General features: G+C 34.5%; 4 protein-coding genes and 1 pseudogene across 7 annotated transcripts; 3 read left to right on the top strand and 2 right to left on the bottom strand.

Moving 5' to 3' along the window:
- The first annotated feature begins 37,285 nt into the window (after positions 1-37,285).
- On the top strand, positions 37,286-41,199 carry LOC143565684 (serine carboxypeptidase II-2-like). Its single transcript, XM_077052583.1, has 10 exons — positions 37,286-37,567; positions 37,648-37,755; positions 38,552-38,647; positions 38,741-38,833; positions 38,915-39,000; positions 39,404-39,664; positions 39,738-39,871; positions 39,947-40,042; positions 40,126-40,231; positions 40,836-41,199. Exons 1-10 carry the CDS (start codon positions 37,315-37,317, stop codon positions 41,028-41,030), a joined length of 1,428 nt encoding a protein of 475 aa, XP_076908698.1. The 5' UTR covers positions 37,286-37,314; the 3' UTR covers positions 41,031-41,199.
- Positions 41,200-44,072: 2,873 nt separating this feature from the next.
- On the top strand, positions 44,073-47,262 carry LOC143565683 (serine carboxypeptidase II-2-like; annotated as a pseudogene). The gene is made up of 10 exons (XR_013141116.1): positions 44,073-44,343; positions 44,459-44,566; positions 45,461-45,556; positions 45,662-45,754; positions 45,850-45,935; positions 46,003-46,263; positions 46,349-46,482; positions 46,562-46,657; positions 46,729-46,837; positions 46,908-47,262. The product of XR_013141116.1 is annotated as a serine carboxypeptidase II-2-like (transcript).
- Positions 47,263-47,891: 629 nt separating this feature from the next.
- On the bottom strand, positions 47,892-49,500 carry LOC143565681 (uncharacterized). Its single transcript, XM_077052582.1, has one exon. The coding sequence runs from the start codon at positions 49,444-49,446 to the stop codon at positions 48,118-48,120; it is 1,329 nt and encodes a 442-aa protein (XP_076908697.1). The 5' UTR covers positions 49,447-49,500; the 3' UTR covers positions 47,892-48,117.
- Positions 49,501-50,944: 1,444 nt separating this feature from the next.
- Positions 50,945-51,476, top strand: LOC143565680 (uncharacterized). Its single transcript, XM_077052581.1, has one exon. It carries the CDS (start codon positions 50,976-50,978, stop codon positions 51,291-51,293), a length of 318 nt encoding a protein of 105 aa, XP_076908696.1. The 5' UTR covers positions 50,945-50,975; the 3' UTR covers positions 51,294-51,476.
- A 3,247-nt stretch (positions 51,477-54,723) lies between these two features.
- On the bottom strand, positions 54,724-66,814 carry LOC143565679 (uncharacterized). Of its 3 annotated transcripts, XM_077052580.1 has the most exons (3): positions 65,822-66,814; positions 65,656-65,791; positions 65,524-65,576 (listed from the first exon to the last, which is right to left on the bottom strand). In XM_077052580.1, exons 1-3 carry the CDS (start codon positions 66,766-66,768, stop codon positions 65,553-65,555), a joined length of 1,107 nt encoding a protein of 368 aa, XP_076908695.1. In that variant the 5' UTR covers positions 66,769-66,814; the 3' UTR covers positions 65,524-65,552. The 3 variants fall into 3 exon arrangements, with proteins under 3 accessions (XP_076908694.1, XP_076908695.1, XP_076908693.1); XM_077052579.1 differs by lacking the exon at positions 65,524-65,576 and adding an exon at positions 54,724-54,767 and having other exon boundaries at positions 65,656-66,811; XM_077052578.1 differs by having other exon boundaries at positions 65,656-66,811.
- Between the last annotated feature and the right edge of the window lie 5,275 nt (positions 66,815-72,089).

Here is a 72,089-nt window from a genome sequence, read left to right as displayed (position 1 = left end):
CCGTTGCTCTCAATTCTAACAAACACAAAAGATCATCTGTTACAAAACATGCACCAACATAAACCATTAATGCCCAACTGTCACATTTTTCCCACCTGATAATAATTTCAAATTTTGACGAGCTGAGGTAACTTGATAAGACTTGAGCGTAAATTTTGAGGTTAATTAACCGCCTCATACTTTATCTTGAGAGAAGCCTTATAATTACTCCTTGATCATTTAAAATACTCATTCATCTCCGTTCATCAAGTAATCTTCCTCTCTCTTTAAGGATCCTTCTTTCCCCCCTCTTTTTGCCGATCATGATCAGATAACGATCCCGGGAGTCCGCTTCCAGCAGTGTGAGCGTACCCCCTGACTTTGAATGTCAGAATATCTTCGCTGTGCCCGATTTTGAAACTTGTACATTTATCTATCTTGATCTTTCATATCTCCGGTCCGGTAACGTTATCCCCGCCGGAGCTAAATTCCTTCCTTCTGACCAGACCAGCCGTTTCGACTACATATCAAAGAAATGGGTTGGCTTTCTTGCTTATACTTTCACCATTGCTTAACCTATCCTTTTCTCGATTTCATCACCCGTTTCTTCAAAGTCACCGGCATTAGCTACATTCAAGCTATGCCAATGTTGTGGAGGGTCCTGTACATGCTTAACAAGCTCATCACAACTCACAACTTCGAATTGCAAGTTTTTGATTTGGCCGTTGTTTATAATCTTAGAACCCATAGCTTTAGCCGTTTCGTGCTTCAAGTGAAATCTGGTCAAGTTCCTCTGATCCTAGAAACAAAGAAAAATGATGGACAATGGTACATGAGATTCTTCTTCGTCTAAAGGGACTCTATTCCTGGAGGCGAGGATCTCCCTTACCTGTGGGTTAGGGTTTTTAAGAAATAGAGTACATAATTAATACTTATCTTATATATCTTATTTCCAGCGAAGTTTTCTGATCTCGTGACTCCAACGTCTGCCGCTCTAAGGAGGATTCTAGCCATTTTTGTTATTCCCAATGTAGATAGATCCTTTAAGCTTGAAGTCTTAATTTCTTTGGAGTCCGAGCAATAGTCAAACAGAACCATGTCAGATGAGATTATTATCTTCATCTTTTCTGATCGTGTGACACCCGGCATTTTCAGGTTAACTCCGTTAACTAAACCCAATTAAATCCTGTTGACTGTGTCAGTAAACTCCGTTAGTTCTGTTAACTAAGTTAAGGAACTCTCATACATGTAGTGTCATGTATGCGTACATTTAAGATAGTCGTGTCGTTGGTGACTCAAGTAAGAGTGACTAGTTATTGATTACTAGAATAATAAACTTGTCACACATGTTATAATATATGATAGGTTATCATAAACTTGTCACACATGATATGTTACATGATTAGTTGTTGCATACCCATATGTTGTAAGAGATTGAACAATTAAATAACATAGCATATAATATATTACATGATAAGTAACAAAAGAGAAGTGCATAAAATATGATTACTAGGAAATGTTTATAATAAAATGTAACATGTCACAAACTAAATAAAATAAAGTTATCTAATGTTTAATCAAATTGATGATGACTTAATGAGGGTGTAAATGAATGTGTAATGAGGATTAAATAACAATGAAGATTAAAACTTTTCTTTTTCTCTCCTTGGTCGTCCAATTCACACACACATACACACATTTTATTTTCCAAAATCTCTCTCAAAAATCATAAACAATTTGGTGAATTTGGAAGAAAGAATATTGGATTTTTGAATCAAGCAATAGGTAAGTATAGTTTAGTATATATTCTTGTGTATATTTTGATTTTTGATTCACGAAACCTAGTATCCAAATAATCAGATTTGTGATAAATGAATCAAGGATGATCAAGGTTAACTGTTAAAAGAAATTTTGTGTCTTATTATAAAAGAAAATGATGGAAACCTTTTTATAACTAAATATTGTTTTATAAATCAGTAAATAATGAAAGACATGAGATTTTATTGTATTAAAAAGGTTCCTTGATGATTAAAGATCATAAGGATATAAGAATCATGATTTTTGTGACTTTTGGTTTGAATTTGCTTGTTGACAGATTATGTGGTTTAGATTGTAGATTGAATAACTTGATGATACGTTGGTTTTTCTGCTTTATGTTTGATACTATGATTAAGTACATTGAATCTAGTTTTCAAAAAGTCAAGAATCATAATTTTTAGACTTTGTTTGACTAGTTTTTATTAATTTACAAAATCGGGTTGCAATCCTGATTGAAAGGGAAATTTTCAGAGCTGTGTTATAAATTGCATAACTTGATATTAAAAATAGAAATGTATGTGATTCCAATTCTGGGATGTTATAAATTGAAGTAGGAATCTAACCCAATTGGTATTGCATTAATTGGACAAAGATAGAATTTTTGGCAAATATTTGTGTACTGTTGTGTTAAAATAGAGACTAAAATTAGGATGTTGTAGAATGTGAATATTCTGTATGTTTTGGTGAATTGGAAAATTATAATAAAAATATATGTTATACCTAATACTTGTAAAAATATGTGTGAATTAGTTGATAATTTAATAACATGGTTTGGTTGGTTGGAAAAATCAGTTTTGATGATTGAAAACATTTTAAGGATAATCAACATATCGGTTAGTAAAAATAATTGTAGTTTGTAATACAATGATTGTGATAAATTGGATTTTGACTTTATGGGTCAACTTAGAACTATTTGACTAAGTGGTTAGTCATACTTGTAAAGTGTTGAAAATGGTAGAAGTTAGACTTAGTCATAGGATTGTATGAAAAGTGGCTAAGTGTACATTACTTGATTATTGTTAAATTGTGACTAGGAACATCATGTAACCATTCTAAGTCTAGCAAATTAGTCAAAAGTCATCAACGGGCCATCGGTCAACATTTTGGTCAACGGTCAACAAAACTCAAATTTTATTCTTCGGTCATCGAGACTTGGACTTTTTAGTCAACGGTCAACAACTTGGACCTTTTGGTCAAAAGTCAAACGAAAAGTCAAACTTTGGTCAAAATCAACAAAAAGTCAAACTTTGGTCAAACTTCAAATAAACAAGGGAATTGTTTGGATACTAAGGGTTCTAGGAATCGCTTAGCAAATACTTATAGTGCTTGTGTGATTTAGGCACTAGAACAACCTTGACTTGAGCAGTTGACTTTCAATTTGAACCGCATTCGAGGTGAGTTTCACTACCCCACTTTTTACTTACTCCTTTTAGGGGTAAAGCATGCAACATAAAAACTTTTTGGATAATTGTAGAATTTTTAATACCTCATGTGTACATAGTGCACTTAAACTGAAGTCCCCCATGCACATTGGACCGTTAACAATTGTACATTGGCTCGGTAATGAAAGGTAGTACTACTGGGTTTGACGAACCCCCTCGGGGCTCTCGGTTGAGGGAGTCGCTGGGCGTTTCATTTACTAGGAACGCAATATGCACTAGTCTTATATTAGACTCCGTGGGTGGCAAACAAACGAACAAGTCAGCCTCGGTCACAATGGAACTCACACTAATGTAACATGATTGCTAGCCTAATTAACTAGCGGTATTACTAATGCATACATTATCCATGCTTTATTGCTTATAACGTTTACTTACTAAATGGTTTGTTTAACAAACTTTTTTTCAAACTCAAACCTGTGAACGCACTAACCGTTGTGTTGACCCGTTTTAGCATGTCTTTCTCAGGTGTTTAAGGTGCACGTGCGAAGTTGAAATGAGTCTAGGATGTATGGATCCCACTGAGCATCGAATTATGCTGGGAGTCTTTAATGAAATGTTATGTCTGGGCGTCTTGACACACACTCTGGGTTTTTAAGTGTTTTTCATAAATTATACGCTTCCGCAAATGTAACAACTTTATTGTAAATGTACTTATCTCATTTATGATGAGCAATAAAATTAAAATATTTTCTATTATAAATTGGTTGTTCGTTATGACACATGGCTAGATCCTGGTATGTCACGCGCCTCACAGAAAAACCCCGTTAGTCGAAAATTGAGGGTGTGACAGATCGTTTGAGATATTGTTGTCTTTAGGATCTTAATATTGTGTCATAGCAAGCCAAGGACTAGGTTTAGATGATCTAGACAACTTTATCTCCAAGAGGGAGCTCGCCATTGTAGTGGTTACCAAGCCGCTTCCTCCAGCTTCCCATACCAGAGCTTCTACCTCCAAGAAGAGGAAAGCCATTGAGGCACCAGGAGCTAATGCTGACTCACGCAACTTTGATAATGCTGAGCCACTCCTCATCTAGGTAAGGATCCTCTAATTTTTGTTAGTCGTAGACAATTATTATACTGATCATACCACTTTATTGTTGTAAGGTCTCTAACACTTGACCAAGATTTATCTTGATGCTCTCCACGAGGTCGAAGTGCAGAAGATGAAAGTGGATGATCTTAGCAGCGTGGCCGAGGTTAAGTCCCTTTATGTTGAGAAGATAGCCATCGAGTTTGATCGCCTAAAGAAGGAGCAAGCTGACCTCAAAGCCACCCATTCCAAGGAGTTGAGTGACTTTAAGACCCAACTCAGGAAGCATGTCGCTCACTACATATGTTGTGCCTATATCAAACTGATGTATGAGTTCAGGAAGCCCGGCTTTGATGCATTTTCATGGCACCTTGAAGGGCTAAAGGTGAGGGAGGCAAAAATCAAGGATGAATTGGGCTTGGCTTCTGAGGAGGATCCCGCAGAATCAAGCAAGGCTGTTGAGGATAAGGCTGGAGAAGCTGGGGTGAAAGATGGAGAAGGAGACACGGTGGTGCAGGCTGGGATAGCAGATGGTTACTTGGAGGGACAGTGAACGATAATGAAGACAAGGCCCGAGCCCCTCTTTATTTGATGACTTCAATATGGGTGTACCCGTGGACAATTTACTTTTCCTGTTATGTGGTTGTAGTCATTTGAACAATTTACTATTTATGCTTTTAAGAAAATAGAGAGTTTAAGGTGGAGGGATCTTGAGTTTCAGGACGAAGCCTTAACTATCCCTAATATATTTGGGGAAACTTTTCTAATATCTCTGATGGAGGGATCCTAAGTTTCAGGACGAAGTCAGAGATATTAACTTTGATAAATATAACGGTAACCTTTTGCTTTTACTTTTGTCTATCTCATTTTACTTGTTAAAAGATTATTGGTAAAAACATTGGTCGAAAAAAATACTTAGAAGAGTCGCTCTTTTCCGCATAGCTAGAAAAGTAAAAAAATGCCCAAACCTGATAAAGGTAGAATAAGGTTTATTCTGATAGGCTTCCAAATTTCCAAAGTTCCAATCAATCGTCACAATTTCTACTTTGGTCTGAACTTTGAAATCCTGTAAAATAATGTTAGGATGATAATTGAGATTGTTAAATGATCTTGAGGATCCTGGGGATGATCCCAAAACTAGTTTTAATTGGAAAGATCCTGAGAATAATCTCGAAAACAACTTTGACATTGAGTTAACAGATAGATGTCGAAGACTTAGGATAAATGGCATGAAAATGTCAAGACCTTAAGTAGATACTTGGGGCAAGACAATCGTGAGTGACATGAAAATGTCAAAGCCCTATTTAATTTCTTGGGACAAGCCATGGTTGTATAACATGCCCATGTTATTCCATTGATAATATACTTGAGAATCCTCCATGTAACCAACAACAACGAAATTGTCAACCACCGTTAAGATGAAATGGTCCCGCCATCTTGAATTACATGTGAGCACGTGCACTTCTGGCGAGGTGTTTATACCTAATTGGTAGAAAGGTGAAAACCTTTAAACCTTTGAAGGGATTTTATACCTTAAACTTAGAGAGGTGGCCAAACCCTTAGAAATGCATTCACTTCTTAGTTGGGATCCCAATTCTGCAAAACACTTGAACCTTTGTGAGGGTGGGTGTTCACTCGGCTAACATCCCTCTGATGCTTAAGTCAATAATAGGTTTCAAGAATAATAATAAAAATAATTGAAATAGTAAAGTTAGAATACATACCATACCATATCACTTTTTATTCTCTGACTTGGAAAAATGCCCATGCTTCAATCCGTCTGGAAAAGTAATATGTCATTGCTAACATGAAAACATTTCCTCCTGGAGCCTTTGGTAGTTTACCCGCAATATCCATTCCCCACTTCATGAAGGGCCAAGGAGATACAATCGGATTGATAGGTTTAGGCGGTTGATGAAGAATGTTGCTATGTCTTTGACATGCATCACACTTTTGAGCATAGACCATTGCATCATTCCTCATGGTTGGCCAATAGTAACCAGTCCAAAGGACTTTGGAGAACAATGATCAACCCTCAGTGTGATTCCCACAGTAGCCTTCATGGATGTCTTTTAGAACTTCTTATATTTTAGAATCCTACAGACATCTCAAGAATGGACCTGCAAGATACTTTTTATAGAGGATATAATTTAAGATTACAAATCTGGATACCTTCATACGAAAATCTTTAGTATTCTCATCATTAGGGATCTCATTTGTTGCAAATATTTCTTAATAGGTTGGTGGCTTGGAAATCACATCTGATTGCCTAGGTATTATGTCCCCTCTGTGGCAATTTCAGGATGATTTCTAAGTCTGCCCCCTGACATTTGAGGTCCTATCAGTAAATAATATCCACTTACCATTATCCTGGTCTAGTTGTTGAACTTCCTAGTCAGCTTCCTGCTGAATATCACTGCTGAAATCAGCCACAAAGTCGGCTAAAGCTTGGGATTTATTTGCTTTCCTAGGCTCATAAACTAAATCCAAAGCACTCAATTTAACAGACCACTTAGCCATCCTACCTGACATTCAGGCTTTCTCAAAACATTTTTAATAGATAATTAGTATTAACAAAAATAGTATGCACCTCAAAATAGTGACTTAACTTGATAGATGCCATAACTTATAACTAAAGATAAAATTAACTTTTCTAAATGAGAATACCTGGTTTCAACATCAAGTAGACTTTAACTTACATAGTAGATAAGATGTTGTTGCCCTTCGTGATCCTTGAGTAATACAACACTTACAGTTTCTTGGGATAATGCCAGATTGAGGAACAATGGCTCACCATCTTCAGGCTTCATTAGTAAAGGTGTTGATGAGAGATTTACCTTAATATCTTCAAGCGCCTTTTCATGCTTTTCCCCCATTCAAACGTTTTGTTCTTGGTCAGGATGTGATGTGTTGTAAAACACACTTACTTTTCGTATCTTTTTATCATGTTTTAAGTGCTTAATTGTTTAATAAATAAGAGTTATGGATTGTTTTTGCATGATCTTACAAAGATTTATAATTGATTGTAGGTTTTGAGTTTTAATGGAGAAAAGTGTCAATTTTGAAGACTCTAGGGGCCTTTTTGATCAAGATTGAATACTACAAGTCAAGGCCCGACCCAAGCCCAAAAGATCCAAGCCTTTTATGCATAATATATGAAGATAATTAAAAAAAATAAAGAACCCTAACCTGCCCTATAGTACGATCGTAACTGCAGCCAAGGAGAAGAAGAGAAAAATCTTTTTGCAAGCTTGTTGGTGTCTAGGAGAAGAAGGAGATCATTAAGGGAGACTTGGTACAACAGCTAGGGATCATATTCATCAAGAAACTCAGCCATAATCTTAAGTATTACCTCCATAAACTTAGTTCTTTGTTCAAGATTCATACTCTTTTGGTTTGATCTTTTAACTTGAATTGTTTTGCAATTGAATTGAAGACTGACTTGTGCTTGATTGATATTGATTATTGAATGAGTTTAATTATGTTTTGGTCGAGTTTTATGATGTCTACATTAAGTATTTGCTGTTGTCCAAAAATCATGTTAGACTAAACTTGTTAGTTCTACCAAGTTTAGATGTTTATTGTTAGGTTTTAGTGAGTAATATAGATTATTGATCATCATGAATTGATTTGTTAATGAAATGTTTGGTTTAACATTGAATTAGGTTGTGTTTAGTGACTATTTTTTTATTAATTATACTCATATACCTCTTTCTTTGATTGATTGAATCGGTTTTGGTTGACTTTAGCATGTTTGAACTCTTTACTTTGTGTTTAGAGATTGTTTGCGGGAAATACAACCGTAGGGTTTAAGTGGGTGTGTTAATTGATTGAATTCAGTAGGTAGGCACCTTCTTAGAGACCGAGAGGTGATAGGAAGTAAAGTCTCCAATTACAGTTAAGTCTCTAAGTTTCATCAAGTGTTTAGTCAATTTAAGTTAAGTTTAGTGAATTAATTTAGTTAAATTAAGTTAGGTCTAGTAGTTAATTATTATAAATCATTAAAAAAAATTATTCTTAGGAAGGTCTTGTCCAGTGTTCAGTGATCATAAGCGTTTTCATGTGTCCTTGTGTTCGATACTCGGACTTCCTTAGTTCTAAACTATTTTGATCGATATACTTGCCGGTTGTGTGTGGTTACTTTAGGAGCTTTGTTTCATAAATTTAAAGCTTCATTGTGAGTTACTTAGAAAGAGCATTCATTAGACACACATCAAGTTTTTGGCGCCGTTGCTGGGAAAACGGTTAGAGGCGTATTGAGAACGACTCGAGTTAGGACCTACCTTGTTTGCTACGTGTTTTTGTTTTTCTTATTTGCTTTGTTTGTTAGTTAAAATAGTTTAGCTAATTTTAGTTTATTTTAATATTTGTATGTGACGTACTAGATCTCTAGGACCGCCAAAAGCCAAAGGATTTTCCGAACCAGAGAGAGAGTTTCGTGAGATACGTCGTACCAGACCGTCTTCCAGTTCTTCTACGTTCGTTGGTAATACATCTTCTTCTCTTATTTTTTCTGAACCCGTCTTTAGGGCTAGGATTATAGCCGACGCACCACAGAGGAGGACAGTTGCAGGCCGGGCCCGTCCGGTTGATGCTGGCGCGAGATCCAGCACTGCTCCACCAGCCATCGCAGTTATGACGACTTGGCAGATTCCATCGAACATCTGAACACCATTTCTCATTCTGATCAATTTCACGGGTTGCTCCACGAAAACCCACATTCTCATCTTACTCGCATTGCACGTATTTGCGACACTTTTCATCTTGCCGGCGTATTCGAAGACGCCATTAAACTCCACGTTTTTCCGTTCTCACTCATTGATCATGCGAGTTTGTGGCTTGAGTCCCTCCCACAGGGATCCATAGACACTTGGGCCACCATGCAGACCCAGTTTCTTGAGAAATACGATCCTCCAGCTAAGGCCGCTCGTTTTCGTAACCAGATTCATTCTTTTCAGATGGAGGACACTGAGAGCTTCTACGAGGCGTGGGAGATATTCAAAAATCTACTTGCTTTATGCCCTAACCACGGCCTGTAAGACTGGGCAGTTGTTGAAAAGTTCTATAACGGAAGGCCCACAAAGCGTCATCTAATTTGTTGGACCAATCCCGACGATTCAAACCAACCGTTTTCTCTAGAATACGTTTGATTCCCCGAGTAACGTATTCTAGAGAAACGTATTCTAGAGAAAACGGTTGGTTCGAATCATCGGGATTGGTCCGACAAATTAGATTACGCTTTGTGGGCCTTCCGTACAGCCTACAAAACTCCGACTGGTTCCACACCATTTCGAATGATTTATGGGAAGGCCTATCATCTTCCAGTTGAGTTGGAGCACCGTGCTTCATGGGCCCTTCAGAGGGTTAATCTTGATTTATCCGCCATAGAGGGCAATCGTTTCAACCAGTTACATGAGTTTTAGGAGCTCCGGGATCATGCGTATGCACAATCATTTAAGTATAAGGGGCGGACAAAGGAACTGCATGATAGAAAGCTGAAGGGTAATAAGTAGTTCAAGTGTGGGGATAAGGTCTTATTATATCTCGTCCCGAGTTTTCCTCTGCTCCACACTTTCCAACCAATACATCGCCTCCTCTTCAAACAACTGGGTGGCATAACCGAAAGCTTGATCGGGGCGACACTCGCTAATGCGGATAATTTTATCCATGGTGGTTATCCATTGAAGGGTAGCGATTGCATCTCCCAAACCAGTCAGCTTCGGCGGGTCGCAACCCTTAAAGGACTTATAGTTGCAACCACCTCGGCCCCTCTTCCTCTCATCAACTTTCACAGACCTTACCACACTCAAAGCCTCCCTCTCTCCTTCATCATCTTTCCTACCACCTCCTCCCGCTCCTTCGGCTGTTCTTTCACGGCCTCCATCAGACCCCTCTGGGTTCAAGTCCTTCACTGCAGCCATCGTATTCTTGTACAATAGCTGCTTGGATTAAGGGATCGAGTTGGACTCCTTCGTTGTTCTCAGAGTTTCTTCCAGCTGCGCTTCCTTCAGCTCCGGTGTTGGAATCTGTTTCTACCGAAGTTCGTTGGACACGACGAGGCCTGCCACGACGTCCCGTGCGGCCTCCTGCTCCAACAACTGCTCTAGATCCAGCCATCGTATTCTGGAAAGGAAAACACAAACGTCATCACTCAAGGAACTATTTAGTACAAGGATAGTAAGGCTAACAGGTAATAACAGTGGCCAGTTGTGATTAGCTAATCACGTTACTTTCCGTGTCCTATACACTTCATCTTATGAGTCTATTTGTGCTGATTCTACTCTAAACAGTTAATCAATCGAAAAATCAATTAATCATATCCCTGACATTCACATATCCTTTCTTTAGCGATTAAACTAACATTAGCAAACATATTTAACCATACACTTTACCTTCACTTAGGTTGCTTGAGTGACACATGGCTATCTTGAACTGGCATCTTCTTTCTTTTCTTACTAAAATCCCATTCTCTGTTCGAGTCTAAGCATGTAGGATGCTTAAATATCTCAAACTTTGCTCTGATACCAACTTGTAAGGCCCCGTTACCGGTGCCTCACTTTTGACGTTGGATTTACTCATAAACACAGTTCTAAATATCAGAGTTATTTAAAACTTTCGAGGAATAATATAAACTGTCAACCATCCATTACAAACATCCATCACTTGTCTTTCAAAAACATAACATAAAACATAGTATCAAAACATCACGACAAATCTTCAGATGCCAGCCTCTTCAGTATTGCCATGTGTCTCCCTCAAGCCAGCTGTCTCAGTCGATTTGCCTGCGTGCATACTAAAAGTCAGCTACGCTGAGTGAGTTCTAGTTAATCAGGCAACGTACAATACATTCACATATTTACATATGCACTCGAAAGTACATACCTTCCTATTATCTTACATACTTACATACTTACGTACTTTCATTCTTTCTTTCATATTAACATGCATACTCTCATTCATACATATACATTTTAAAAAGCCTTCCGCCCTATAACCTCCGCCGATATTATTAGGGTCGGTCCCCTACATTCGCCGATATTATTAGGGTCGTTCCTTACATTCGCCGATATTATTAGGGTCGGTTCCCTACATTCACCAACATTATTAGGGTCGGTTCCCTACATTCGTCGACATTATTAGGGTCGGTTCCGTTTTTCTATATATACCTTTCGTACCTTTCTATACATTCATAATTATAACTTTCATACGTCCATACATCATCTATACATCATATATATGTCAATCATATCTTTATACTATCCCTTGACGGCACCTGCAATATCCGAAGATCGTTCATGCATCGTCAAGCATTCATTCATACATAAATCATATAAGGCATACACTTACCACTTAAGGTTAGTGTATAAACTAATCACATCGAGTAGACACAGCCCAGAAAACATAGCAAGAAAATGGGGCTAGAAACTCACCTGCATTCGGTTGCGCTCGCCGTTAATCGTAATCCCCTTCTTTAATTGAGCACGGCTAACTGTTATTTATATATATAAATATATATATATATATATATATATATATATATATATATATATAAATATATATATATATGTTAATCACCTGTATACTTAATTAACTGGGTTATTTATTTAACCTATGCATCATCTAAGTTGGGCCTGTTGATAGACTCAGGATAATGGGCCAGCTTGTTGACTATCTGGGCCCAATTGGACTCAAGCCCAGAACCCAACAGAGAACATGGCCGGCCGATAACCATGTAGACCGAGAACTCGTCTCGGCCGAGAACTCTTGTCTGACCGAGAACTCAGGTCTGACCAAGAACTCGAGTTGGACCGAAGTCTGGTGTTGACCGAAAACCAACCCTTGTCGAAAACGCAGGTTGACCGAGAACCACATGGTTGACCACGATTCCTAATTTGGCCGAGAACCCCCAGTTCAGCTTATTTTCTATCTTATGTTTCAACCTTACCCAGATTACTTGTTCCATGGTTCAAATCATGAACTTTTAAACCTTAATCATCATCATTCATACCCGTTTTGCCTGCTCTACTATTCCATTACCTAGATCTAGTTCGCTTTAGGTATAAAGCTTGGATCTTTATACATTAAAAATGTTCTAGGCTAGGTCTAGGGTTCATTTGTGAGCCGTATGTTGTCATAAGTCCATTAGGTTCATTTACAATCATCAAGTTTGCATTTTTATGAAACATTTAGACCCGATCTACTCTAGGGTTAAGTTTCATGGCAAACCATTCCTAAAAACGTAACCTTTAAGCGTATTTAGGCTTCGGGTTAGCTTGTTTATGAACTATGATCTTGTATCTATCTTGTATACGAAGATCTCTTATATATTTGGCTTGATTTCGGTCTCGAATGCCTTCCTCTAACCCGCGACCGTATGAAGATGTTTAGGTGTGTGTTTTTAAGGTGTAGAGAGAATAAGATGGATAAGTTGGATGGAAATGGAAAGATTTAGGGTTTAAGGGGTATTTATACTCCCTTAAGCCCATGGACCTAAGGCCCATATTTCATTTTTAGTCCATGATCAATTCTCTCTAATTAGCCTACCTCTCTTTCTCTCTTTTATTATTTTATTTATTAATCCAATCAAATTTTTTCGCTAAGAATAATATAAAATATTATTATTTGAAACGCAGGATGTTACAAATTACCTTCAAATATGTGAAGACCGAAATAATATTAACATTACTTGAAATCTGAACCATACACATAAACTCAATTATATCCATGGCCTAAACAATCTTAGTTATGTAGATGGTTAGGGTGAAAGAAAATCAAATTTAAAAGAGTTAGTTATTTTAAGTCAAGAAAGAGAGCGTAATTATAGGAAACATTAAGAAAGAGAATAAAATTAATCACCGTAATACCCTTTTCTTACTTAATTATTGTCCATAATCTTTTATTTAATTGCACAAATGCCACTATTCTTTTAAACCATTGATTAAATTATCTATGGTCTAGAATATATTAGAGTTCTCAAATGATACTAACCATATCTAAGGAAGGCTTCCTTTAAGAACTTAAATTTTTTTAAGAAATCTAAGAACTAATCTCAACCACTCATTATTTTTTAACCTTAAAACTAAAACTTAAATGAGAATGATATACTGGTAAACTCAAAATTATTTTTCTTTACAATAACTAATTAACTTTCTCTTTCTCTTTTCTCTATTTTGTTTTCACATTAACCGATTGATGATATCATATTTTTACACATATATATCTAGATGTTGTACATACAAGTAAATATACCATTTACATTTATGTATTTTTTTAACTAATTATCAATTTGTTCAAGATGAAAACACATTATAAAAAAAATTAAAAATATGTAAATTTTCATACTAATTGTCCACTTTCAAAACAATAATGTCATCCAATTTACATCTATGCATGAAAAAAAAAGTAGAAATAAGAAACTAATGTTTATATTTATTCGGGCATTATTCAAATCGACATATACACATATGTGCATAGATGTTTATGCATGTGTAGGTAACAAAAACATAGATGTTTACTTATGTGCACCTTTAAAACTATTTAAAAATTAAATACTATGCATTCACATACAAGTCCATCAGCTTTAGATAAAAAAAATATTCTTTTAACTCAAGTAAATGTATATATGTAATCCATCAATTTTATATGTTTGTTTAATGCACATATATGTAATCGATTACGTAACCCAACTATTTACATATATGTAAATTTCAACACCTGTAAATTATATATGTCATCATCATCATCGTACTCAGTATATCCCACCAATAGCAAAGCTATGGTAGGGTCTGAGGAGAGTAAGATGTAGACAGCCTTACCTCTACCCCCACAGGGATAGAGAGGCTGCATCCGGTGAGACCCCCGGCTCGCTGTAAATTATATATGTGTGATATATATATATCCCCTTTTATATTACCAAGAAAACAACGATATTAACATCATCTAACAAGAAATCGAACGAAATTAACTAGCATGAACCACCAACAATAATAACATAGATGATATAATACAAAACAGTGGACCTAATTATCCAAATTAATTACCTTCAAATATGTGAAGACCGAAATAATATTAACATTACTTGAAATCTGAACCATACACTGTTAGTGCACGTTTTTGCTTCTTGAGTCTTTGTAATTATCGTTAACGTTTTTGTTTTATATTTAATGTAATAATTAATTAAGTTATTCTCTTGTTCGTTAATGTAATGTCTAGTTCGCTAAGGATGTTTAGCGAACTAAGACTTAAGTTATTATCCCTCCTGATTCGTTAGGGGATGTTAACGAATCAGGGGGTGATTCGTTAAGATATTTTGTTTATTAATGTATGTAACGAATTAGTGTCTGGTTCGCTAGGGAATGTTAGCGAACCAGATCTATCTTCTATATATAATGAACACTTTTCACATTTAATGTTAAGCTTTGAGAGTTAATTAACGAAACCCTGTCCAAATCCGCTCTCGATCTTCATCCTAATATTATACAATCACTAATACATATATACTGATAATACATAAACATATATAACACTTAATCATACGTAATTATGAGCTAGATCTATTAGTAAAGTATTAATCGATTAGACACAGATCTGAGATCTGTTAATTCTTATTGAATTGATACTATCCGGGGTTCCAACAAGTGGTATCAGAGCTTTCGGGGTTCAAATTACACTTGATTTGGGTGTTTAGACAGTTAATTAGACTTAGTTATTATTAGTGTTCTGTTTTGGTTGAATTTGGATCAATTTCAAGTTAATTGAATGAATTATGGACGAGTTGGATAAGATTTGAGTTGATGTGAGTATTGGTAAGGTATTGTGAGTTGGAATTGAGTTTTGGATTGATTTCGGATTGTTTCGGTACTTGTTTGGTTTGTGGCCAAAACAGAGTCGATGTTTTGGGATAATTGAGCTAGTTATCGGAGATAATCGGTTAAGAGGTTTGGTGTATTGGATTCGCGACCGTATTACGAGTGTTTTGATAGGTAATTTGTGGATTTTGGTTAAGAATTGAGAGTGTATTACGGATCTGAAACTTCTGGGTTTCTGGGTTTGGTGTTCATCATTTAAAGGTGAAACGGTTGAAGAGATGACTACGAGATTCAATCACTTAATTGAAGAAATGGATAAAATGAAAATGGAAATTTCTGAGATTGACAAGATTGATACTATTAAGAGTGCATTACCAAGTTCGTAATCTACTTTTCTAATGGTATTAAAAGAAAACAGTTATTTCAATTAAGACTTGACTGCAAGTGAGTTCTTACAAAAGATTGAAGCTCGTGAGTATGATCTCAAGTGTCAAAAATTATCAAGGGAAAGTTAAGATCCTGCTTTCTATGGTGGCAGCATGCCTTTAAGTTCAACAATTTCACCGATCACCGCTTTTCTGACACAAAACGCAAAAGAGAATGAAACAACTATTTATAGTGATCCTAGAACATGTTTTTATACTGCTGGTAACTCTGGATCACCAAATGTTTCTGCTGGTTCAGGAAGTTCGTCTTCAGCAAATCAATACTCATCACCTCCAAACGTCAATATGAAAGAAGCTGAACAAATCTTTGCTTTTCTATCCGCTTTCATGACGTCATATGAAAATATAGTTAGTAGAAAAATTGCCACTAGTGATTTAGCGGATGAAGACTACGATCAGATTGATCCAGATGACTTAGAAATCATGGATTTAAAGTGGAACATGGCAATGATTGTTCGAAAGGTGAAAAGATTCATGCAAAGAACCGGAAAAGATCTTCCCGCTCTAAACAAGAAGTTGGGATTTGACAAGTTGAAGGTAAAATGTTATAATTGTCAAGAATTCGGTCATTTTGCAAAAGAATGTGATAAACCGAAAAAGGAGTATAATGGTCCTCATGGTCAAAGTTCAAATTCGTCAACACCACGAGGTAATGATGCTGAGAAGAAACCATCAAGTTCTGGGTCACAAGCAATGTTAGATAATGGAGATGATTGGTCACAACGATTACTGTGCAACGATAATCAAGCTAATTTGGCTTCGTTCGGGTTGACTCACGATTTCCATGGAAGTGAGGTGTCTTCTGATAATGACTCTAGATCGGATTCTGATGATTCATGTGACAAGCCTAAAACAGTCTTTGCATGCATGGCTAAGATAAACAAGGTTAGTCATTCTATTTCTGCTACATCATCTGTTAAAGTAAATTGTGCTAATTGTGAATCTAACAAACCTAAGTTAGAATCTTTAAAGAATCATAATGACAATTTAGTGAGAGAAATTGCGTCTCTAAAGGATACTTATCGACAATCTCTTGAATCTCAAATGAGATCTCGTGAAAAGATTGAAGCATTGTCGACAAGTAATCATGATCTCAAAGCTGAGTTATCTGTGAAAATGACAATCTATGACCAAAAGTTTCAAGAAATTTTGAAACATCGTTCAAAGATAACCGAGCTTGAGAATGAGGTTCTTGAGTTAAAGAACAAATTGGGTAACTTTCGAAATTCATCTTTTCTGTTGAATGAAATTATCGAAGTTTCTGGAAAACAAAAGGATTCAAAGAAAGGTATAGGCTTTGTTGAAATTCCACCACCATTTCACAATGATTATAAAATTAATCCTTTCGCTCCAACTGAGGAAGATGTTATTCTTAAAGATCCTGTGATTTCAGAAAAATCTAAGCCTAGTAAGTCTGAAACTTTTAAAACCCAATCTGTTTCTCAGAAACCTCATGTTCAAAGCAACAAAGTTTTTATTGAAAATGTTGACAAAGTTATCATTGAGAATGTGTTTGAACCAGAACTTATACACAAGAACAAGAACATTCCAAGTTCTAATCACATACTGTGTGAACCTCATGAATTTAAGGAGGCTGTGTATGGTTCGCACACAACTAAGATGAAACAAGATATTCAAACTAAACCGGTGAAGGATAAGAAACCAGAAAAACCCAAAATTTCTGATGAGGATTTGTTGCGTTTCATAAATCCTAATGTATCTAAGCTGTCATCTGCTCGTGTGTTTAAGTTAAAAGGGATGGACACAATGTTCACTAAGAAAGACATTCCAATAAGTATCATTAAACCTGAACTGATTGAGAGTGTATTTCACAATGAAACTTCTAAGGTTCATGAACTTGAACGGTTGTATGCTCATGCGAAAACATCAGCTTCATCTGACACGTTGACTAAAGCAAAACAAGTTTTAAAACAAGCTAAGAAAATTAACTTTGTGAAGTCAACTGGGACATATACATTGAAAAGCTTTTCGAACTGTTCTAATTTAGATTTTTACTTGAAAAAGAAATCTGAATTATCTGATAATTTTGCTAAGAGCATGACTAAAAATGTGAGTCATCAGTCATCGTCTGTGTCACATGTTCCAACAAATTTTCAACATCATCATGTTGACATGCGAAGTTGTTTTCTGTGCGGTCAACAAGGTCATGTAGTAAGGAATTGTGGCCAGAAGAATTATCAGAATCTTCATCCTTTTATCAAGGACCACTCCAAACCGTTTTCTTTGGTAAAGGAGATTCTGAAACGACCTGTGTCGTATGCTAATGATACTCATATTATGTTTTTGAATGTACATCCTCGAAAAGTTGTTCATGTGAATGAAACTCATGGTTCCGTTAAACCTAAGTTTATTCCTACTAAACCATTATGCAAAAATGTTAATTCAAATGTGGTTTAAGCTGCGTATCTAAGACGAAAGTCTAAGAAACCTGTAACTTATTCTCAAGTTGCTAAACAACAATTGAATGCAACTAAAGTTAACTTTTCTCAAGGAAACCAAAAGGTGCCCAAGACCGAGGCCTAGGCTTCCTTTTTGAACTAATCTTTTTCTTTTGTGTGTAGGGTACATCCAAGACCATTTCTGGTGAAAACTGGATCATGGATAGTGGATGTTCTCGTCATATTACTGGGAATCTCAACCTCTTAACAAATGTGAGAAATATACAAGGGGGTTATGTGGCGTTTGCTGGGAATTCTGGGGGTATGATTACACAAGAAGGTGATGTGTCAAATGGGAAGATTACTTTTGAGAAGGTTAATTATTGTGATAAAGTGGATCACAACTTATTGAGTATGTCACAAATTTGTGATAAGCAGTACACGACAATATTTACAGATAAAGAATGTCTGATTTTGAAACTAGATTATGTGATTCCCGATGACATGGTTGTCATGCGATCACCTCGATCAAATGATATTTATGTCTTGAATATGAATTCTAAAGTATCAACATCGATCGAAACGTGTTTTGTCTCGAAAGCAACCGAGAAAGACTCAGTACTTTGGCATCGAATAATGGGTCATATACATGTTCGAAATATGAATTATTTAATGGCAAACGATATGGTAGAGGGGGTGTCGTTAAATAATTTCAAGTTATCTGATCACTGTGTTGCTTGCAAAAAGGGCAAACAGAAGAAGAAATCACATCCCTATAAGTTATTAAATTCCATTGATACTCCACTTGAACGACTTCATATGGATTTGTTCGGTCCAGTGAATCGTGTGAGTATTTCTGGAGACTGGTACTGCCTAGTTGTTACAGATGATTATTCACGATATTCATGGGTTTATTTATGAGTTCAAAAGATCAAACACCGGGTCTCGTTCAAAATCTAATCACTAAGATCGAATCACTTTACAAACTGAAAGTGAGGAGAGTTCTAAGTGACAATGGTACTGAATTTAAAAATACTGTATTGGATTTCTTTTGTATCCAAAAGGGAATTCATCGAGAATACAGTGCCCCATATATACCACAACAGAACAGTGTAGCTGAAAGAAAGAATAGAACGTTGATTGAAGCTGCTAGAACAATGCTTGCTGATTCAAAGCTTCCTGTCCAGTTTTGGAATGAAGCAGTGAATACTGCTTGTTATACACTCAATCGTGTTCTAACTGTTAAACGACTCAAGAAGACCAGTTATGAATTATTGAATAATCGTAAACCTAATTTAAAGTACTAGGATCCATTTGGGTGTCCTTGTACTATGTTGAAAAAGGATGTGGGAAAGTTTGAAGAAAAAGCCATTGAGGGTTATTTCTTGGGGTATGCGTCACCTAAGAAAAGAGTGTTTAACTTTAAGTCCAGTTGTGTTGAAGAATGGTACCATGTGGCTGTCAAAAGTACACTACTCCTTCTCAAGGAAAAGGTCCCGACTGGATGTTTGACTACGATGGTTTATTTAATTCGTTTACTCCAACAACTGATCATCCAGATGAAGATTTAGTTCGTGCTTATTTTGAAGAACTTTTGGAAATTCCTAGATTTGCCAGTTCAGATAATGTTGAAGCTCAAATTGCTGCTCAAACTGAAGAAGCTGATAATGAGTCTCCTGTTCATTATGATAATGCTTCTACTTCATCTGATGATAATGCAGTTGTGGATCAAGTCATTGAACTTGACAGTGATGTTTCCTCTCCTGAATTGGGTGAACATTACACTAATTTATTTGAAAATGTTGCTATTTATGAAAATCCTACTCTCAGGATTCATAATTACCATCCACAAGAAAACATTATTGGAGACCTTGATGTGGGAGTTCAGACACGACATCAAGTTGCTTCTTCAAGTGAAAATAATGCTCTATGTGCTTATGCTGACTTACACTCATCTGAAATTGTAACTGTTGCTAAATTCACTTGTTTTCTATCTCAAGTTGAGCCAACGACTCCTCGTGTGGAACTTCAAGATCCTTCTTGGGTAGAAGCCATGCAAGAAGAATTACAGCAATTTGCACGTTTGGGTGTTTGGGATCTTATTAATAAACCTGCTCGGGTCAAGAGGGCAATTCCAACTAAGTGGGTATATAAGTGTAAGAAGGAAGATCGTGGGGTAATTGTGAGAAACAAAGCACGATTAGTTGTGCAAGGTTTTCATCAGCAAGAGGGCATTGATTATACTGAGGTTTATGCTCCAGTTGAAAGATTAGAATCGATTCGAATCTTTCTGGCATATGCTGCTTACAAGAATATTAAAGTTTATCAAATGGATGTTAAAAGAGCTTTTCTCAATGGTGAACTTCATGAGGAAGTGTTTGTCTTACGACATCCAGGTTTTGAAGATCCTGATTATCCTGACCGTGTTTACCGATTAAACAAGGCATTATATGGTCTACATCAAGCCCCGAGAGCTTGGTATGGCACGCTCGTCGACCATCTGAAGGATAACGGTTTCAAACGCGGAACTGTCGACTGCACTTTGTTTTATAAGAATATTGGTGATGATCTTCTGCTTGTTCATATTTATGTTGATGACATAATCTTTGGGTCTACAAATGACACGTTGTGTAAGGAGTTCGAGAAGTCTATGAAAACCAAGTTCGAGATGAGTTCGATGGGAGAGATGAATTTCTTTTTAGGGTTGCAGGTTCATCAGTCTACGAAGGGAATCTTCATTCATCAGACAAAATATGTGAACGATGTTATGAGCCGATTCAAGATTACTGCCGGAAAAATCTCTTCTACTCCTCTTCCCGTGGGTCACAATTTATCACCGGATGAAATGGAGGATACCTTTGATCCGACCCTCTATCGTGCTATGATTGGTTCTTTAATGTATTTAACTGCTTCTCGACTCGACATAATGTTTGTTGTTTGTTTATGTGCTAGGTTCCAAGCTAGTCCCCGAGTGACTCACCTAGCAGCGGTCAAGCGTATTCTGCAATATCTAAGGGGAAATCCTGAAATCAGGTTATGGTACCCCAAAGATGATACTTTTGATCATACCGCTTACTCAGACTCAGATTATGGAGGATGCAAGATCAATTTCAAGTCTACTACACCGGGATATCAATTCTTAGGAAGCCGGCTTGTTTCCTGGCAGTGTAAGAAGCAGACAACGGTCTCCACTTCAACCGCTGAAGCTGAGTATGTTACAGCCTCAAGTTGCTGTTCCCAGGTTTTGTGGATACAACAACATCTTCGCGACTACGGTTAAACATGGCTAATCAAGTAAATAAAGATCCACCGATTGCTGACCAAGGACAACAAGAACAACCACCACAAGAGCAACCACCTCAAGAACAGCAGGAAGATGTTATTTTGTTACCATATGACACGAAACACAACATCTGTGCGTATATTGATCAAGATATTGCTGACGTTGACGTATTCGGAGACATGTTAGCATTCTTAAGACATTCAGTGATACGTTATGCAATCACTGCTCGACCCAGAGTGTCTTTAAGTATTATTAAGCAGTTTTGGGATACTGCTGAGGTTGTTGAGGCGGAAAATCATATTAGAGCCACGATTAATCAAACTACTATTACAATTGATGTGGGAGTGGTTCGTCGTGTGCTTCAATTTGGTGACAATGACGACAACCCGAGTGAATTTGACAAGCAGTTGATCAAGGGTTTGTTTACTCGTCTACGTTATGGTGGTGATATTGATAAGTCTATGTTGAACAAGAATGGTTAATGCCCACCATACAAGTATCTTCTTCATGTTTTAATTCATTGTATTAGTGGTCGTCAAGGTGGATTTGACGAATGTAGAAGCAGTGTGCAATCAGCTTTCGTTGCTCTTATCCTCAACAAGCCATTCAACTACTCCGAGCTTGTATTTGATCATCTGAAAGAACAAGTTCAGCAAACACTTCAAAAGAAGAAATTTTAAATGTATCCTCGGTTTCTACAGCTGATCATTCATGACTTAATTCCGAATTTAGTCATTGATCAAACTCAGGTGAATGATGTACTTCCTATGGAACACATGAAAGTTGATACTGTACATAGGATATTGGTTTATAAAAAGGAGAAGCCAAAGGATAAAAGAATGATTGGTCATATAATTAATCCGAACTATGTCTGTCCTCCTAATGAACGCTGAATCCACGACGACTCGGATTCCGAGCGTGAAGGGGGAGAAGGTGGGAACAATGATGATGGGAATGATGATGGTAATGATGGTGATGGTGATGGTGATGGTGGAGCTGGTGATGCTGCCTTTCAAGAGCAACAAGAGGCAGTGAATGTTGCATTAGCTGCCACCATTGCAGCTCAACAAGAACGAAAGAGGAAAGGGAAAGCGGTGGCAACTGGAGAGCCATCGAAGAAAAGACGTGTTTCAGCTGGGGCTGGGGTAATTATTGGTGTACCACCACCTCGTCAACCAACGCCTCAACGATCGGTAGTGCCGCCTACTACTAGCACTCCGATGCTTACATTGACAACGACGTTGGTGTCCCATGAAAGGCTTGGTTTAATCCCTCAAATGGCGTTATCTGAAATACCAAGACCTCCTGCTACATTATCTACTGTCCCTTCAACACCATCTATGAGGCCTCTTCCTCCTCCTCGTCCTCCTACTCCTCCTCCTCCCAGTGATGTCTCTTTTATAAGAATCACTCGGCCTCAAGGACCGATCCAACCTGTTCATCCCTCATTGTACAATCTGCCACCAAACCGTCAGACTGAGATGCTGTTGAATCTTCTCCATCTTTATAAAAACCAAATGGCAACTGATCGTCAGAATCAAGAACGTCTTATGGAGAATCAAATACGGATGATGAGTTATATCTCATTTTTTCAAAAGGAGACTAAAGCGCTGCGGGCGATTGTTGAGTCTCAGGGGGTGAAAATGAAGGAACAAGAAAAGTTAATCTTGCAGTTGACTTGCAAAGAAGATGCCCTAAAGAAACTCAAAAATGACGATCAAGATCCTGATGAGTCTGGTGCAGGAGGTGAGCCTAAACAATCGCACGGCTCATCTTCCGGTGCTGGTACAAGTGGCGGTGAGGACTCGGGTAAACAGATTATTTTATATCAGGATCCAACTGTCGCTAAGCCAATTGAGATGATTGCAGCTAATACTGTGATATTTATGGATGGATCGGGGATGGTTAGAAGTATGGTGAACAGAGATGAGATAGAGGTTGGTGAGTTTGTTAACAGGTCTCTGACACGAGAGCAGATTTCCATACTGCTTGGGTTGAATGACGATCAGTTGACTGTGTTAGAGACCGAGCCTGATGTCGAGGTGTTGAATGAGGAAGGAATATTGGATGATCCGTCTATTCAGATGAATACGGATTTTATTTATGAAGACGAGGATGTTGAGATGGAAGATGTAACTACCGAAGAGTATCCGGACTTGTTTCAACACACAAACGTTGATCAAGGTGCTCTGGTATTTGATGAACAGACGGTTATAGCGGCTGAAGATGACTTGGAAAAGACGTCTAAGGTTGTGGACACTCGGTTCAGATCAATTGAGAATCCAACTGATGCTGATATTGCTAAGTGGTTCAACTACAAAGCGGCAGGTAAGATTATCAAGGCATAGCGTTTTGTTGATCAAGAACGAAAAGACACAGCTGCTTCATGGGTCAAAGAAAACCAGGTGACCTCCTTCAAGACTATTTCCAAGGTACATGGTGATATTGTCTCATGGCTTTATGATTCCGAGCTTAAAGTATGTATAATTAAATGGGAGAAGGGGATCTAGTACTACGAGACGATAATGGATGTTCTTACTTTACCGCGTTGGGATGTTCGTACCCTCGCGAGACGTCTATTTATCTATCGTGGGGGTTACCGGACAGCTGAGTAGTTTCATCAACACTTACTGTTCGAGGTCAATCATGGCTTTAAGTTCTTCAAGCCCCAGGTCCCGAGACGTAAGCGTATTGATGAGATTGATCCAAGGACTGGCTGGAGGAAACTTGTACTTAAGGTAAAGCCGCCAAAGATGATGAAGCGGGTTCCTGTGAAGACGATGCCCCCAACAGTTGCATCTCTCGTTCAACCGCTGGTATTATGACAATCGTACTGGCGAGGCCGTCATTGTACTTGGTAAAGGACTGAAGACCGAGCTTATCAAGATAATCGACCCGATGTGGTTGGTTAATTTATCAGAGACAGGAAACAAATTCTGATCGAGCGCAATGAAGACTACGACCTGGCTATGCAATTCCAAGGCGTCGTGCGTGTTTGTCATGAAAATGGAATTCATAGTTGCAGAGACTGGCAGTCCAAGCGCTTCAAGTAACTTAAAGACAAAGAGCTCAAGACGAGGGGGTGTCTGTTAGTGCACGGTTTGGCGTCTTGAGTCTTTGTAATTATCGTTAACGTTTTTGTTTTATATTTAATGTAATAATTAATTAAGTTATTCTCTAGTTTGTTAATGTAATGTCTAGTTCGCTAAGGATGTTTAGCGAACTAAGACTTAAGTTATTATCCCTCCTGATTCGTTAGGGGATGTTAACGAATCAGGGGTGATTCGTTAAGATATTTTGTTTATTAATGTATGTAACAAAGTAGTGTCAGGTTCGCTAGGGAATGTTAGCGAACCAGACCTATCTTCTATATATAGTGAACATTATTCACATTTAATGTTAAGCTTTGAGAGTTAATTAACGAAACCCTGTCCAAATCCGCTCTCGATCTTCATCCTAATATTATACAATCACTAATACATATATACTGATAATACATAAACATATATAACACTTAATCATACGTAATTATGAGCTAGATCTATTAGTAAAGTATTAATCGATTAGACACAGATCTGAGATCTGTTAATTGTTATTGAATTGATACTATCCGGGGTTCTAACATACACATAAACTCAATTATATCCATGGCCTAAACAATCTTAGTTATGTAGATGGTTAGGGAGAAAGAAAATCAAATTTAAAAGAGTTAGTTAATTTAAGTCAAGAAAGAGAGCGTAATTATAGGAAACTTTAAGAAAGAAAATAAAATTAATCACCATAATACCATTTTCTTACTTAATTATTGTTCATAATCTTTTATTTAATTGCACAAATGCCACTATTCTTTTAACCATTGATTAAATTATCTATGATCTAGATAAGTTCTCAAAGTTCTTAAAATATATTAGAGTTCTCAAATGATACAAACCATATCTAAGGAAGGCTTCCTTTAAGAACTTAAAATTTTTTAAAAACTCAAAGAACTAATCTCAACCACTCATTATTTTTTAACCTTAAAACTAAAATTTAAATGAGAATGACATATTGGTAAACTCAAAATTAATTTTCTCTCCAATAACTAATTAACTTTCTCTTTCTCTTTTCTCTATTTTGTCTTCACATTAACCGATTGATGATATCATATTTTTACACATATATATCTAGATGGTGTACATACAAGTAAATATACCATTTACATTTATGTATTTTTTTTTAACTAATTATCAGTTTATTCATGATGAAAACACATTACAAAAAAAAAATAAAAATATGTAAATTTTCAGACTAATCGCCCACTTTCAAAACAATAATGTCATTCAATTTACATCTATGCATGAAAAAAAAGTAGATATAAGAAACTAATGTTTATATTTATTCAGACATTATTCAAATCGATATTTACACATATGTGCATAGATGTTTATGCATGTGTAGGTAACAAAAACATAGATGTTTACTTATGTGCACCTTTAAAACTATTTAAAAATTTAATACTATGCATTCACATACAAGTCCATCACTTTTAGATAAAAAAAAGGTATATTCTTTTAACTCAAGTAAATGTATATATGTAATCCATCAATTTTATATGTTTGTTTAATGCACATATATGTAATCGATTACGTAGCCCAACTATTTACATATATGTAAATTTCAACACCTGAAAATTATATGTTTGATATATATATCCCCTTTAATATTACCAGGAAAACAACAATATTAACATCATCTACCAAGAAATAAAATGAATTTAACTAGCATGAACCACCAACAATAATAACATATATGATATAATACAAAACTGTGGACCTAATGATCCAAATTAATTACCTTCAAATATGTGAAGACTGAAATAATATTAACATTACTTGAAATCTAAACCATACACATAAACTCAATTATATACATAGCCTAAACAATCTTAGTTATGTAGATGATTAGGGTGAAAGAAAATCAAATTTAAAAGAGTTAGTTAATTTAAGTCAAGAAAGAGAGCGTAATTATAGGAAACTTTAAGAAAGAGAATAATATTAATCACCATAATACCCTTTTCTTACTTAATTATTGTCCATTATCTTTTATTAAATTGCACAAATGCCACTATTCTTTTAAACCATTGATTAAATTATCTATGGTCTAGATGAGTTCTCAAAGTTCTTAAAATATATTAGAGTTCTCAAATGATACTAACTATATCTAAGGAAGGCTTCCTTTAAGAACTTAAAATTTTTTAAGAACTCTACGAACTAATCTCAACTACTCATTATTTTTTAACCTTAAAACTAAAATTTAAATGAGAATGACATATTGGTAAACTCAAAATTAATTTTCTCTCCAATAACTAATTAACTTTCTCTTTCTCTTTTCTCTATTTTGTTTTCACATTAACCGATTGATGATATCATATTTTTACACATATATATATATATATATATATCTAGATGTTGTACATACAAGTAAATATACCATTTACATTTATGTATTTTTTTTAACTAATTATCGATTTCTTCAAGATGAAAACACATTACAAAAAAAATTAAAAATATGAAAATTTTCATACTAATCGTCCACTTCAAAACATTAATGTCATCCAATTTACATCTATGCATGAAAAAAAAATTGATATAAGAAACTAATGTTTATATTTATTCGGACATTATTCAAATCGATATTTACACATATGTGCATAGATGTTTATGCATGTGTAGGTAACAAAAACATAGATGTTTACTTATGTGCACCTTAAAACTATTTAAAAATTAAATACTATGCATTCACATACAAGTCCATCACTTTTAGATAAAAAAAGTATATTCTTTTAACTCAAGTAAATGTATATATGTAATCCATCAATTGTTGGTGCATGTTTTGTGACCGTCGCTATGCAATTCTGTTCAGCGTTGTGGAAGTACGAAGTTAGAGCAACTTCGCCATAGGCGAAGTTAGAATAACTTCGCCATAGGCGAAGTTATAACAACTTCGCCTACAGGCCCAAGCCCGCGAAGTTTATATATATATGTGTGTGTCGTGTTTAGGGTTAGTTATCCAGAAAATAAGAGTTTTGTGTGTTAAGTTCAAGTAGCTAGAGAGAAACCGAGAGAGAGAGTCGTGTGGGACGACCCGAGGTAGAGCTCACCTCGGGTCGGCCGTCATTTGTTTTATGTTCGGTATGTAACGTGTTTGGTTATTATATAAAAGATCTGCAGATGTGTTTATTCCATTCTTGTGTTTGTTCGTGTATGTGTTTGTGTGTAATCGTGTTCTTCGTCTTCTACACCATTAACGAGTCTAGGAGGATTCCGCACTCCTAGACCTCGTGCGGATCTCGTATCGATAGGCGACGCCCCGGGGCGGGGGACTTACAAGTGGTATCAGAGCCTTAGGCTCTTATGCTATGGTTCGAGATCTGCGTTTTGGTGTTTCTGGCACGTTTCTGATCGTTTCTGGCCGATCAGCGCCGCAAGCGAAGTTATGGGGTTCAGGCGAAGTTGTCGCTTAAATTTTAGGGTTTCGGCGAAGATATAAGGGTAAGCGAAGTTATTCACAACTTCGCCTACCTCACAAGTTCGCTTATCCCAGGCGAAGTTATAGCCAGGCGAAGTTATGGACAGGCGAAGTTGACTTTAGGCGAAGTTAACGAGAAAAAAAAAAGTGTTTTGGAGTTTTCGTCTGTATGGCCAGGTGTACACGATTATTGTGAGACCGGAGACGTTGTTCCGTCAAAGAGTGAAATTTGTTATCTCTTGGTCTTACGTGTGAACAAATACGTGTCAACTCTGGATATGGAGTTCAGGTTGTGAATGGGATATTGATTGATACTGGATATTGACACATATTTGGGTGTTTGTGGGCAATGAAATTGTTGTTGTTCAAGGTTGACCAACTGAAGAAAGTCAAATTGAACTGAAGGTTTTCGTCATTACTGGATTGCGGTCAGATCATATTATTTATGTTATTTTCAAGGCGTTCGACAATTGGATCCTGAAACGTGATGCTTATTTATTAGAGTGAAAATTCTGGAACAAGTTGGATTTAATCGGGATTTAAAGTGTTTATGTTCTTGATCGTTATCCCTGGTGATTGAAGATGCTTCGGATTAATTAATGGTCATGTGTGTTAGATTCTGTCAAGGTGGTTTTGTGATGAAATTGATCACTTGATGTTGAGTAGTTGAAGATTAAACCTTATCGTATGCCGACGTGTTGGTGAAGTTGTGGAGGGAGCCCAACTTCACGTGTTGGTGAAGTCAGAAGGACTCACGTGATTGGTTGAGATGATCAATTAGGCACGGGGATGCATGCATTTCAAAGACCTCAATCTATATAGTCGGAGAAGCTTACACTGAAGGGGAGATCTGATATGGAAGACGCTGGGTGATTGGTAGATTTGTGAAGCTACAAGACAGTTTCAGACACGGCTGGTTGAAGAGCAAACAGAAGATCATCAGTTAAGAGGGAGTCTGTTGGTGCATGTTTTGTAACATATGATCTTTTGTGTTTGTTAGAATTGAGAGCAACGGTCAAAGGGGAGTCTGTTGGTGCATGTTTTGTGACCGTCGCTATGCAATTCTGTTCAGCGTTGTGGAAGTACGAAGTTAGAGCAACTTCGCCATAGGCGAAGTTGTAACAACTTCTGCCATAGGCGAAGTTAGAACAACTTCGCCTACAGGCCCAAGCCCGCGAAGTTTATATATATATATGTGTGTCGTGTTTAGGGTTAGTTATCCAGAAAATAAGAGTTTTGTGTGTTAAGTTCAAGTAGCTAGAGAGAAACCGAGAGAGAGAGTCGTGTGGGACGACCCGAGGTAGAGCTCACCTCGGGTCGGCCGTCATTTGTTTTATGTTCGGTATGTAACGTGTTTGGTTATTATATAAAAGATCTGCAGATGTGTTTATTCCATTCTTGTGTTTGTTCGTGTATGTGTTTGTGTGTAATCGTGTTCTTCGTCTTCTACACCATTAACAAGTCTAGGAGGATTCCGCACTCCTAGACCTCGTGCGGATCTCGTATCGATCGGCGACGCCCCGGGGCGGGGGACTTACATCAATTTTATATGTTTGTTTAATGCACATATATGTAATCGATTACGTAACCCAACCATTTACATATATGTAAATTTCAACACCTGTAAATTATATATATATATGTGATATATATATATCCCATTTTATATTACCAAGAAAACAACGATATTAACATCATCTACCAAGAAATCGAATGAATTTAACTAGCATGAACCACCAACAATAATAACATATATGATATGATACAAAAAAGTGGACCTAATTATCCAAATTAATTACCTTCAAATATGTGAAGACCGAAATAATATTAACATTACTTGAAATCTGAGCCATACATAAATTCAATTATATTCATGGCCTAAACAATCTTAGTTATGTAGATGGTTAGGTTGAAAGAAAATCAAATTTAAAAGAGTTAGTTAATTTAAGTCAAGAAAGAGAGCGTAATTATAGGAAACTTTAAGAAAGAGAATAATATTAATCACCGTAATACCCTTTTCTTACTTAATTATTGTCCATAATCTTTTATTTAATTGCACAAATGCCACTATTTTTTAAACCATTGATTAAATTATCTATGGTTTAGATGAGTTCTCATAGTTCTTAAAATATATTAGAGTTCTCAAATGATACTAACCATATCTAAGGAAGGCTTCCTTTAAGAACTTAAATTTTTTTAAGAACTCTAAGAACTAATCTCAACCACTCATTGTTTTTTAACCTTGAAACTAAAATTTAAATGAGAATGACATATTGGTAAACTCAAAATTATTTTTCTCTCCAATAACTAATTAACTTTCTCTTTCTCTTTTCTCTATTTTGTTTTCACATTAACCGATTGATGATATCATATTTTTACACATATATATCTAGATGTTGTACATACAAGTAAATATAACATTTACATTTATATATTTTTTTAACTAATTATCGATTTGTTCAAGATGAAAACACATTATAAAAAAATTAAAAATATGTAAATTTTCATACTAATCGTCCACTTTCAAAACAATATTGTCATCCAATTTACATATATGCATGAAAAAAAGTAAATATAAGAAACTAATGTTTATATTTATTCGGACATTATTCGAATCGACATTTACACATATGTGCATAGATGTTTATGCATGTGTAGGTAACAAATGAGTTCTCAAAGTTTTTAAAATATATTAGAGTTCTCAAATGATACTAACCATATCTATACTATATACTAAACAAGGCTTTCTAATTGCCACATGACATCACCATGGTGATCCTTACAAAATTTCCCTCCTCTATCTCATATTAAATGCATTTCTCTTTCTTATTATTATTTTTTGTTTTTCATTTTTTTTCTTTTTAATATTTCATTTTCCCTTTTTAATAATTATTTTATGATTTAAAAATTTTAATTCCAACATAAATATAATATTTTGTTTTATATAAATATATTTTATTAGTTATTAATATTAGGTTTTTATTAGTAACCAATTTTCACGTTCATTTTGAATAATGATTCAAAAATTAAGGTTTTAAATAAATTATGTTTGTTAATTAATATTAAGGTAGGTTTTTATTAGTAACCAATTTTCACATTCATTTTGAATAATGATTAAAAAATTAAGGTTTTAAATAAATTATGTTTGTTAATCAATATTAAGGTTTTATATGAAATGATATTATTGGATGAAGATGCAAGATTAATTTAAAATTATAATTTCAATAAACTTTAACTTGTTGAATATATATATATATATATAAGAGACTTAGGTGCTGTTTGTTTTTGAAGATAAAAATTGTCTGCAATCTAATTTCATCTGACTTAATGTCTGCAACTGAAGATGTGGTCTGAAGGTCTAGAATCTGAAAATATAATATTGTTTGCTTTATAAACTGGATATTGTCTGCATAAGCTGAAAATTAGTTATCTATCATATATATTATAGTTAATAAAAGTCATTTAACGTTTGTAAACTGCTAAAATAATTGGTAGTGGTGTACGGATTATGTAAGTGGGTGGTGGTAGACGATTGTGGTAGGCGGTGAATGGTGGGTGGTGGTGATGGACGGTTATGGTGGTGGGTGGTGGACGGTGATGGTGGCAGACAATGGGTGGTGGTGATGATGAACGGTGGTGGTGGGTGGTGGACTATGGTAGTGGTGGATGGTTGTGGTGGGTGGTGGTGGCGGCGGACGGTGGGTGGTGGTGGCGAGGTGGTGGATGGTAGTGGCGGCGGACGGTGGGTGGTGGTGGTGGTAGTGGACGATGGTTGTGGCCGACAGTGGTGGTGGTGGTGATGGACGGTGGTGGTGGTGGGTGGTTGACGGTGGTGGTGGTGAGTGGTTGACGGTGGTGGTGGCGGACGGTGGGTGGTGGTGGTGGTGGACGGTGATGGTGGGTGGTGGTGGCGGCAGACGGTGGGTGGTGGTGGTGGTGGTGGTGGTGGGTGGTGGTGGCGGCGGACGGTGGGTGGTGGATGGTGGTGGTGGTGGTGGCGGACGGTGGGTGGTGATGGTGTTGGACATTGGGTGTTGGTATGATGTTAAGAAGTGTGAAGATGTGTGAAGATGGTGATATTAGCTTATTTCTCAAGACCATAAAAGCAGTTTTCAGATCTTTTTTTTTTAAAAAAAAAAACAAACAGTCTTCAAGAGCTGATGTCTGCGCGTCCGCAGACATAAGCTCCTTGAAGACCTTATAAGCAAAAACAAACACAACCATACTAAATTACAGTTTTTTTTTTCTAACCGTTAAAATACAAATTCACTATTGATGTATTTTTAGTGTTTATGTTAACTTAAATGAGCCTGTTTGTTTTTTGAACCGGTTAAAGTATTAAACATGGTTCAAGTCAAAACAATTTATAATTAGAATGATTTCCGGTACACGGGTTGGTTTAAAAAATCGACATTTACGAATTCTTTTTTTAATTGACCATTTAATCAACCTGTCATTTATGTTAAGTTTGTCATCTTAAGAATCCACAAAAATAAAAACACCAAACTACTTGTTTTGGTTTTTCAGGTGCATAAGACAACTTCTAACCTTATGAATACAAATGTTAGACATTAACACACTGTTAATAAGATGATAAATTGACTTTGTATATCCTTCCATTATTAAAGATTTCAAAAATATAAATTTCTTTAGTGAACGTGTTATACTTGCACCAAAAGATGAGATCGTTCAATAATTTAGCAAAGTTTGCTATCCATGTTTCCCGGAGATTAAAAAAAATTACTATTATTCAGATGGTATCTATTAGACATAAAATGATATGTTACAAGAAATGTTAGTTTCCTGACGTTTTAAATCGCCTCAAAATCTAAGGTTGTTAAGTCATAGATTAGTCCTGAAAGACATTGTTGAAGTGATGTTGCTTAAATGGTCTATGCAATGAAACTAAAATACATGTGAAAATACATTATGATAAACATGTTATAGAAGCGGAAATCATATCCGGAAGTAGTATTGGAACTCACACTTTTATTCTTAAAAAGAAAATTCCTACACCTTTAGATAAAATGATTAATTTCAAAGAATGAAATTTTCACTTTATTTTTATTTATTTTTTTTTTTGCAATGAAGATTAATAAAAACTAAGGTCAGACACTATAGATGACTGGTTTGTTTTAGGACAATTTATTTTAACTCGTGATTAGTTGTGCGTTACATTATCTAGAGTTAAACGCACAAATAATGTGAAACTACTAAGTTTTGGTATAAAATGTAAAGTTACAAATAAAACTACAGATATTGTGTACAAAGAAATATTTAGAGATTTATGAATTTTCTAACCACTTTTTATATTCATATTGTGTAATGTGTAATTTATTCTACCGTATAATATATCTTTATATCTGTTAAACATAATTTTTTGTATTTGACATTGGTTTATTATTCTAAATAAATTTATTTATTCCAACCCGTGTGCTACACGGGTAACTAACCTAGTATATATATATATATTCACACACGTCAAGAACCCATTTTAAATCAATAACGTCAGATAACCCAAACTTGTCAAGTGGAAACAGGGAAAAAAAGGCTTGAACTTTAAACTAGCATAACTCTTGCTATGTTTGGAATTATGGGGCCCACGATTTGCCGACAAAAGAAAAGGTCTAGACGTGCTGGAAATTGTGGCAATTGGAGTTTGTCCAGATTTCACGCTCAAAGTTCTTGATTTAGGGCTTCAATTTCGCGAATTAAGATTTTCCCAATTTCTTTGATCTCATGCACTATTCTTTTCAATCGTAAAACACGTAAATCTTCAATTCAATCAATTTATGTGTCTATTTAGATGTTTAATTTTAGTATTTCCTTTTCTGTTTGAGATTTAGAGAATTTTGAAAAACTACCAAAGTTATAGGCCCCTAGACACCCTAGATATGGAAAACTAACTTAAAACCTCGAGAATAGTTTAAACTCGTGAACATAAGAAATACAATAACCCTCGATAGCCTGTAAACAAATTTGGCCAAAAAAAAGTGATAAAAACCGAGAACTCGTAAGAACCTATAAACTCCTTAATCTTGTACACACCTATTGTTGTAATCCGCCTCGAGAGCACACCCAAGAACTAACTTAATCGCGAGAATAGTTGGTTAACCCGCAATCTCTTAACCCCGAGAACCTGTATAACTCGAGAACACTTCAATTCTCGCAAACCTCTTTGAAAGTCAATAACTCTCTGCAACACGAAATCACTTTAAAAACAGAAAACACCTTGTACCTGAGAACTATAGCCAAACCTGTGAACACCTAAAAGGCCAAGAACATATTTTGATCCTGAGAACAATTGAATATGTGAATTGATCTTGTAAACCACTATAGTCTGAAAACCACTGAAGTCGTGAGAACTAGTCAGAACCCGTGAACACAGTTTAGATCCCGAGAACACATTGATCTTGGAAACAAGTAAACCCCAAATACCAGTTTTTGTGAATTGAGGACCTAGATGTCGAGAACTGATGTAATAACCGTGAACCCAATTGCAATGAACCAACAGACTTAACAACCAAGCCAAAATCCGAAAATTAAGTTATCTCCAAATCTTTTGATAATTTTAAAAAATCATCAAATCTTTAAATTCTTGAAACTTATCTCCAAGCTGATTCAGTTCCTTAAATCTCTAAGATGATTCAAACACAAAAATAAGCAGATTATACTCGTTTTTAAGATCAAGCTACCTTTTATTTCTAGAAAAACAAGAACACCAAGATCCCGAAATATCAAAAGTTTTAGTTTCTTGAATTTTTGTATTTGAGAATAAGAACAGGAATTCACGAACACCTCAAAAGAACCTTGTAGCTGCCTTCAAAATAACCAAATACACCTTCAAAAACCCAAAGTCAGCAGCAATCAATTACCTTTAATTTCTCAAATTACCGGACCCAACACCAAACAAACTGATCCAAATTTTTTTTTTCATGATCAATTGACTTATTTTTCAGCAAAATAAAGAACACAAGAGCATATAGCTAGATTAAGACATCAAACAGCAACAATACCATGTCCCCTTGATCTTGAATTGATGATATCACGAACCTGAGCCACGAACGACTCTTGTTGCTTTGATACCAATTGTAAGTCCCAAATCCAGATCTAGATAATATGATATCAATATGTAGACGATGTTTGTGCGAAATCCAAACACCGTGGTTATTTAAGAACAATATAGATGAATAATAAGAAGAAGAACTTCAATGCACACGTTTAATATCACCATACTTCGAGTACATAAGTTCTTAATAAATCGAATTTGCTCTCTAGAGTTTATGATTGCTATGTGTGTGCTCTATGATAGTTGACCCTAACTTATGGAATAACATATATTTATATAGGGTTGCTATTACAAAGGCCCAATGCCAAGCCCATAAACAAGCATTCTAGGCCCCAAGGAGATTTCGACATTCACATAACCAAACCAATAAACAATAATATAATGTGCAACACTTCAACTCGTCTGAAGCCTTTCTTCCGTCTTGATCATGTTATAGCTCGTTTGATACGCATCAGTCTCACCAATCTATGACCTAACACATATACTTATTTATATTTTTAAGTATAAGGACTTTCTACTTAACAACCCTAATTTTATAACTTATTATATTTGGTACCCGGTATAAACAATTTCGTTACCAATTTTTTACATAAACACAAAATAAACAAAAACAAAAAACAAATCCATTGCTTGATATAGTAGTTGTTGTACTCCTTCATCACGCCGAAAGCAGGTTTGAATCCCCCAGCCATCACCCCATCCTTTAATGTTTCATCTTATATATATATATATATATATATATATATATATATATATATATAGAGAGAGAGAGAGAGAGAGAGAGAGATAAAGGATAAAATACAATAATCTCTTATCGTACATTACGTACGCGACACCCTCAACCCTAGATTTCAAAAAACACGCGGTGGCAAATTTGTAAATTATTTCAAATCGTTTCCATCCTAATTAACCGTTGCATCGATTTAACCATCGTCATCGGCGTCATTTGCAGACACACACTTCAATTGATTTGAATTGAAATAAGCCATTTGCAGAAACCCAGTTGCAGGCGTTCCATATTTTGTTCATATGATCGAATCGATGATCAAATTGATGGTCGATTGATAATTTTTTGATGATTACGAGATTATATGAAGTGATTTCAGAGGTGTTTAATTTTTTTTGTTAGTTTAGAAGTTCAGAACTTCTAAACTTTTTTGAACATCCAGAACTTCTTAGAACGTATTAGAACGTTTAAATATGCTAATTTTTTTTTTTGAACACCCAAAACTTCCTTGAACATATTAGAACGTTTAAAGATGTTCATTTTTTTGAACACCCAGAACTTCTTTGAACGTATTAGAACGTTTAAAGATGTTCTTTTTTGGTCAGAACGTTTAAAGGTCTTCAGTTTTGTTTCAGAACGTTTAAACGTAATATTTTGAACCCTAATCAGAGCTCAATTGAGTGCATTATTTCTGCAATTTCATAATCGATTGATGAATCTAAATACTTCTACACATCAATTCGATTGGTTATATCATCATTTTTTGATCAATTTTGAAGATTTATTTATGTTCAACGACGTTCTATTTTGATTTAGTTTTTGACTTTAGAGATTTCATACTTTAAGCTGTGATTAAAGTTTAGAAATTGGATTAGAGTTTAGAAATTGGATTAGATTAAGCGACGAGTTTCGAATTTGGATCAGATTTGATTTGTAATCGACGAATTTTGATCGTGAACTACTGTTGGGTTATTTACAAAACTGCCACCGCGTGTTTCTTAATCTAATGCTCTGGAAAGTTGCGTACGTAATGTACGATAAGCAATTATTGTACGTTAACCCACCCATATATATATATATATATATATATATATATATATATATATATATAATAAGCAGTAAAATGTAAAACAAATAATGAACCAAATACCTATCGATGTCATTTTGGGCATATTACGACATTATTTTATTGGGTTTCTCTTTTATTTGCTATACGGAGTACCAGTTTGTATTGGTACCTTAACAAATCAAACCAACACCTACCAAATTCCGTCTGAGCTTTATTCTTTGTAGTTCTTTCTCGTATTTTCTTATGAGTTTTTGTGGCTATCCTCAATAATCGAGTCTTTTCTATAATTTAGTCCATGAGTCTAGTTCTTATACTTATAGATGAGATCGGGACGGTACCGGTATTGAAGGTAAAAATTCGGAAAATACCGGCCCCGTCCTGTACCGATACCGGAACTCAAAACTTTGGTACCGATTCGTATCGGTACCCGTCCCGATTTTGCTCATCCCTACCTTAATTTGTATATTTATAATCTTAATTCGAGGAAGAGTTGTGTGAGAGTTTTGAGTATAGATTTGATTGTCGCATACGGTTAGCGCCACCGTTCCGTAACGGAAAAAATCTGTTTTAACGTCTCAACAAACTAACCAACCAGCCAGCAAAAGGTAAAGTAAAAGGTATGGTCCCCTTAACTCAAAACTTTAACATTCATCATTATTATTATTATTATTATTATTATTATTATTATTATTATCCTTCCTCGGTGCTCACACTCTATCTTCATTCATCTTCCCCAAATGAAGATATCAATTCAAAGTTGGGCCTTTCTCATCTTCTTCATTGCATCTTCATCAGTCAATTCACACGCCACTAATCAACAGAAGTTAGATCAGGTTACCAGCTTACCCGGTCAAAAGTTTAATGTTGACTTCAAACACTATGCTGGGTACGTAACTGTTAACCAAGAATCTGGAAGAGCTCTGTTTTACTGGCTCACTGAGGCTACTGAGGATCCTGCTTCCAAGCCCCTTGTTCTCTGGCTCAATGGAGGTTAGATTCATTATGTTTTATGCAATAAATAAATAAATAAAACATTATGGTTTGCTCATTAAGATTGCTGTTTCATTTAGGACCTGGGTGTTCGTCAATTGCATTTGGCATGGCTGAAGAAGTGGGCCCATTTCATGTTAATAAAGATGGCAACTCTGTTTACTTGAATCCATATTCTTGGAACACCGGTAAGTAAGTAACACTTTATCATCTTATATATAGGATATTGGATGTAATTTTTGGCTCCAACTCACAAGTCATAGTTGGTAATGTCTTTGCTAGCGAGTTATATAAACTGAGTCATGGTTAGACATTATAGAGGTGCAACCGAGTTAGGGTTCATCTATAGACACACACACACGAGATGTAACCGAGTTAGGGTTCATCTAGATGCAACCAAGTTAGGTTCATCAAAACTCAAACCGAGTTAGGGTTTAATCAGTTTTCTTTTTTAGTTATATTTTCAGATTAATATTAGCAAGAGTTAGTCGCTTATTTCGTGTTTGATTATCAATCAGGAATAGTGACCAGATAACTGACCCATTTAAATTCTCGGGTCCAGGTTAGTCCGGGTCGGGTTTTCAGATTTAAATGTAAATTGAAAAAAAAAAGTTTTATTCACAAAATATCATCATGTTACTAAATAAATATCATAAAAATTCAAACATCATATGATAATGTTCAAAGTCCAATAACAAACTATAAAACATTAAATTAAGATAGATAAGACTCCAAACCTAAACGCATCTATAAAGAAAAGACAATAAATGTTTGGGTTGTTTTTCGGGTCGCGTTGTTCAGGTTTTTTGTTGATAAAAAATGACCGCTAACTGAACCATTTAAGGTTCAGGTTGGTCAAGTTCGGGTTATTCGTGTTCGGGTTTTTCAGGTATTCTCTAATTCGGGTTCGGGTGACTTCGGGTCGGGTACGGTTAAAAAACACACCCCTAGTTTAATTAAGTTGTATGCTTAAATGATTTGCAGTGGCGAATTTGCTGTTTCTTGATTCACCTGTTGGAGTTGGTTATTCGTACTCGAATACCTCTTCAGATATTAGGAGCAATGGCGATATAAGAACCGGTACAACTTCAGATTAATTTGTATATACTATCATCATGATGCTTATGTAGTTTTCTTGATTTCTAATTATGCTATTGGTGTTGCAACTTACAGCTGAAGATGCACTTCAATTTCTATTGAATTGGCTTGAACGGTTTCCTGAATATAACGGAAGAGAATTTTATCTAACAGGCGAGAGCTATGCAGGTACATAAGTGTAAATAAACATTGTTCCTTTCATATGTGTTATAGTTTATAATAATTTGATTAGGTTGTTTTCATTTTCAGGACATTATGTTCCACAATTAAGCCAAGCGATTGTGAGATATAACAAAGCAAACACGGGGAGTCCCATTAATCTGAAGGGTTACATGGTACATAATATTCTTTAACCAAAGTTTTATTACTTGCTTACTATGTTTTGCAAAAGAAGACTAAATGCGGTTTTAGTCCCTGTGGTTTGACCCAAATAACCGTTTTAGTTCGTTAGTTTCAATTTGACTTTTATTTAGTCCAATTGTTTCGTTTCTGTATCAATTTTTATATTTCTGTTAACGTTTCACTCAAAGACCAAACGCTAGGGTATTTTGGTCTTTCAATAAAATGTTACACAAAAAAATTTGGATAAGTTTAGTGGGCTGGAATTTAATTGATACGAAGATGAAACTATTGGACTATGAGAAGTCAAATTTAAACTAATGAATTAGAAGGATTATTTGAGTCAAACCATGGGCCAAAAACCTTATTTAACGTGTAAAAGAATTAAAATTTTCGCAGGTGGGGAATGCCTTAACAGATGATTATAGTGATCATGTTGGCCTTTTTCAATTTATGTGGGCTGCTGGTATGATTTCCGACCAAACTTACAAGAAAGCAAACGATTTATGCGACAAGGAATCGTTTATTCACCCGTCTCGTGCGTGTGATCAGATAACCGATATTGCTTATCAAGAAATGGGTAATATTGATCCCTATAGCATCTTTACTCCACCTTGCACCGCCAACGCTGTCACAAACCGCCTTCTGAGAAGATGGCATGTGAGTAATTATTTTAAAAAGTTGGTCAAAGTGCTTCATGTCAACCGATAATTGACTTTTGTTTGTATGACAGAGAGTAGGGCATATTGGGCAGAGTTATGATCCGTGCACCGAACAACACACGATAGTTTACTTCAATTTACCTGAGGTTCAAAATGCGCTTCATGCGTATCACATGAACTCGTCGAGAACTTGGGAAACTTGCAGGTATAACTTAATTTTGAAATTTAATATAATTATTTTGTGGTGGTTAACAAATAACAACTTTGTTTTGTTGTGCAGTAACGTTGTCGGGTTGTACTGGAAAGATTCTCCTATATCAGTGCTCGATGTGTATCAAGAACTTATAAGTTCAGGGCTTCGTATTTGGATGTTCAGGTTGTTTTTAATACTTATTTAGTGATTTTCAGAAAGCAATGGTGCCAGTGTTGATTGTATTTAAAATTTCGTTTTTGTTGTAGTGGTGATACGGATGCGGTGATTCCGACGGCTTCTACACGTTACAGTATAGATGCTCTCAACCTTACGACTATCGGCCCGTGGCGTGCTTGGTATGAAGATGGCCAGGTAATTTCATCCATCATCAACATAAACATAAACATATGCATATATACATATACTTATAGAGAGCTACCCCTACAAAGTGAGGTTTGCCTATGAAGCAATGAGAATGCGCCACATTGTTCTATGTCGAGGGGTATATGCGTCCATTTATGCCTGTGTTTAACATATAACTATGTTGATTTATAGGTTATAACTATCTTGTTTAACATATAATTGTTCTGTTTCCACACATGTATTGTATTTAAAAAAAACATTTAAATTTTTTTATATAGCCATATTGTTTTTATTTTAAAGAGAATACAATTCTTGATTTTATTGTATTTTTCTTTAGAAAAGTAAGAAAAGTATATAAATTCCCTATTTTGCCCCTCTCAAGCATTAACAAACTTCAAAATCAATCTTAACCATCAAATTAGTTTATCACAGGCTCACAATTCTTTCTACACTTTTTAGACCATTCATTTTGTACTTAAATTTGAACCTCCCTCAACTTATACATGAACATGCATCCTCGTTGTTTTGGTGCGGGTCCCACATGATAAGTAAGGATGGAGATGTGCATGATGATACTAATTTCTGGTGTGATGTTCTTTGTTTGTTTTAATAGGTGGGAGGATGGACACAACAGTATGAAGGTTTGACTTTTGTGACCGTAAGAGGAGCGGGGCATGAGGTTCCTTTGCATAGACCGAAGCAAGCACTCACCCTTCTTAAGTCTTTCTTAACAGGAAGCTCAATGGCAACATCTGAGCAAGTGATCGAGTCTAAAACCTCTGCTTCACAGGAAGTCAGCGGGTTCTGATGCCGCTCTTATAGTTATCTTGACATGTAGTAAACATGAATAATTGCCCCTTGGTTTTGGAAGATCGTTTAGTGTTGTATTTGGGCAAAACTGAATGATATTTGCTAGGAATTCGATACTCTGCCAGCATTCATATTTTCATATGATGGCGTTACCCGTTCAGGCCAAATTATACACACAACTCTTAAGAAGAAACAATGTTTTTAACTTGTTAAATAACTAGCCAATAGTCATTAAATATATTTCTATACTAGCAAGTGTAGATATGTCACAGAACAACTTATTCAAATAACTAGCAAGTAGTCCCATTAATGCAAACTTAAAATACTGTAGTTCATAGCAACTATCATACATTCATACTATACATTTGGTGGTAAGAGATGTTTGTCAAAAATTCAATGTACACACAAAAGGGACTGGTGTATTATACATTTTCTTCTTATATCTTAGATGGGAATGTTGGAAAATCACACCTTGATTGAACACGCTAACACGAGATTGAACAACTTGTTCGACTATTTTATTATTATTATTATTATTATTTTTATTATTATAAAATAAAACACACACATTGCAATACCCCTAACCATCTATTTATATTAAAACCTTGACTTGCTCTTCAAGACTTATAACCACACTCAATCTAGGAAACCAAATAAATATAAAATAATATCTTATTCCTAATTAAAATATAAACACTCAACAAATAATTCACCAAGAATTAGCTATAACCTATTTGATCTTTATCTTCTAAAATTAAGATTAACGTCTTCAGGAATGACATAAACAATAAGCATGTTGCTATTTTTCATATGAAGTTCAGACAATTAGTGACTCATTTATCTCATACAAGCAGGGAGAGTAGGGAAAACAAAGGGTCTGATATTGATAATTCCAATCTCATACTCCTATACTAGGCGTCTAGGCCCAATGCCTGCCGGTCATATCCGACATTAAAGATACCCATTAGCTTGTTAAATGATACCCGTTAGGATTTCCAAATACATTTCTTCTAATTCTTCTATTTTTATCATTATAATTGCTTTATAATTTTTATTTATATAACTATTACATATAAACCTCCTCATAGATACATGATATACTTATAATTTTATGTATATACGTTATAACATACAAAATATAAATAATATCAAGTATATGTCCCAAAAGAAACTATTTTTCCATGCTAGTAGGAATCCCGAGCTTTGCGGCGGGTGTAAAATATGAGCAAAACACTACGTGTTTTTGTCGCTCAAGTTCACTTACGTTGAAATACTTCCTTCGTTTAATAAGATCCAAAGATGCAAGAAGATTGAACGACAACGAAACGTTTGACGTGCAAGTTGCACTATTGTGTTGTCAGTTTACAATGAAACGCTGCTCAAAGCACATTATTTGATCATTACAATCTATCATATATATAAACGAAAACATAAAAATCTTATGTGTCACGATGTGGTCGCTCCCCCCTTTTTTGGAGTCACCAGATTTGCTTGATTTATAAATGGAGGCTTCTCATGCATTTGACCCGAATTCATGGGTATGGGTCTTACCAAACCCAGATATTCCTTAAACGGGTTATAACATCTCATTAAATTAAAAATTATTCTCATCAAATTATTGATGTAAAAATCCTATAAAATAGGATATACTAAAAATTAATATCTTATTTATTTTTAAAAAAGATATACATATATTATTTAAATTAAAAAACCAATTTTATAATAAAAAAAATAAACGGGTCTTAGGTCTCATCAAACCATAAGTATATTATTAACTTTCATAAATATTATTTATAATTAAAAAACCAATTTTATAGTAAAAAAAATAAACAGATCTTGGGTCTCATCAAAACCATATAGCTTTTAAACATGGTTATAACATCTCATTTATTTGTGAAACAATTTATTATCAAACCATAAGTATATTATTAACTTTCATACAATAAAAAAATATAAATTCAAAAAATAAATAAATATTCGAATAAATAATATAAAACAGACCCGTAATACGGAGGATAAAAACTAGTGTTAAGATATTTATGTTTAGTAGACCAAACAAGTTTTTTAGTACATATACTTTCTCGGATCAACTTGTCCTACCAAACATGAGATAAATGAGTCACTTGAGTTGTAAAGGACATTATTTTTGCCACATGAGCGTCCTTTTGGGCTGTCAACATTATTCACACATCACCTGCTTTTTATTTTTATTATTATTATTATTATTATTATTATTATTATTATTATGTGCCCATGTTGAACTTTTTGGACTTTGATGCTAGATTTTAAGTAGGAGTTTGTTGGATGGTTATTACCTGAAATAGATGAAACTTTGGCATTTAGTTTTTTTAGCTAATTTTTTTGGTAAAATCTTTGGTTGTATTTTCAGATAATTTTTTTGCTTATCCTTTTCTACTCATGATCTCTCACTTATCCTAGAACGAGCTTATGCTCCTCAAAAATATTTTAGAGAATATACTCTTTAAGATACAAATTTTCTAGATTGTCCTGAAAGACGACGAAACTCCATACGCTTATATACATTTCTCTAAAAAAATTTGATAGTTCCTATTTCACTTAACAACCCTAATTTGGTTTTATCTACAATCCTAATTCAGTGAGAAGTTGCAACTGAGTCTAGATTATAATATTTGATTAGCGCCACCGTTACTTAACGGAAAGTTAGATGTCTCAACTAACCATCCAGATAAGGGTATGGTCATCTAAGAAGTAAGAACATTCACATTGGAGCCTTTGTATCCATACTATCTATATAATATAGAGGAAAAATAATATAAAAAAAACAACCAAACACCACTACATCTGTAATAGAGAATTTAATATAGAAAACTAAAGTACACATCTCTTTATTTAAGAAGTCATATTCAACCCTCTAAGGTATTAAAAAGGAATAGAAATTTTAAAAAACATGTGTTTTTTATTAAGGAAAGTGTTTATATATGCTCTAGGTCAAATGTTTCAACCTTGAAATATTATTTATGCCCCGGCTTGGTGCTCATATATACTGTATCTTCACATGGTAAACGAACTGTAAATGAAGATATCAACATGGAATTGGAGTTTTCTTATTTTGTTGTTAATTTCATTAGTTCATTCAGACGCCGCTAATCAACAGAAGAAGTTGGACCAAGTTTCAAGCCTTCCAGGTCAAAATTTCAATGTGAAGTTTGATCATTATGCTGGATATGTAACTGTTGATGAAGAATCTGGTAGAGCTTTGTTTTACTGGTTCACTGAGGCAGCTACTGAGGATCCTGCTTCAAAGCCTCTTGTTCTTTGGCTCAATGGAGGTTTCATTCATTATATTATGTTTGTTTATTATTAAGTGTTACAATTTAATCTGCAATATATAAATAAATAATTATAATTTGATCACTTATAAGAAAGATTGTTTGTTTTGTTAAGGGCCTGGATGTTCATCAATTGGATATGGAATGGCTGAAGAAGTAGGACCCTTTCATGTCAATGAAGATGGAAAGTCTGTTTACTTGAATCAATACTCTTGGAACACTGGTATTAATTAATAATAGGTCTTTGATATTAACACACTCTTCTGCCTATTTTGACACCTCCGATACGCTCTTCTGCCTATTTTGACACCTCCGATACGCTCCATATTGTTCAAGTTCAATATGACGCATATTGGAGTCAAAATAGAATTAGAAAGTGTGTTATAGACTGAGCCCTACTGCCTTAGTAGTTTACATTAACTTTAAACTAAATCGTAGTTTTATATGAATTTGAACTTAACAACACCAAGAATAAAGGATATCAAGGTTTTTGAGCAGAATCATAGTTTTATAGCTATCTATGAATTTCGTTTGAGAGCGGTAGCAATTCGACTTTAATTCCTTTTTTTTATTTTCGTTTTATTTGATATTGAAACCGGTAGTTAGCGGGAGTCAAATTTTATTAGATATTGCCTTAGTAATGAGAAGTATCAGAAGAGTACAGATAATTCTTATAGTTCTTATTTGACATGAGTTAATTGAAAAGAAGGAATTATTATTTTAAGTTGGTTAAAAAACCTATAATAATGTTTGATTGAAAAGGTATAAGATAATTTTGACATGAGTTAATTGTATTATTACAAGTTGGTTAATCTGTAATAAAGATTTGATTAAATAAAATATAAGATATTGGATTCATTGAATAAAAACAATAGATAGTTAGTTGACTGGATAGACCTTTTTTATAAAAAAAAATGTCTAATATATTGGCTAAAAAGTAAATGAAAATACAAAAAATAATAATAACAAAATAAAAAATATAAAACATCATTAAAAACAATATTCAGTATACATTAAAAATGGTAAATATTTTTTTCAATCAGCACTACTTTAGTAAAAAAACTTATTTAATATTACTTGTTGCACAAATATTTATTAATTGTTGACTGATTTGCAGTTGCAAATTTACTATTTCTTGATTCACCTGTTGGAGTTGGCTATTCTTACTCGAATACCTCTTCGGATATTTTGAGCAATGGAGATAAAAGAACTGGTATAACTTCCTATTATGATCACACTCGCACGTGTGTCACATGTTCGTATGTATGTCCTTATGATGCTTATGTATTTTCCTTGGTTTATAATATTGGTGTCATAGCTGCGGATTCACTTCAATTTTTACTGAACTGGCTTGAACGGTTCCCTGAATATAAAGGAAGGGAGTTCTACTTAACGGGCGAGAGCTATGCAGGTACATGAGTGTAACCAAACATTGTTCTCTTTATATGCATCATAACTTTCAATAAGAGTCGACAAATGTGATTTATGGTAATTTGATATTTTTAGGGCATTATGTTCCTCAATTAAGTCAAGCAATTTTAAGATATAACAAAGCAAACAAGGGGAGTCCCATTAATCTCAAGGGTTACATGGTACACAAGTTCTTTCTTTGACCAACATTTATTATTTATATACCGTAAACAATTAAAATCGTTGCAGATTGGGAATGCCTTAACGGATGATTATCATGATCATGTTGGACTGTTCCAATTTTTATGGTCTTCTGGTTTGATTTCTGATCAAACTTACAAGAGATTAAACGAGTTATGTGACAAGGGATTTTATGTTCGCCCCTCAAGTGAGTGTGGGCAGATAACTCTAGTTGCTTTTCAAGAAGCTGGTAATATCGATCCTTATAGCATCTTTACTCCTACTTGTACTAACAACGGTGTCACAAATCGCCTTCTAAGAAGATGGCATGTGAGTAATAATATTTTTTTAGCAATACATTAATTATTATTTTTCGCGTCAAACCAACCATAGTTGAGTTGTTTTTGTATGACAGAAGATAGGCCATACTGGGCTGAGTTATGATCCGTGCATCAAACAACACTCCACAGTTTACTTCAATTTACCAGAGGTTCAAAACACGCTTCATGCTTATCAGTATAACTCATCAATGAAATGGGAAACTTGCAGGTGTAACTTATAAATTTGGAAAACTAGCTAATATTATTAGTTAATTTGTGGTTGTTAACAACTTTCTTTTGTTGTGAAGTGATGATATAGAATTTAACTGGAAAGATATGCCTAAATCCATGTTGGATGTGTGTCAAGAGCTTATAAGTTCAGGACTTCGTATTTGGATGTTCAGGTTCTTCTTAATACTCATTATTTTTAGAATCAAATTTGTTGTTATGTTATTAACTTTTTGTTTCGCTATAGTGGTGATACGGATGCAGTGATTCCAGTTGCTTCTACACGTAATACTCTAGACGCTCTCAACCTTACGACAATTAACCCGTGGCGTGCTTGGTATGAAGATGATGGACAGGTAATTCCACCCATCATCAACATAAACTTAATACAACTACATATTCTTAATAATTTGTTTGAAATTATAGGTGGGAGGAAGGACACAAGAGTATAAGGGGTTGACATACGTAACAGTTAGAGGATCTGGGCACAAGGTTCCTTTGCATAAACCCAAGCAGGCGCTCACCCTCCTTAAGTCTTTCTTAACAGGAACCTCAATGCCACCATTGGAGAACTGATCATCGAGTCTAAACCATCTGCTTCACAACAACTCAACAGCTTCTACTAATCAACTGCCTTTTGGTATTGGAAGATCCCTTTGGTTGATATATATATATATATATATAAAAGGTAGAGAAAATCACAGGAAAAATGATTATTTTTTTCTATAAGTGGTTCTCTCGGAATGATTTCATACTAGAAACGTTATTCTTAGTACATATATAACTAGTAGTTGACCCGTTTGATGAACGGAAATATCAACTTTTAAATGTGACGAGTACATTAATTTGGTTGTTTTTTTGACATACATATGATATGAGTTGAAACATAATGCTGAGAAATGATTATTCTCACCTTCTATCCAGGTTGCTCACATTTTTTCCTTTTAATTCTAAAAAATCGAAATAAATATGAAATCAAAGTACAACAAATGTAATGCTAATACACTACACTAATACAATATTTTTAATTATATTTTCCCAATTCTCAAAATTTGCCATCTATGATATATGAGGTATGTTTGATAAAACTAGCTTATAACTGTAGCTGGAAGCTGCTAGCTGATGGTTAGAAGCTGTAGCTGGTAGCTGTGGCTTTTTAAAAATATTTAGGTGTTTGGTAGAGTAGCTGGAGCTTTTAATAAAACTAGCTGGGTGCTCGCGCGGTGCACTGTTTTAATCCAAAACCTATTCTGACTTGTCAGTAAATTCTATTATCGTTGACGATGATCTACACATCTCAAAGGTTATGAGAATCAAAAGATCAATCGTTGTTCATTGTTAGTCATGCAGTTTTCTGACATGATTATAAACACATCATACAGAATATCCAGCAAATATAATGAGTTATTTTAAGGTAACCGGATGAAGATTGCGACTAAAACTGACCGGGACAAAACCCGTCGGATTAACTGTTCCTAGATGGGCGCGACACCTTCAACTTTTCAAAACAACGTTTAATAATAACAAACATGGAAAACTATACCTCATAACTAAATAAAGCACTAGATAAGTGATACGAATACGTGAATCAGTTACATTTTCATGATTCATATACAACTACAAACGATGAACCGATTTAATCCCCGGTCAAAGCCCGTGGTCTATGCTCAAAAGTAAACAAAGACATGCCTGTCTGCAAAACCGCTCTCACAAAACCCATATTAGCCGTTAACGTTGGCGCGTGCCAGTAATCCCCGGTCCCAAACACAATCTTATTCTTCAAACCCAGTTTTCTAGTAGTCGGAAGGCTCATCATACGCCCCGAGGGAGAATCTGGTACAACCACCACCACCTTTAGCAACTGTTCCGCCCTTAATTTCTCATTAACCCCACCACACATTAAAACCAACTCCTTAAACTCAGCACAAACACTTTCACATATCACACACTTTCTCCCACTTATAACCTTAATAATATCCATATGTATTGGACTCTCAATTTCAGACAAAACTTGACTGATCACAAATTCCGTGTTCCCTTTAAATCGGGCTTTCAGTTCATCCTCAGGTGTATCCAAAAGCTTTTGTGTACCACTGTTACTAATACCCGACACAATTGCAACCAAAGCGGTTGTATCAAAGTTGACGATGTCACCGTCCGTTTTTCCATTATTGGATAACATCATTAGTGAAATAAGATCACCAAACGATCCGGTCAAATTGGTGTTATTGGGTTTTATAAACGGGAGTTGATTTTTATCCATTTGAGGGCAATTAACCTTAATTTCAAGAACCGACGCGTGTTGATATGATCTTGAAAGAATGTCTATCCACTCACCTTCTAACTCTTTGGAGAAACTAAAGTCAAAGTTATAAAACTTTGACTTAAGGTCAACGGGTTCAAATTCTGTATGAAACTTGTCTAGTGTGAATCTATCAAGCCCGTTTGAGAAGAAGAATATTATGGAAACGGGTTTTAATGCTACAGAGTTATGAGCAACTTCAAGAAGAAGCTGAATTTTATCGCATAAACCCTTGTTTCTAGAAGATTCTTGTTGACCGTACCAAGATATGTACTTTGGGTTCCTATCAGACACAACAAACCAAACCGGGTTCCCTTCGAAAGTGCAAACGATATCAACATGTGCGCGTTTTGAGGTGGTGTTTTGAAGCCCGATTGTTTTGCAGACACGTGACACTCCTGATATGTTTGGTTGTTGAAGAACGTGGACCACTGATTCAATATGACCGATGTTGACACAAACAGACGTTGTGGAGTCGGTTGATGTAAGGCGGGAGAGAAAAGCAAGCTCTGATTGGACCAATCTGGTGAGCGTGCGTTTGCAGGATAGGCTTAAGTTTGGTAAAATTTCGATTTTATCCATGACGGCTTCACATCTCTTCTGTGTTTGTTTGATTATTGTATCTAAAGTGATCAAACTGTCACACTCCTTATCTGCATCCATCTTTCTGAATGATATTGTAGCAATTTGTTTCAAAAGATGAAATCTTTGATAAGATTTAGGGCTTTTTGTTTCTTTCAAACTAGAAATGAGTGGAAAGATTTCAAGTCAGCACATTGCTAGATTACAACAGTATGAGTCTAACCGTCTACGAAACTAACAACTAGAATAAAAGTTTATAATGGATAGGGATAATTATCAGGACAATGACACAGGCATAATAATGAATAAAATGAATGCTTGTGAACTAACTAATTGGTATAGAAATCAAACACAGGCAGGCATCAGTTCAATCAGATGAGGAGACATTAAAGTAATAATCATGCAATTGGGGTTTAGATAGAGGGATTACAACTAACCAGAGCTTAATTTAATTAATAAGATATCGTCTCTCCTTGTACCTGCAACAAAACAATATATATATATATATATATATATATATATATATATATATATATATATATATATATATATATATGAAACCCTAATTAGGAGGAGTTTCACCGTCTATCGAAATGAATCATTTTCGTCTCGAGAGTTTCTTTTAATTTATACTCTATTTTAATTTTTATAAATTTACTCCTAGTGTTTGCTTCTTTCGTAAAGAGTCTTACTAGGGATATCCGGATACGTCCCGTCTCGTATAATACTATACAGGGTATCGGGTTCCTGTATACGTCTCGTATATCCCTAAGGGAGAGGGGGGGGGGTATTTGTAGGTTCTTTTAGCAAAAAGGGTGTTGTCCCTAGAATACCCCTTCGTAAATCATAATTATCTCATCTCATACAAGTCAATCATGCGAGCCACACCGATGGTATTCAAGTAAATATACAATTCGAGGAACCTATTTCCTATTGAAACAATGCCACTAAACAACTCTTACCTCATTTTGTGTTCCGCCTTCCTATCTTGATTTGTGGGACGACAAAATATAGATGTTGGATGGTGAATTTGGAGATATACAATACTTTTCCTAACATAAGACAATGAAGGATCATTTGAACGAGTCAAATCCTTTAGACTCTATATATGGTGTCGTGTCGTGTGGTGTCCTAATATGTCATACATTGTTCTAAAGTGGCGTATGGTGTGGTAAAGTGCCCTACGATGTGCTAAGGTGTCGTACAATAGCTAAATTGTCTTAAGGTATCGTACGATGTGTTGAGGTGGTGTTGTGGTAAGGTTTCATATGGTTTGGTACGGTGTAGCAAGGTGTCATACGATGTGGTAAGGTTTTAAATCTAAAGCGGACAATGATTTTGTATCTAAATTAAATGATCACCTTTTGTAACAATGCTTATCAGCATTATATCAACTCCACTAAAAATTTAATAACGCATCTTAATCCTACATAGCTTAGCTTAGTAGCTTTCGACTAAAAACAACGGTGGCCAAAATGTAATTAATCTTACTAGAGGGACTAACTTGATAAATATAACAAAACGTAAAAGTGGGTAATATAAAATCCTCATAAATCTCATTTATTTTCCCCAAATTGAATTGAAACCCTAGAATTCTCTCTGAGACAAAAATGGCGAGACCTGCTGCAAGACAATCAGCAGCAGCAGCATCATCAACCACAACAGAAACCACCACAATAACACTAGCAAATCCAGCTCCATCGCAAACAACAAGGACCTTGACGCTAACGCTGAATCCACGGAAGAAGAAGGTGACGTGGAAAGAAGGCACCGTGGATAACGAATTCATGCAGAAGAAGAGCTCCAAGAAATGCTGCATCTTCCATAAACAGAAACCCTTCGATGAAGACACCAGCGACGACGACGATGATGATGACTGTCATGATCACGGTTGCAAGAAGGAAGACGACGGAGCCTCCACCAGCTAGGTTATTTCAGTTTTTGGTGATGTATAAGCTGTACGATCGTTAAAACTTTGTTGTGTGTGTGTATAGAAACCGGATAATTATTTTGATATATTCAAGTATCATATGCACTTGATCTGATAATGTATCGAGTTCGATTTATGCGCCGCTTGCTTGCGTATTGGCTATTGATTGAAGTTTTGTTTCTCTGTGGATGTTGATTGTCTATGTTAATAGGTTATTGATTCTATAAACACATCTAGGTCTGATTACCTGTTACAGTTTTATCTTCTAATGATGAAATTATGTGGTTTAGTATTAGGCGTAAAATATATATGCAGCTTCTTGTTGACAATGTAATTTTAAAGTTCCAATGCAATAGTAAAGTCTTATCAAAAAGTACATTCGGCTTTCAGTTTTTATTCTTTTTGATTGGTTTCAGTAGTAGCTTTTTTGAATCCGCAACAGGAGGATCCTGTTGTATGATTGATTACAACTTATGGATAATCAGTGGCTGGAGATTATGTTTGGATGTGATCATGTGTATCTTGTTATATATGCACCGGATCTGATAATGTGTTTGATTTGAATCTGTGTGCTGCTTGCGTATTGATTGAAGTTTTGTTTACGTGTGGATGTTGATTTCTAGGTTTTTGATTGAATTCAAGAAGCTTTCTATAGGATTTATATTATATAAACACATCTAGGTCGGATTACTTGTTATAGTATATCTTGTGAAATAACGGCTACTTGTTCTATTTTTATGCTTTTTATCTAGTTGGAAAATGTGATTTTGAAGTTGCGATAGTAAAGTCATCTGAAAAACTGCATTCAGCTTCTGTTTTTGTTCTTTTTGATTAGTTTTGCAACGTGGCATTTGATTAAGATGAAAGTGTGTGACTGGTAGTAGCTCTTTTAAATCTGCATCAGGAGGATGCTGTTGTATGATTGATTAAAAGTTATGGATGATTGATGGCAAAAGATTATGTTTGGATGCTTATGTTGGTATCTGTTGATGTGTAATTGTGGTTTCTTATCTGCTTAGCAAGTATCTGTGTGGCTTGCAGTGATATGATGATTTACACACTGATATCTCATGTACCCTAGTTGTTTTGTTTGTTTGCTGGTGCTAATAGTAGAAAATGTATTTAGGTAGTTAGTTACAATTAGTTTGGTAAGTGGTGCTGTTGGTTGATTAGTTAGTTGTATTAACAGTGTCAATACCTAGTTAGGTTCATTGTGTCAAACTGTAAGTTGTAATAGTGTTTTTGAAGTTTCACATTTTCTACATTCTTGATTAGATTTAATTAAATTTTGGCTATACAAAGCTTACAGCATGTGCCTATATTGACCTTAGGTTTAAGCGTTGGACGTTGGTCGAGTATTTTATGGAACAATTTATCCGTTAAGATAGTCAAAGTCAGCATCTCTGATTCGATTCACTACCCAAGATGACCAGCTCCGAATGGTTAGACCTTACCTCACTCAAAAGTGGTATTTTCTGCTACTAGAAAAACCCTTTTGACGGTGTTGCTTAGAAGTAGTAGGATCATGTAATGAGGTAGACTTCCTATTCCTTTAACCTGCTTAAACCCTTCATTCAGCCTTGGAATTGAAGGAACATGCAACTTGTTTACCTGGTTAACCCAATTTCTATTCTTTAGATCGTCTGCAACAATATTTTGAACACCTTTATGTTGAACTAAACAGTGAGCAACATGGAGGCTTCTGTACGTTATTATTCAATAGATGAAGTGCAAGTAAATACAGAGGGCTTATTCTAATTCTAAGATGGAAGTTGAACGTTTGCTTGGTCCGGTAGATCACCCATCAACTGAAACTTCCACCAAAACCCAAGCGAAACCCAGTTTCCCTTAAGACCTTTTTACACATCTTTTGTCACTTTACTCGTCACATTGGGTGCACAAGATGCGTCACATAACAAAATAGCGCTATTGGTAGATGATTTGAACGGTTACACGCTTGCCAACATTTAGACATTTTGGACCGTCTCTATGGTTCTGAAGCCCATCAAGATAAGTCTTTTATCTAATTTTGAAGATATCTAGCAAGTTCGATCAAAGATAAGATGGATGAGTTATATTTGATCTTGCTTCGTTTAAGGGGTAGAAAGTAGAGTTGTTCATTTTTCTAGTTAGTTGAGCACACAAGTCTTACAAGAGTACATACAAAAATAAATAGGGTTTGTTGGTTGATATTCTTAAAGTATTCTAAAGTTTACTTGCAACTTAAAACATAATACTAGTTGGTTCTAGGTGATCTTGACAAAGGGTTTTGGTTAGCACTTTCGTTTGAACTTGTTTCTTAGTATGGATACCTCTAGAAGCAACCATCTTTGTAGTCTCACTAAATAAAGATTATTATAGCAACCACTTCATTAAATGTTGTTTTCTTTAATACCATGAGTGTTTTTTATTTTGTTTCTTGGTATATTGCCAAAGAATTTACTAGGGCCAGGGGATGTCTTCAAATGTTTTGAATCGTTGCATATCTATATATCTACAGTTTCTAAAGTGTTAGAAAACCAGTAACAAAACTGTATACTTTCGCCAGTCCACTTTCAAAATTATGATTTCAACCTCTATGGTATTGATGTGACATATCATCATCATTTTGATATTCTTCAGTTTTAACATTGGCAGCAAAATGTAAATATGCCTCATCATGTGGGAAGTCACTACAGTTATTTAAATCAAGTTGCACTAATTATCCTTTTTTACCATCTTCCAAGCTCCCATTTATCCATGTATGAATGATGAATCCGCTAATTGCGTTATTTATCACTCATCAATCAAAAATCATACGGGTTTTAACATTCTCCGCCTATGGACCATTAACCACTTTGTGGAATAGCTCATCATTCCACATTTTAATATTTATACCACAATCAAACCCATTAACATGTGTATCAATCTTGACAAATTTTGATTCAACATATATTGAAAATGTTAAAACGAAGAAAATAGCGGTGAATAGTATTTTCTATTACTAAATAACAGAAAACCAAATCTTTTTATATAGAGAGGTTACATGGAAAAGGATAATGATAATTGATAAGGCTAATCAACTAATGATAATAATAAAACATTTATCACTACCCTGATATTTAAATTAGAGTTAGAATAATCTCACAACTTAAAGATATGTAGCAAATCAATTATAATAATGAGTATAGCAGATAACAAACTCGACCACTATACATGTAATACCGAATACACTGATGCTCAAAATAAGCCACCCAACATAACTGTCCGCAAGTAGTTAAACTGACAAATCCACTAGGCTAACTTTCAATTCCAGTTACAACTTCAAGTCCAAATGCATAACAAACCCTTTTTTCAGTTTTATGTACAAGTATATATGTAAAGCACAAACATATATACACCGCTACCCGTCAATCAAACACTTTTCAGTTTTATAATGTATCATCAGTTAGAAAGCTGGTTATTCACATCACATCCAAAAATGCAGCATTGCCTGTGCATACATTAAACATGATACTCATTACAAATGCACATAAAGATTAAGATTAAAGAAAATGTTATAATACCTCCTGAAGTTGAAGCATGGGTAGATCGTAGTTTGAAGACGGTTTCTTTACTTCAATTGTACCCCTTTGACTTGCAGCTTGTATACAATCCAACTTCTTGTCTATCTCATCCAACAATTTCAACATCTCATCTTCCCTTGCTGTTAGTATCACCAGCTCTTGAGAACTAAAAAGAATATCACCCTCAGTTATCTCACTTGTATGCACTTGTTGAGATGACACTTCACTTTCCGCAACATTAATCGCCATGCAACAGTCAACAACAATATTATTATCTTTTTGATTCAAAAACAATGTATTTTCAAATGACTTCATTGGATCTTGATCTTCTATAACGGTTGAAACTTTTTCAACCTTTGTTTCATCTTCCAAGATTGATTTCCCAGTAGTTAGATTTTCTTTGGTTTCAGGGACTTCAAACACACACAAATTACAAGCATCTGAAACCATCTCATTCGCTGACTTTTGTTGACTTTGACCATTTTCTGATTCTCTTGCTATCCCTTCAACAATCTTATCTAACTTCCAAATTCGTTCGCAATGAGTTTGTTTATTCGAATCCAAATTTTGATTATTTTCATCTAATTGTTCAATATCAGAATCTGAACTTACCGATCGATTCCTTTCAAGATTCCCCATTTTCAAATAATCCAACTTCAAAAGTTTTGGTGGTGCAGAATCTCGTGTCGAAAGACTCTCGGGGCTCGTTTCCTTTTCACTTATTTGCAACAAGCTCTCGGAAAAATTTGTTTCGTGGGGCCCGATATCTTCAAGGCCAAACCTTGATAGTTTGTATGCATAGGCTTGAAGTTGATAATCCAAATTAGTAATTTCCATTTCTTTTTGGTGAATTAATTCTTCAAATATTTGCAGAGATACTTGAGCATGGTATAGTTGTTCCTCAGTTAGCCGTTTATAATGCTCGTATTCCATTTTCACAGCAGCTTTTTCGCTTTGAAGGCGTGATATCATTGCTAATGCTTCACTGGCTGCAGTAGCAGAGGATTCTCTTTCTATTTCTAACTCATTGTAAAGCTTTTGTAAAACTTGTATCAAACTGTAAATTATACACACATTTTTAGAGTTTTGCATTCTCTCCATTCTATATTAGATTTAGCTAGATTTTCGTAAAGTTTATAGCTGGTGCCTATGTTTGTTTTGATTACCATATATGACCTTGTGTTTAAATATTGGTCAAAACTTTATGAAATAATGTATCCGACAAGATGGTCAAAGTCAAAGTCCCATTTTTAGATTTGATTCAATAGTCAAAGTTATAAGTGAAAAACAATTTAAACAAAAGCTAAAACCAAAGGTCATATATGGTGAAATAAGGAATACATAGTAAAATAATAATGCTTAGAGTTAGGGATGGCAACGGGGCGGTTTCGGGGCGGGGAATGCCAATCCCATACCCGCCCCGGTTTATAAAACCCATTACCAAAACCGTCTAAAAACCTGCGGGGACTAAACGGGGAATCCCCATCGGGGATTCGGGGAAAACCGCGGGTATTCGGGGAACCCGTCTAGCATAAATGGTTTTTAAACGGGCTAAATTCCCCGTGGGGATCCCCATTTAACCGTCGGGTTCACCGTTTAAAACCCGATTGTAAGAAAATGATACAAAATTACAATACAATATTAATACACAAAAAGTTCAATATCCAAACACATTACACATACAAAAGACATTATTAATACATAAAAATGTTTATTTCTCCCATCACAACGGAAATTAACTTCATGATTGATCCTTCTTACACGTCCATACCGCACCCATTCAACCATTCAAACACTTGTCACGCCGGATTGCTATGATAATCAAACATTAACATATTAATTGGAAACTATATAAGAATCAATGTTAAACCATATTAAAATGTAAACGATAAACCATATATATATGTATTACCTCAATACCATCGTCACAATCATATTCAATAGTTTGGCAATATGCCTCGGATTCTTCTGAACAAGTTGCTATATTCATATCACAAAAGTCAAAAGTTTATATAGTAGCTAAGTTAAAAATAAAAAATAAAATGTTTGTTTACCTTTGATTTCATTCAACAACCAACTTTGGGCGCACATTAACGCTTCCAATGTTTTTGGATGAAGACGGCTACGATGTGGACTTACCAATCTACCACTTGTACTAAAAGCGGACTCGGAAGCAACGGTAGATATTGGAATCGCCAATATATCTCGAGCAATCTTTTGCAACCTTGGGTACTTGACACCATTTGTTTTCCACCAAGCTAAAAGGTCAATCTCAGTTTCTTTTATCCAAACTTTCTCTTGTAGATACAAATCAAGCTCCGTTGTGACACCTAATATATAAATAAAGTTAATACAATTAATGAATAAAGTTAAATTAATGTAAATAATAAGTCATACCCGAATGATTATCCTCTTCAACGAATGTGAAGTATTCGTTGAAAAATCTTCCACCCCCCGCATTGTTTTGACTTGATCTCACACCATCATCCCGTGAAGTTCCTTGACTGTAACTTTCATAATCTTGAAACAACCTATATACAAGCTCCTTAAGTTTTATTATCGCACTCTCCGACTTTTCAGAACCATATATCTTTGGAAAAGCAAACTCCATTGCTTTCAATTTGTAACGAGGATCCAAAACTGCTGCTACTCCCATTACCCCATGAATAACCGACCAATATTTATCAAACTTAACAATCATCTTCTCTGCCATCATCTTGATCATAGGGTCTCGATCTTCTTTCCATATACCCAAAGAAGATTTAATTTCACATATTGATGGAAAAAAGACATTCGCTGTCGGATATTTAGTACCCGAGAACATCAAAGTCAGCTCATAAAACAAACTCAACTTATCACAAATGCTTGAACCTAATTCCCAATCTCTTTCAGTTGGCAAAGTTTTATATTGGGTTTCTCTTTGCTTTAAACGTTTGAAAACTTCCTTGTAAAGAATAGCGACTTTCAACATTAGATATGTCGAATTCCAACGTGTTTTGCAATCAAGAGGTAACTTTTTTGAACAATCTATTGCTAAATGACGAGCAGCTTCCTCAAACTTTTCTACTCTTTTTTGTGTTCCCGTCCAAAAAACAACACTCTCTCTAATTCTTTCGATTCCTTCACCAATGACAGATAAACCATCTTGAACTATTAAGTTCAATATGTGCGCACAACATCGCATATGAAACAACTCCCCACCTAGAATCAAAGAGCTTAAAGACAACTTATCCAATAAATAGTGAATCATTAAATCATTAGTGCTGCAATTACCAACTGTTACTGTTGATATCTTTCTATCAATATTCCAATCACACATTGATTGATATAACACCTCAGCAAGAACTTCAGCAGTATGTGGAGAAGGTACATAAATAAACCTAGTAAAAGTACATTTGATAAAACATTCAACATATTAAAGTGGCAATTAATAAAACAAATTTTGAAGTATACCTCATTATTCGGCTTTGCATTTCCCATTTCTCGTCAATTAGATGTGCGGTAATTGACATGAAACCTTTCTTTTGATTACCTGATGTCCACATATCCGTGGTAATTGCAATCCGGCTTTGATTTTTCTCCAAGATCCTTTAATAAATCAAAGATATAAATTAAAAGGCAATTAAGTAATAACTAATTATATTAAAACCAAATAATTAATGAAACATACCCCATTGTCTTTTCTTTTTGAAAGTCATAAATCTTCAAAATATCACTCTTTAAGGTATTTCGTGATGGAACCTTAAATAAAGGTTGTAGTCCGGTCACAAACTTTCTAAATTTATGATGTTCAACAATCACAAGAGGATATTCATGAACAATAACCATCTCGGCTAGATCTTTCCTTGACTTGTCGGGATCAAAGTTTAAACAAGTTAGATTTGTTTGTCCGTCGGTTGTTTTTTGTCCCATCCCCAATACTTGTTGACGTATATCTCTTTGATTTCGTTTTGGACAAAATTTGTTATAATGATCAAGTAAGTGGCGTGTTCCATTCTCACTCTTAGCTCCTAATTTTCTCTTGCAATAGTGGCACTCCGCCTTGTCTTCACCATTGATCGTCATCTTCTCGAAGTGGTTCCATACAATTGACGTAAGTTTTCGCTTCCTAGAACCCATGTTGCTATCATCATTTTGGGTTGGGGTTTGGGTTTGCTCTCCTGTGGTTGTGTGTGATGGACCTTCATTGCTTGTATTTGGTGAAGATTGGTTCATACAGTTATTGCTATCGGCTTGTGAGTTATCACCCGGAGATGTTTGTGGTTGTTGTGTGTGTCCTTCCATAAATCCTACGAATAATTATGAAAATGAAAATGTTCTTAGCATCGCAATCAAAACACAAAGCATGCTTCACAACAGTCAATGCACTTAATACAATACACTTATACACAAGCATGCTTCACAACAGTCAATGCACTTAATACAATACACAAGCATGCTTCACAACAGTCAATGCACTTAATACAATACACAAAGCATAACTTACAACCGTCAATGATCTAATAGAATGAACAATGAGTTAGTGAGTGTTGACCTAACTGCAGAATGGGGAACGGGCTGTGCCTACTCACTGCAGAATGGCGAGTCCGGCGACTGCAGAATGGGGAACGGCGACTGCAGAATGGCGAGTCGGGCTGTGAGATCAGAGATGCGCGGCGGCGTGCGGGCGGGAGGTTGTTCTAGGGTTAGGGTAAATGGCCAAATGGGAAAGTAGGAAACTGGTTTTAAACGGGTATACGGGAAAATGGGTTAGGCAGCCTTATTGGGAAAATAAATAATAAATAATATATTATATATAAATATAAAAATTATATTTAATTAAACGGGTTTTAAACGGGTATACGGGGCGGGTATACGGGGCGGGTACAGGCTATACCATACCCGCCCCGAACCCGATTAACTTAAACGGGGAAACCCCGAACCCGGACCCGTCCCCGATTAAGTGTCCCCGAACCCGCCCCGTTCGGGGCGGGTTTCGGTTTTCCCCATCGGGTTTGGTTTTTTTTGCCATCCCTACTTAGAGTGGACAGTGGTTTTTGTTTCTGTAATTTGTCTAAATCTGCAATTTTAGTCCAATAGTTTTAAATTTGTGGTTTTCGTCCATGTGGTTTCATTTCACCTGCAATTAAACCTTAATTCGTTAGCCCCGTTAAGTCTGATTGTTAAACCCATCAGCGTGCCCCTCACGTGAGGGACATTTTTGTCCATTTTCTCTCCAATAAACCCCAACTGTAATTCGCAAGCCCCCCCCCCCCCCTCTCACGTGAGGGGCTGGGTGTGTTTTGGGGTTAAAAAGAAAAAATTGGCCCACACATGAAGGGTAATTAATTCGGTTAATTAACGAGGGGCTGGGTTTAATGATCAAACTTAACGAGGTTAATTAATTCGGGTTTAATTGCAGGTGAAATGAAACCATAGGGACAAAAATCGCAAATTTAAAACGATTGGACTAAAATCGTAGATTTGGACAAATCACATGGACGAAAACCGCAATTTGCTCTAATGCTTATTACAAAGTACTCCCTCCGTCATATTATAAGTGTCAATGTTTGAAAAACACAAAGTTTAAGGTGGATGGAATGATTACTTTTTTTCCTTACCAAATGACAATAATACCCTTAAAAAGTGGGTCCATTAATATTGTTTATTAATGTTAGTTGTGTGTGTTTAAGGGTAAACTTGGAAATTGGCTAATAAATTTTGAAAGTGGACACTTGTAATGGGAGAAATAAAAAAAATGTGGACACTTATAATGGGACGAAGGAAGTATATCATAAATCATATTTTTGGTAAATGATTTTTTTGTCATGACATGTTACACGAGTGATAAAATGTTTTTTTCTCATTTCTTGTTTTCCATATTCTCCAGCATGTAATATAGGGGCGGACATACCTTATGCCGAGCCGTAGCCTCCGCTACGGCTCAAACTTTTACGGTAGTGTAAAAAAAAAAATTTGGTCGATTTTCATGTTTCGTTACGGCTGGAAAATAATAATGTTCCGGCTAAGATTTTAAGCCCAACTAATATATGTTTTAAACCCAATTAATAGATAAAGCCCAAACAAAAAAACCCATTAACCCAGTTAGTGATTGTGGCTGTTGCAAAAAAACATACCGGTGTTAAAGAATTTTATGAATCTCTTGGCATGGTTGTTAATACGGTTGGTACTTCTTGCAAAAGAAAAGATATGATGTTGGAGTTAAAATGTGAGAGGGTGAAAATGAAATTCTTCTTGGTGAGATTAAAACAGGAAAATGATTAAATCAAGAGGTTTCCCTTGCACGAGCCGGAGACACGCGATGGGGTTCTCATCATAGAACAATCACAAGTTTGTTAAAATTATTCCCGGAAGTTGTTGAGGTGCTTCAATTTATTAAATTAGATGGAGATAACGTGCAACAAAAAGTTAACGCGAAAGGTATTCTATCATATTTTAAGACTCTTGAATTTGTGTTTTATATACACTTGTTGAACGAAATTTTAGGCCTCACAAATGCTTTATCAAAACATCTTCAAAAAGAGTCAAGATTTGTTGGAAGCGTCTAAGTTGATAAGCGGGACAAATCGAGCATTGAATAATTTAAGAAAAAACGGATTTAACAAGATGTTGGCAAAAGTTACATCTTTTGTGAAAAAAAACAAGATTAAGATTTAGATATGGAGGAAAGTTATGGTAATCAAAGAAATCGGAAGTATGCCATTACTAATCGACATCATTTTGAGGCTGAAGTTTTTAATACGTTCTTGGATATGCAAATTCAAGAACTTGGAAATAGATTTAGTGAGGTCTCAACTACTTTGTTAGAAAATATGTCGGGTTTAAATCCTTATGATTCGTTTTCCAAGTTTGACATATCTAAGATAGTGGCTTTTTCAGAGATGTATCTGAATGATTTTACTAACGAGAAAGAGGGTGTATTCCGGGTGATCTTACGACATTTTATTACACTTTAAAGGAAGATGATAAATTTGCAAAACTTGGTGGAATGGGTGATCTTGCTCGTGTAATGGTGGAAACCGGAAAACACACAACTTTTCCTTTGGTTTATCGGATATTGCAGCTAGCATTGGTTTTACCGGTTGCAACTGCAACCGTTGAAAGATGTTTCTCTAAAATGAAGCTTATCAAGACATATTTGCGCAATCGAATGAGTAATGTGTATTTGAACAATGCTTTAGTTTGTGCGGTCGAAAGAGAAACGTTTGATAAAGTAAATGAAGAAGATGCAATGACTCGGTTTCAAGCTATCAAAAACCTAAGAGGAGATATTTACAGCCCAACCTAGATCCGCCACTGTTGGTTCGTTAACTTGGTTAGTTTAAATTTATTTGCTGTCGTGTTCTTTATGTCTATCTCGTTAACATTGTATTATATATGGGGAAAAAAATTTGAGCGCTCCGGCTCGATTTCGAGTCTAGATCCGCCACTGATGTAATAATAATTATTTCGTGGAACACCTCATCTCTCGCACCTCTAAATCCATCGTTTTGGAAAGGTCAAGCAAGTCTCTAACCATGAACTCATAAATTGGCGGCAAAACTTTACACCATTGATTTTTATTTTCCCAAATCACCGCTGCAATCTCGCAACCCGTGAAAACGCGATCAGCTGATTCCCATCTATACTCGCATAAGGTGCGCATAAACGACTTGTAATTGGTACGCTCCTTTTTCCTAATTCCAACTTACTCCATTTCACGATGTAATTATTGCTAGTATCCTGACTTTAAATGATCAACCACTTAAATGAGTTGTCCGACTCCTACCACTCCCAAGAGTCTAACCCTTGATTCCAATCAATGGCATTAACAATATAAAAACATCTTTACCATTCCTCCATTTCAATTGTCGTACTCGCCACTCGGGTTTCTCCACCAATCAATGATCAATACGTGGAGGATGCTGAAACTCCTATGGGTTTTTTAGTTAGTAACCAATCAAAATATTAGATACGATTTCTATTTATAGTTTATTGCGAGTAAGTTTTATGTTAATTATTTGGAGTTTGTTCTAATCATTTACTTAATCTATACTATATAATAAATAAAGGTTTTTAATGCCAAATGATATCACATAAGGCTATGCGTAGTGGAGGGGCTACAAATTGGGGCGTTTTGCGCCGTGTGGCGCCCAGTCAGCAAGGGGTGAGAATTTGTTTTTGGAGTGTAATAGTGTAGGAGCTACAATAGTAATATATATATATATATATATATATATATATCTTACACACACATATATATAATAATAATATAAACAAACAAAACAACAGACATGCAGGGCGAGAAATAGATCCCGCCCCCGCCCCTTTTCGCCCCAATATCGCCTGGGGGGCGGTGTTCCTCCAACTTATCGCCCCATTTTCGCCCAAAGTGTCGCCCAATACACTCGGCCTAAGATAGTTTCTTACAAAATTTTTCCACTTCTCTCTCTTATTAAATGCATTTCTTTTTTTATTAATAATTTTATATTTAACTCTTTTTTTCCTTCTTAATCAATTATTTTCTCTTATTAATAACTATTTTTTAATTTAAAATTTTAATACATAGATATATTATTTAGTTTTATATAAATATGTTGTATTAGTTATTAATATTAAGCTTTTATAAGTAACAAATTTTCACGTTGATTTAGATAAAATAATTAATTTCAAATAAAGAAATTTTAACTTTATATTTGTTTTGCAATGAAAATTAATAAAAGTTAAAGTCAATCACTGTATAGATGGTTTGATTTGTTTTTGAGACAATTTGTTTGTAACGCATGGTAAGCGATGTGTTTCATTATCTAAAGTTGAAATAAAAAACAAAACGAAACTGCTAATTTTGATATGTAGGTTAAAATTACAAATATTGTATACAAAAAAATATTTAGAGATTTATTAATTTTCAACAAGTTTTTATTTCTGTATTGTGTAATATGTAATTTATTCTACAATATATTATATCATTATATCATTTGACATATTACATTGTGGTATTATCTAAACAAATTTATTTATTCTAACTCGTGTTCTACACGGGTCTTAATGCCATATGCCATTACACATGAGTGATCATTACAAAATTTTCCCATTTCTCTCATGTTAAATATATTTATCTTTTTTTTATTAATAGTTTTATATTTTATCTTTTTCTTTCAATCTATTATTATTGAGTGAACTGGGGTTTTTGTCCCTATGGTTTATCGAAATATGCGGTTTTAGTCCATTAATTTTCCTTCATCTCTCTCACATTAACTACATTTCTCCTTTTAATATTTCATTTTCAATTTTTAATAATTCCATTATAATTTAAAACAATTAATATCATCATAAATATGTTAATTTGTTTAATATAAAATGTATTGCATTAGTTATTAACATTAGATTTTTATAAGTAATCAATACGAAACAGGTGAGTTTCTTTAACCGATTAAAGTATCAAACATTGTTCATGTCAAAATACTTTAGGATTAGAATGAGTTTTGGTCAACGAGTTGGTTTAAAAAAGTTGTCATTTACAACTAAGTTTTGATATAGAAAATAACAAATAAATAATTTATGATTTATGAATTTTCTAACAACTTTATATTTCAAAATTGCGTAATGTGTAATTTTTTTACTGTATAATATATCTTTATATCTGCGATACATTTTTTTGGTATTTCACATTATGTTATTATTTAAAAATACTTTTTTGGTAACTAACCTAGTTAGTAACCAATCAAAGTATTAGTGTAACCATCTGGAGGAAGTCAATGTGGTAATATATTTACAGATGTTGCTAAATTGAAAAGGAAAAGAAACGATAAACAAATTCGAATACTCTATATCATAATGTGACATATCATCGAGATTCATCGGCTTTGACCACGGATTATCATCCCATAACGGAATTGCAGTTTGTGGCATGTAAGAGATAGAATGAGTTTTCAAGGTCACGATATGTTGCTTTTATTAGAGATTCTAACCATATGTCATCAATTTACGATACGACTAAGAAATTAAATACGACAGTTAAGTAATCAAATGTGACAATCAACCACATGAATTGGCTGCAACTCGCGATTTGCTTATTAAATGAAAATTAAAAAAACAAAAAAAACTTTAAAATGAAGTTGGATTTACTGTCGTTTCTTTACGTCTTCTACACTTTCACACTCCCAACTATCCGTGTATGAATCCATTAATTACGTTATTTGTCACTCATCAATCAAAACCCGTAGGAGTTTCAGCATCCTCCACGTATTGATCATTGATCAGTTTATGGAACAGCTCGGCATTCCAAATTTTAGTATCCATGCCACAATTAAAAGCAGTAACATGTGTATCAACTTTAACAAACATTGATTGACATGTAATCAAAATATTATCGGGTCCTAAATACGAAGCTCTGTTCCAATAACAAACCGAATACAATGATTCACAAAATTAAGCCACCTTATGCATTACTGTGCACTAGTAGTTAAAAGTGACAAATCCAACCATCACTAGATTAACTTTCAATACCAGTTACAACTTCAAGTCCAATTGTCCAAATACATTCCACATCCTTTTTCACTTTTCTGTACAAGTATATATGTAAAGCACATACAAATATACACCGCTACCAGTTAATCAAATCACACCAATTACTCGCCAATCACCATACACACCAAACCACATTGTTAGAAACAAAAACGCTTACACGGTAGCATTTATCAAGTCATCAATTAGAAAGCCGGCTATTCACATCACATCCAAAAATGCAGCATTGCCTGTGCATACATTACGACAAACACAATACTTATTACAAATGCATATAAAGATAAAAGATTAAAGAAAATGTGATAATACCTCTTGAAGTTGAAGCATAGGTAAGTCATAGTTTGAAGACGGTTTCGCTTCTTCAATTTTACCATTTTCATTTGCAGCTTGTATACAATCTAATTTCCTGTTTATCTCATACAACAATTTCAACATTTCATCTTCCCTTCCTCTAATTATAACAGGCTCTCGAGACCTAACATTAGCATCACCCTCGGTTATCTCACTTGTACTCACTTGTTGAGATGACCCTTCACCTTCCACAACATTAACCGCCATACGACAATCAACAACAATATTATCTTTTTTATTCAAAAACAATGTTTTTTCAAATGATTTTATAGAATCTTGATCTTCTATAAAGGTTGAAACTTTTTCAATTTTGTTTTCATCTTCCAAGATTGATTTCCCGATATCAAGATTCTCATTGGTTTCAGGGACTTCAAACACGTCAAGCACACTCAAATTACAAGCATCTAAAACCATCTCATCCGTTGACTTTTGTTGCTTTTGGCCATTTTCTGATTCTTTTGTCATCTCTTCAACTATCTTATCTAACTTCCGAATCTGTTCCCAGTATGTTTGTTTATCCGAATCCAAATTATGATGACTTTCATCCGACCGTTCAATATCAGACTCTGGACTAACTGATCGATTCCTTTCAAGATTAATCCTTTTCAAATAAGCCATTTTAAAAAGTTTTGGCGGCGCAGAGTTTCTTCGCAAAAGACTCTCGGGGCTCGTTTCTTTTTCACCAATCTGCAACAAACTCTCGGGAAATTTTGTTTCGTGCAGTCCACTATCTTCAAGCCCTAAGCTTGATAGTTTGTATCTATAGGCTTGAACTTGATAATCCAAATTAGCAATTTCCATTTCTTTTTGGTGAATTAATTCTTCAAATATTTCCATGGATTCTTCAGCATGGTATATTTTTTCCTCTGCTAGTCGTTTATAATGCTCGGATTCCATTTTCACAGCAGCCTTTTCTCCTTGAAGCCGTAATATCATCGCTAACGCTTCACTGGCTGCGGTAGCAGAAAACTCCCTTTCAACTTCTAACTCATTGTAAAGCTTTTGCAAAAGTTGTTGTTGAGTGAAAATAGCTTCTTTTAAAGATGCGCCTGTACTTGTTTCTTCTGACATTATTGACCGTGTGTTGTTTCTCGATCATAGGTTATTTAAATCAAAGCGGCCAGTACTTGATTTTGAAGATTCATCATCAAAACAAAAGAATAATCAGAAGACAGCAAGTAATTTGATGATTATCTTTAAACTTAGACAATGTAAGCCTCCAGTTTAATATTAATCAACAAAAAGATGATGAAGTTTTGTGAATATTCTTCAAGTATATAAATTATAAAGAACAACTAACTTATGTACTTTTTTTATTAATAATTAATTATGAATGATTAATGAACATTAAAGATACACCACTAAAATCGCTTGTTTTTGAAAAATATATTGAGAGAGGCATTTAAACAAACAGTTTGTGCGCATTGAAAATAGTTTACCTGCAAGTCAAAGAATCCCAGATGATCACAAACCCATATCAACCACCAATAATCAACCTTTGAAGACGAGTCAATATATGAACCAGGGTTAATCAAACGAACCCAGTTTCAGATATAATAACCGAACCCTAGGGTAAAATGAATGAATCGGATGGATGTAAGTTGGAAAGAATTAATTATTCTAGTAAAGAAGAAAAGCAATGATATCAAACGAAACTCGATGATGCGTGTTGGTTGTTGCAACTGTTTGGTGTTTTGTCTTTTTGTCTGTCCAACTTAAATGAATATGAAATCAAATCAAACAGAGATGGTGTTGTAACTGTTTGTGTTTTGGGGGTTTAACTTTTTTATAATAAGGTGGGAAGATTTTCGATTATTATGTTATGTTGGGTCTCAAAAGCCTAACCAACCAACCAACCCAACCTAAGCTCATCAATTCGCCTCTTTCTTCAACGGTTCTATATGTTTTTGTTTATTGTTTACTAGGTTAAAAATCCTATGTGTTACACGGGTTGAAAAATTAAAATGCTAAAATTTATATCTTATTTAGGGTTCCTAAAAACAAAATTATCACTTTTTGACATGTTTTTCCAATTTTTCATCTTCTAATTGTCCAACTTTCGTATTTCTTTTTTTTCTTCAAAACAATCTCCGATACATAATATATAGACTCCTGGTTTCTCATTAATCATGAAGGTTAATAATACTAACAAAAACATAAAATATTTTTAAGAAATTTGTGTATGTTACTACTCAAATATACAATAGTAGAGTAAGTTAAAAAAAATGTTATATTTATACCTTGAGTTGCATTTGTCTAAAATAAAATGACAATTTACTATAACACTCCGGGTAGATTCTACTTTCTTACCACAATAAAATATAAATCAAAATCTTCTTTATGTCAATAACTTTATTGCCAAAAAAACTTAGATCCAATGATCCATTGAAGTTATTAATTTTTTTCTCTCACATTTTTTCATGCTTCACAATTGAAAAACTTCTATCAAAATACTATAAGTATAGATCAACTGGAAATTGTTAATTGATAAATTAACAAATACAACAATAACTATTTTGAAAAATTGTTATACTGATTAGAAAATTATGCATATTTAGTCCGTAAAACCTAAATTAAATATAAATAATTATAATTAATCCAAGTTTTTCATTCATATAAAAATTATATAAAGTAAATAATAACTAAATAACGATGTTTACGAGTTAATTTCTGTGTAGACGGAGAACAAATCTGAAATAACTTGGCCTCATTGATCGATCAAAAACGTGTATCTGTCAATGCATATGACAATAAAATTAAATTATCTTTCATCATTCAAGTACCTACCTGAGGATCCAATCAATAGAACCAATCGACCCAGTAATTGAAGTAAAAACAAACTAACTTCTGTTGCTTAATAAACAATGAACAGGCGCATACGCCCTTTCCCAATCAGTTTTTGGAAAAGCCATCCCATTCAAAAGTGAACATACAATAAAGCGACATATGGAGGCGTTAATCGAATAAATAATCGGTTTCTATCATATACTTCAATTGGAAAATACATCTTTGGGGTAGTATTAGTGTTGCATAGAATCGGAATAGGAATTTGGGAGGAAATAAAGATTTGATAACTGATTGGAATAGGGATTTGGACTTTGGAGTATGAAATTAATGGAATAGGTATTTGTGGTATTTTTAAACAATATAAACATGCATGGGTTTGAAACATAGCGATTTGAAAATCAAATTTTGGTGTGCAAACAATGTTGACGTCAATTTCTATCTCATTAGGGTTTCGAACGTCTGATGTGATACAGAGATGAAGCTTTTAAGGAAGGTTTTAATTGATTTTTTTTTAAGTTAGGAAAATTATGAATTAATTAAAAGTTAAAAGATAAGTGTGCCACTTGACACAAAAATAGGTCAATTAGGTGCTATATGGCACAATCATCATTTTTATTTATTATAATAGTAGTTTTTTATTTTTATTTTAATCCAATGTAATGACTTTGTTTACTTTGAAAAGTAGAATTTATTGTTGTTAGATTCATGATTAATTTTATTTTACTGTATATTAATATGGACACACGTCACTTTTTAATATTTTATTATGAGTTTATTAAATATATTTATATCATATTTTAATTTTTCTTTGAAGGTTTGCAATTCTCGCTTTTCGTTCAATCCTAACATGCGGTCTTGACATCAAGCGACTTTAAAACGCCTTCTAAGTTCTAGTTACAGTTTCTTGAAGTACCATTTTACTCTTTATACTTAAAAAATAATACATATAGTAGTAATAATTTTTAACTTAATGCCGCCCTTTTTCTCATCCATTAATCTTTGTCTTCCAAAAGCTATTGACAAAAGAAGCATGGTGAACTCTATAAACTGGATTTATGAGTCATATGGTTTTTAGAGAGGTGAGACTGGGGTGGGGGTGGTCAGAGGTTGCACTCGGGAGAGAGGTGACCGGCCGAGGGGTGATTAGAGGAGTGGATTGAAAGATGGGAAGGGAAAAGGACCGGGGTTAGGGGTAATTTATTTTCATAAATTTTTGTTTGTTTTTAATAAGAAAGATATTTTGATTATTTCTTAAAAGTTTGTATATGAAAGTTTAATATTAGTTTGTGTCAACAACCAAATGTGATATAAAAAAATCTAGGCTCAAAATCATAATATAAATATTATTTTACTACATAGAAGTGTAATTAAGTATTATAAATAAGGATGAATTTCATTACAGAATTGTTAAATTATTTAAGAACTTTAAGGAATTCTTGAAACCTAACGTTTTTTATAAAAATTTTTGTATGTTGATATCATTTGAGTATAGTTTTATCTTTATTTATATCTATATTTATGATTATAATTTTGAAAATTAGTTGTTACACATATCTATGTTTTATTTTACACCTATGTAAATTTGGTAGTACATAAATTTTACACATATGTAAACTTGTAATATATGTAAACAAAATTTTTTATATAAAATAAGATAAAACTACTCTTAAATAATGTTAGTATATAAAAAAATTTAGAAAAATGTTTGATTGTTTAGAATTCCTAAAAGTTCTTAATTTTTCTAGAGTTCTTAAATGATATCAACCCTTATAAATAAACCATCTATATGGACAACAATAGGGTATTTTACTCGCATGAATTGTTAAGTATTTCATGTCTTCAAAATTCAAATTATACTATTAGTAAAAACATATTAAAACTATCATGAGCAGTTCAACATGTTTATCATAAATATCTCTATTTATGTGTACCCAATCAATTAGATATAATTTTACTTCATAGTCATATATTGACAAAACAAAATTTATGAGTTCAGTTTATATTTAAGAATGATCAAATATGCAATGTACAAATTCACTTTGTATAGAAACCATATTTCTTAAGAAAATGCTTATATAGGACAAAAAGAGTTGTGTGCTTGAAAAAAAGATAATAACTATATAAAAGGGTTAAAATAAAAATACATAGTTTTGTAGGAAGAGTAGGAAGAGTATAAAATTTAGAGTTAGGAAACTATGCAGCCTAAATCCTTGATCCTAGAAAACTATTTGCTATTTTGAAAACTACCAGTCTCAACCACTAGATTCTAGATCCAAGGGCCTAGATTTATTCTTACTCTTCCTAGAAAACTATTTCTTTTTATTTTAACTCACCCTTAACACTATAAAATAGTAACCAAGTTTAGATTTTAAGTTCATTTCAATTAAGTTATTTAATTTTTTTTTCTCAATTAGATTACTTAACTTTCAATTTTTCTTTCATTAGTTAAGCCAAACTTTAGTGTGTATCATTTAAGTCTGTCAACTTTCCCTGAGACTTCAAGTACTATGATTTTTTAGTTTTATATTATATATATCCATAAAAAACTAAATTGTCATTAAAATCAACGTTTTATTATTTTTTATTAGTATATATATCACTTAAGATAATATAGTAATTGTCCATATTGTTGTAACTTATAAAACACAATTGAGTAACCTAATTGAGGCATAAAAAATATACGAGTGACTTGATTGAAACAAACTAAATTTCGGTTATTAGTTTATAACATTTTCGCTTAAGGAGTTAATATAATATAAAAAGGTAAAAAAAAGTTGAATTAAATTAAAAATAGTACTTTCGAATGGAATACACCTTTTATAAAGTTGAATTAATATAATTCACGATGATATAAAGTATGTCAAGTTATTCTATAAAGAGTAACAAAAATAAGAAGTGTGAGAAACCATAAATAATTGATATGTGTCAAGTGGGGACCAAAAGGAAAAGGGTATTGAGACAATTGTACACATTTTTCTCTCAACATGCAATGCACATGTTAATACTCTCATCATTTTAGAACGCCTATAATTTTTTCGTATGATATTTTTTTTATAAAAAAAAATTCATCATAATAACAAGCGTTTTTTATCTTTAATATGAGTTTGGTTTTTGTTATATAAAATAAACTTAAAACAAAAATCACATCATTGTGTTTTTTCGCACACCATTGTGTCTTTTTTCGTAATTGTGTTTTTTCGTTATTGTGTTTTTTTTTGTCATTGTGTCTTTTCGCACACCATTGCGTCTTTTCGATTATCATTGTGTCTTTTTTTAGTCATTGTGTTTTTTCGTCATTGTGTCTTTTCGTACACCATTTTGTCTTTTCGATTATCATTGTGTCTTTTTTTCGTGATTGTGTCTTTTCGCACACCACTGTGTCTTTTCGCTTATCATTGTGTCTTTTTTAAATACTAATAACACCGTTGTGCAATAATAATATGTAAAAATAATGATAAAATAACACCAAATTATCTAATACATAAAACACAATGATTAATACATGTTGCAGAATAACTTGAAACGTAAAACACAATAGTGAATACGTATAACACAATGACATAAAACGTAAGACATAATGGTGAATACGTATAACACAATGACTT

Source organism: Bidens hawaiensis, unplaced genomic scaffold (assembly GCF_021521415.1).
Source record: "Bidens hawaiensis isolate Kalapana, Puna unplaced genomic scaffold, B.hawaiensis_p1.1 tig00022510_1, whole genome shotgun sequence".
Classification (NCBI taxonomy): Eukaryota; Viridiplantae; Streptophyta; class Magnoliopsida; order Asterales; family Asteraceae; genus Bidens; species Bidens hawaiensis.
The sequence above is the reverse complement of the archived record's forward strand: the minus strand, read 5'-3'. Positions and strand labels throughout refer to the sequence as shown.

Coding starts and splice junctions, on each gene's coding strand:
- LOC143565684 (XM_077052583.1), top strand. CDS start 37,315: ATGAAGATATCAATTCAAAGTTGGGCCTTTCTCATCTTCTTCATTGCA. Junction 38,648..38,740: donor CAATGGCGATATAAGAACCG/GTACAACTTCAG, acceptor TGCAACTTACAG/CTGAAGATGCACTTCAATTT. Junction 38,834..38,914: donor AACAGGCGAGAGCTATGCAG/GTACATAAGTGT, acceptor TTTCATTTTCAG/GACATTATGTTCCACAATTA.
- LOC143565681 (XM_077052582.1), bottom strand. CDS start 49,446: ATGGATGCAGATAAGGAGTGTGACAGTTTGATCACTTTAGATACAATA.
- LOC143565680 (XM_077052581.1), top strand. CDS start 50,976: ATGGCGAGACCTGCTGCAAGACAATCAGCAGCAGCAGCATCATCAACC.
- LOC143565679 (XM_077052579.1), bottom strand. CDS start 66,768: ATGTCAGAAGAAACAAGTACAGGCGCATCTTTAAAAGAAGCTATTTTC. Junction 54,768..65,655: donor CTATGCTTCAACTTCAAGAG/GTATTATCACAT, acceptor ATGTATGCACAG/GCAATGCTGCATTTTTGGAT.